This window comes from Anopheles cruzii, chromosome 2 (genome assembly GCF_943734635.1).
Source record: "Anopheles cruzii chromosome 2, idAnoCruzAS_RS32_06, whole genome shotgun sequence".
NCBI classification, from domain to species: domain Eukaryota; kingdom Metazoa; phylum Arthropoda; class Insecta; order Diptera; family Culicidae; genus Anopheles; species Anopheles cruzii.
The window spans coordinates 54,737,711-54,792,238 of record NC_069144.1 but is presented as its reverse complement, the minus strand read 5'-3'; the positions used below and the strand labels follow the sequence as shown (position 1 = coordinate 54,792,238).

Here is a 54,528-nt window from a genome sequence, read left to right as displayed (position 1 = left end):
GCCCCCTAAAAGCATTAAATTCGTGTTCCGCAAAAAGTTGCAAACTTATTCCGAATAGCTAAGAGCTTCTCCTTTCCAGTGCACAACTAGAACCAACCACAAACGACCGAAGCAAATTGCGAACGGAAGCCACAGGCACGCGCAAACAACCACCCACCAAAGAGGCAACATTTTTGCAACATTTATTTTATAATTAAACTTTTAACCATCATTTAACATCTTCTTCCGCCGTCTTCGTTCGTCGTCGGGTTGCGGTTGGCTAACTTTCTGATGCGATGAAGAAGCAGCATCCGGTGGGCGCCGGATTGCCAAGTTGGCGACAGCAACGGTCAAAGGATCCGCAATTGGGTCAATTTACGGGGCCGGGTTGTTCACCGGCACCGCTTCCGGTTCGGCTTTCGAACCGGAAGCAAACCAGGCCAGAAGATGCCGACGCTCAGCGGGCGACGGATCGGTTGTGCGTGTTGCGGTCGACGAAAAAGCATCACGAGATCATTTACGGGCAAACGTTGCTAATGAATTGAATTAAATGAAGCAACAACGAGGGACAACGACACCGCGTCGTTCAATAACAGTGGGAACATGCAGTTAAATTTGATTTCGTTTTAATTATGTTAACAAAGTCTAGCAAGCTTTTATACTAAAGTCTTCTGCGAAGCATATTTCCTTATGTCTTCCTGTCATCAGTTTGAGCTTTTCGTGTCCTTTTATGCAAATAGTCCAAGTGATAAAAAAGTATGCTTTCTTTGTGTTTATTATCGCTGCCTATTGTAAATCAGAACAGTCGGGCCAATTTGCCAAAACAAATCCATCTTTCACGTGCCCGCGATGGAGTAGGGAAAGTTTCGAAGTAATTCCGGTACCGGCGCATTACCATGCAAAAGAATTGCGCTCGGGTCCATTTGCTCCGGTGTTTGTCGCCGTGGCCGTGGCTATACCGATCGGTACAGCCCCCTGATGACGATGATGGGGCAAACAATCACAAATGTTTTAGTCCCCGAAACTTCACCCCAAACAACTTACAACTAATGCATAAATAATTCCCAGCCCAAGCTCACACCGTGCCGCGCTGCGCCGAGCTGGCGTGACGTCTTGTCAACCGAACTTTTTCCACCGTCACAGGCTGCCCGCCCGCCTGTGTTGGAAAGTTTGCACCAACCCGAGGACCCCTCATCGACTCTCTCACCACCGTAAAACATGCAAAACAGAACGAAAGTCCGGAATGGAGGATTCTCACCATTCCCGCGGACTGCAAACTTCCCGGTGTCGAAGTTCATCGGAAGGTTGCCCACCGGTGCCATCCCGGGCGCACAGCAAAACATGATTTTTCTGCCCTCAGTTCCATGACCTCCGAAGCCGGAGCATCGCAGATCACGGCGCTGACTTTCGGTAGCGAAAGCATTCGGTTGGCCCACCAGCAAAGGAGTGGAAATTCGTGCAAAAATGTTTTGTAAATAAAATTGGCTTTCCCACACACACACACGCAACCGATTTTGCACGCGAGCTGCGTTTTTCCGGATTCGTCTTCTAATTTCCTTGGCAAATGGCAGCGTTTTTGTGTTGCGTTCCGCTCCTGGTTCCCGGTTAGGAGCATCTTCGCGTGGCACTTTTTTGAGGTTCTGGCTTGCCTTTTGTGCTATACAATATGTTTTGTGTTTTCCTTTTACTTTCATTCCATTTTCTTCCTAACCGCGAACGGCAGAAGTCAACAAGGTACTCACCAGCGGGCCTTTTATGTCCTGGTTTGTGCCGAGTTCGCAGGCGTATGTTTTGCAGCAACCGTTATGCATTAAACTGTGCACACCACATCCTGACCTTCGGTTGGAGGTTCGTTTTTTCCATTTTTGGTGTCGTGCTTCTCGGAGGTCGTCGTGTGTACGCACGTAAAAAAGCGCACCAAGACAAGGGTCCTTCCAAGGAGCATGTTTTGCGAGCGAACTCCAAACATAATCCGCATAACCGTCGGGCATCGTCTGCATCAAACGGACGAATGATGGGAATATAAATAGTACCTTCTGGTAGCTTTTTGTGACGCAAAAATCTAAAAGAACACAAACATGTTGCCCGCCTCGTTCGGTTATGTTATTGTTTTTGGGTTTACCAGCGGGCGTCGGGCGTTGGCGTTCGCCCGCTTGTTGACTGCACAAATTCTGAGCACCAATATTTGCGTTGGTGATGGATTTCCGCTCGAGCACCGGGTGTGGACGGACGACCGGAAACGGAACAGCTCTCGCTTCCTGCCGACTCCAGTTGTGGGCAAAATCGCTCAATCGAGCGCACTGTCGAGCATCCATGGATCGTGGTGTGCCACTACTGTGTGGGGCTCCTTTCAATCGATGGCTGCTTAGACTGCTCGACCACTCGACTAATCTAATGCTCTCCCACCGACCACTCTACCCGGTTCGCCTTATTTGCAGTGCAAATGTACGCAGTCAACCGCATGTAGCCACTAGCCATCGGGTCGGTTGGGTGCTCGGATCACGTCTTAACGCACCAGGCAACCGCAGGCGGCACTAACCCCGTGAGACCGGGGCTGTGATGCATCGCAAATTACACGCTAATGGGAGACTGGAAATTGTTATTTAAATTGGTGGTCCACCGGCCAGGATGCCGGCCTTCGATGCACGGCCAAAGTCTCCGGAGCTCGTGCTTTTGGGCCGCGGAAAACTCATCAGCATTCGCCGACCGCTTGGACTTGATTTATTTATGCACACCCGAGAGGTTGCTAATTAAATGTTGAACAGCTAGTAAGGCGGCGATTATTATCATTTATTAACGGTCCTCACAAAATTAGGAGTCACCGTACCGTGGCCAAACCTTTGGCGTCAATGCACAACGTATTAAACTCGAATTGACACGAGTTAAAGCGAGTGATCGAGAAATAAATATAGCAAACAAAAGGCCTTCCACAAATGGTGAGTTTTATTAATATTTTAAAATTCAGTTTACATTCAGGCTTTTTTTAAATGATTGGAGTTTGAGGCAACTCTCTTATCCGGAGCGCAGCAAGAGTCCTGCCATTGTTGTTGCGTACCGAACCGGCGTAAGAAATCAGACATTCATACGTTTGTTCGTGCTGTTTTCTTGGGTCTATTCATTTCCTCAGCCAACCCTGCCGGCGATACGTTTCCGGTGGCACACACAAAAAACAAGAATTGAAAGCAAGAGTCACACAAAACACATAAGAATCCCTGCGGGAGTGGTAAATTAAAAATCTGAACATACTAGGTGCGTTCTTCTTCGTAATTATGCTCTTCCCGCGTCCTTCGGTGTATGCTTTTATGCTTGCCAACGTCGGCCCGGTACGGTCGGGATGAAAAGAACCAGTTCCGGGAAGCAGGCCGCGGATGCCTGCATCGACACGCAAAAAAAAACGACCCAACGTACGATGCATTATGTGCGGTGGCTTGAGCCGAATGAAAGCCGGAATGAGCCGCAGGAAGTCATTGAAATCTGGCACTAATGGAGCCGCGCTGCACCTACAAGGCGAACCCTTTTCTACGGCACACGCGCGCAAAATGACTAACCACAGCGCGATCTGGCTAGCTTTAGAAAGCATTCGTCATCGCTAAAAGGCACTCGAAGGAATTACGTGTAAAACGAGCCTTTCTAACAATTGTCCAGTTGATGGTTTGAATCGGAAGCAAGTTTCGAAATAAATTGAAATTAAGTGGCAAATCAATAACGCTGTTACCATGCCGAACCAGAATGCAAGCCGTGCATTGTTTCTTCGCAGCACAACACAACAATGCAACCACTCACGACGCCCAGCGAGAGCAGCGGATGGAATTAAACGGTCCAATGATTCATCTCGTTTTCCCAGTATTATCCGGATAATCTGTTCGGCGTAACTCGAGTACCGCAGCAGACTGGGCCACATTACAGCATCGTTTCACGGAGAACTCGCTTATCGCCCCGCTTGGAAGCGCCTGGTTGCCATTATCCTGTCCGTTGAGGGCTTCCGAGTATGCTGCTCTTGCCGCCGAAACCGAAACCGCTGCGTTGTTGCCAATCCGTATGACGTAATAAATCTTTCAATCAATCTTAAATCAATACTGACCGTTCGAGACTGAAACACCCACCGGGTGCCGTGCAAGCGCCTTATGTGCCCGCTAGTGTAGGGTGTAACAATTCTTACGTTCTCCGAACCATTGGTCAACCGGAACGGGAGCAAATGCTTATGCTTTGATTTAATCTGTTCATTCTCTGCAGTGCTACAGAGAACATTCCAAACGTTTCCGAAGGATCCATGCTTAAGTTCGTTCAAAAATTGTTCAATGAAACTTATGAAACTCGACATACTCTGCTTATGAAATTATTCAGGCACACCAAGGCAGCGTTTCGAAGATCGCAGACAGAAACGTGCATTGAAGACCGCGCATCAATTACATCACCGTAACAAGGCTTCGATGTTCGATAACCGGCCTGTGATTGAGTGAAAAGATGAGTACCTTCCTGCGAAATGGACAGCTTATTATCGAAAATGATGGAATGAAGTGACCTGTCTGTATTTACTCCGATAGGAATTTGACCCTACTTTCATCTCCTTCAAGCTGTTTGGTGTCTGATAAGGCCGTGTCGTGCCTCTCTTGCCCATCCACAATCGCTGGTAAGGAAATGTGTTCTTACAATATTATACTTGCCGCACTTTTTACATTAAACATCTGCAACATTATTGCAATACTCTCAAATGTTTAAACAATAGTAACAATATTGATCATAATTATAATCTTATTAAAAATTAAAATTGTATATTGAAGCTTGCCGACATTTCGATCTCCGTAATATCAATCTTTTGACTAATGACTACCAAAAAAAAAAGTTCTATTGTCCGCCAGAGTCCAACACTTTCCCGCTACCAACAATTGTGTTCAGCATGGTTATGATTGATACGTTGACAATGTAATCAATTAAGGAATTTAATACAACTACGCTCGATAGCACATTAATTATGCACATGAATATTCATCGGTGACAGTCAATGCTTTGTTCCTGGAATCTCGCCACCCATCCGTCGGATCAATTTTAACACCTGCATCAGGGTTGGAGCATTAGGAGCGCCACTGATCCTGATGAAATAGCTTTTCGGAAACTTAATTCCACACCATAACGAGACCCCATACCCTTTGCCCATCAATTCATTGTTCGATACGTTGCTATTTGAATTTCAAAAGCCATCGTTTGTCGCACTCCGCCGAATGTGAGCGAGTCGAAAATCCTCTCCCCATCCTTTTACGGAAAAATCCCTCCGAACGGGGTCCATTGGCGTGTGCGTTTGTCTGCCCGGCTTCCGGTTTCAATCACTTCCGATGCCGCTTTCCAGCCCTAACCAGTGCTTCCGGCTCACCGTTACGCTGCGCTATCGCCCACACGCGTGGCGAATGGAAACTCGATTCAAAATCGGTAATTAGCCGGGTCCACGGGCTTCCCGGTCGCAATTTGCCGGCACCGGCGAACGGCCTCTTTTCCACATTGCCACTGTTGTGGCCACATGGCCGGATGCAGTAGGGTCGTGGCACAAACCGCTAGTCTGAAACTGAAACAGATACAACTCATTAATTTTTGATGACCACTAGTTGGATTTTTTTTCTTCCCCAGCCAGTGGGATGCTTCGGCGGGGGAGCATGAGACAGATTAATCCACCCTCAAACTGTGGGTTCAAATTGCGCTAGAGAGTGAGAGAGAGAGTGGTAGAGAGACGGGGAAGTGGAAATAAAATGGCCATTTTCGGGCCGGGTGCAAAGTAGTCACCCAGGAAGGATGTAATTAGCCCACCATCCACCAGCGGAGCTGCTGATGGAAGCGAAATATGGACGGACGGAATGAACGGTTTTCGCCTAATTATCTGCCGACCCGAAAGCAGCACCGGCTTCGGTTTCGCCAGATGAATCGAAAATCCCGACCCGACTTTAACGAGAAACTTGGCTCACTATTACTATTCGCGCACAGCTTTCGCGTCGATTACTGCTTCGCAATGCAGTTTCCGCCAAAGCCCTCAATAAGCCCTTCTCCCTGAGCGGTTCCGCTATGCCGGCGTGGCGTGGGTCACGTGGCGACCGTGGTCTCCACTTTGGTCGGTGGAATGTCAAGTGAGTGGTGTTCTGCGATTTCTTCTATTACTCTTTACTTCGCTCCTTTTGTAGCCTTTTTTATTTTGATACTCTTTAGCCCCATTATTATTGTTTATTTTAATAGTTTCCATTAACGCAGATTGCTCAGCACATTCAAAAAGCACTTTTAGCTTAACAAAAACCTAATTTGCCTTGCGTGAGGTTCATTGCCTTCTTTTTGCCACATCCCGAGCATTACTTTTTCGCGCAGAAAATTTCCCATTTCAATTTTCCCCATTAACATGTTAAGCTGCCGTTTAGTTATTTGCACCAGTGCCGTCCGCGGTTCGTCATGTCCTTTTTCGCCTTCGCCTCGTCAGCCAAACAGACCGCCGCCGGTTGGTGCATCACCCGTTTTTAATGATGTCAGAAAATGTGTTTTTGCGCAAAGTGTGCAATGCCGCCAACATCATACGCAAGGGTGCCCTCAGACAGGTCCGTCCTCTGCTTCGGTTGCAGCCGAGAATCTTTCGACACGCAAGCAAGCAAACTTTGCCCTCGTGGGTCACCCGCCCGCGATCCTTCGCGTCGTGGTTCTGTGCGCGGGAATCAGAAGTGAAAGAAAGTAACGTGGTCGCGGCGCAACGGCGAGAGAAAGCGGTTGCCAACCATCAAAGATCAACATTAAACTAACGCCACGGCGGCGTGCAATGATAATATTTCTGGTCGCCGACCGACAAGCGACCGACCGGGCGAGCGTTTCCGCCTAATTTATTCCGTCCTTTGCGCCAGTAATGAAGAGGACAGGGCGACTGGAGCATAGCAAAGGGCCGAAGGTTGGGCGACGGATAGTCGACTGAAAATTAGCATTTTCGTGGGGAGCTGCTTGTAAAAGCTGGTGCGTGACTGTATGTGTGACAGTGGCCGATACGTCCGAGGTTCGGCGGTTCCGCTTTTCTGCATCGATGCTACATTGACTGGAAAATAGTGAACCTAAGGAGTAAAGGAGAAGCCACTACTATGTTGTTCTAAACGGCTCATCTTGAGCAACTTTCCAATTGGAGGAAAATAACTTTCCAACAATATGGAAGCAAATAACCTTGAATTAGTCAGCCTTTTAAAGAGTAAAATTATGTTTTTGTGAAAATCAGGACCTTTTCAAAGCAGGCAATATAGACGAACCATGGTGCACCGACCAGCGTTCGTTGCCAAACCGGAGGTTCGACTGTAATCTGGATTCCTTTCTTATTTGACAGTTGGCCCCCTCGCTCGCTCTCCGGTGTTTTTTCGACCGACCTTGTCTGGGGTCCGAATTTCACGAATATTTTCATGTTCTCTTTTTCTCTCTCGAGGGATACCGGAACAGGTTATGGTTTGCTGGAGGGTGCTTCCGTTTGGAGTTTTACCATTTTTATTTCTCCATTTTTTCCACGCGATGCCCTCGACATAACCGCTTTCACTTTTACGCGCAATCCTTTCACACTCACCACAAGGGTGGTGGGTGCAAGGGACCCCACCTCACCGCCGGCCGGGGGTGGAAACTTTACGATGGCGCGCTGAATACTTTTTAATCAGATTACGGTGTTGCTGCCGTAGGGCCTCCGGGTGGGACCGCCATTTTGCAGCCCTCACCCAGTGGGACCGATTTGGAAGAAATTGCCCCCGAAACCAGAGGTGGGCGAATCCTTGCGCCGTCACGAAATTCCCCACCTTGGCAGCAGGGAAGCAATCAGCGCCCGCGCCGGGCCAGGGAGTGCCACGGAATGTCGGCGGTTAATGCGGAAATCTTCACACAACATTCGCAGCGTGGTTCGCATTCCGGACGTGTTATGATGTCATTATGCTTCCCGAGCTACCCGGCGACTGCCGCTGACGTCCTGATTTACCATTGATGGTACGCAACGGTGAAAAAGGGCCCACGAGAAGGACGGCGCAAATTGAAATTAATTCCACAAATATGTTTACAACAATTAATTCGTATGCACGGGTAGCTGTGGCCTCGTTTTAGGCGTCTTATGACTTATGCCCGACATACGGGTAAGATAAGGACTTCTGCGAATACGCCACAGTTGAGAATGGAAATCGTGGTTAATCCATTTTATTCTCTACATTATTATTGCCATAGCTTTGGAAACCATGTTCACAACAACTTGTTAAACTAACAATTCATAATTTTATTTGCAGATTTATATCGCACCCAGCAAACATTGAATGTGCCATATTTCAAAGTCCTTTATCGATCCCGAACCCGGCCAGAAGGTATCGATGCCCTCGACCTTCCAAAAAGGGCCCCAAGTCAACACCGTGCCCTTCGGCTCCCCAGACTACACACCTGAAGTCGCACGTAAGAGATACTGAATTCATATTCAACCCCCCGCAGAAATTAAAATCCTTGAATCCTACACACTCCGCACACACTTATCTGTGAGCAGCCCCGTCCTTCGAACGACCGTGCGAGGGCTGGATCGATTGCCGAATCGTGTTCGTCTGCCGTCGGCCAAATGAGAGCACATTATCTGCACGCAACGTTCCAACAATTTGCGGCAAATTGAATCCAAATTTCCTGCTCAACAAAGGAAAACAATCACAACTCGATTTGCTCGCATGCGGCGGAAATTGTTCCGAAAATTTCATTTTAAGCATTCGTTTTTGCTGCCTCTGTTCATTCTTACAGCACCGTCTCGGGCTGGTCCCTCCGGTACGGGCACTCCTTCCGCCGATTCCCGATTTAAAAAGACGTTCGTCGCCGTCGTCGCTGCCGGCAACGGCAGCATCAGTTTGGTGAATAGTGTGAATAGAGGGATGGCATTTTTTCGACGACATCCGCTCCACACCACACACACCCCGCGGCATCGTAAGGGTTCTCCCCGAGTCCCGGTTTAATAGTTCAATTTCAATTTGATCGTGCCTGAATGGGATGTATGTGTCGGGCCCAAGCGAGCACGGGTTCGTGAATATTTTCTCCCCAAAACGGTCTGTTCCCTTCGCACATGCGGTTCAGTAGGTCATACTGACTGGCGAAAGTTCACCTCCAGGCGGCCGCGCACAATCTGCGCAACTATGAAGCACTTCTGTAACAAGTGGCACGACAAAAGTCCCACGTGAGCAATTTACAAAGTTTTAAATTCTCAATTTGGTTTGCCTAAAATTGCATTTTTGTGCTTCAAAGTTGAGGAAACACAATTCTCGACACCTGACAGGTACTCAGACCGGCGAAGGTGAGCAGATATAAATCTAATTTATATTTTTTGTTTATTTCTTCTTTTCCACGGAACCCGCTGCCGACCATTACACAGTGTTAGCGACGCGTGAAGCACGTGGTCGTCTAACCCCATCGCGCGCCAGCTTCGGTGCGAATGGTTCTCCCACGGGCCATAATCAAACGAAATCAACGAAACCAGCTCTCCCGGACAAGGCCTGGCGTTCTTCTGCCTCATACTTCTCACGGGTAAAATCCGTGGTGGCGTAAGATTTGCTGTGGGTGTGCCGAAATTTACTTACCATACGTGCCGGCACGTAGCCAGTCCAATTTTTCGCTCTCAATCGTTTCAGACACACACACGACGACTCGCGAAAGTCATTCGCATGCCCGTGCGAACGCGCCGTCTGTGAGAACGGGCACGGTTTGCCGTGTCAAGGAGTGGCGCACTCATAGGCTTATCCAGCGTGTTGAAAAAATTGGAATCCCTCATCAGGCGACCCTTTCCAAACGACCTACATCAACCCCGGCCAGGATTATTCTATTCCAGGCTTTTAAAAGTGTGATCCTAGAAAACGCCTTTTCTCATTGATCGAAACATCGATTCGAGAAAAACCGAGCTTCGATATACCGTAAGTTATAAAACTCCAAAAAGAGTTTAAAATATTATTTGGTAATTGTCAACTACTGAGAAAGTTTGTGAACTGTGAGTATTTCTCATGTTAGTGCACCTTTCAGTAGTCATTTGCTGAAAAGCCAACTAGAAAAATATCACTCAAAAACCAAATGTACAGCGTTTTAGTGATTTTAGTATATTTTGAATTAGAATGCCGCCAACGGTATATTCAAATTCGAATTTCGAAATTCGAAGTCAAACAACTGTCAGTTTATGCAGTCGTTCGTTTCTTTGCCACTTTTTTGACGTATGGATTTTTTTGGTCCAACAACCTTGTTTATGTGAAAAGGTCGCTAAAGAAGAGGCAATTTTACCCTGGTTTGTTTCAACCTTGACATCTGTCACACTGCATATACAAATACAAAGGGCACCAAAGCGGAGATGAATTTGTGTCTGCCGTATTAGATACTTGGTTTAATTTATTCCTCCGCCTGTTCGGTCGCGCGCAGCGACGGCTTCGCGAGTGTTATGATTCCCCGTCGTTCGAAGTGGATCGAAATTGCGTGAGGCGGGCACAGTGCCAAAACACACGATTCTTCGCAATTCGCAACCCGTCAATCGTCAATGTTTGCCTTCGCTAGCTGCCCCGGACCCGAAAAGTACGCAGTAGTCTGGGACTTATCTTCTGCTGGCGTCACGTCGCCCCAAAATGCCCTGCGAGCGGTGCAAAGTGAACTTTACGGTCTGGGCCCGCAAAAAGTCCTGTTACGAGTGTCGCCGACTGTTCTGCAGGAACTGTCTGTCGAAGGGAGGCGAGCGGTCGCTCTGCCAGAACTGTGCTATTTTCACCAAGCGCCCCTTATCTCGCACCGATTTAGCCCCGCTGAAAGTGCGCGATTTGATTTTTTACCTACAATCGAAGCACATTTCCACATCCGGTTGTGTTGGTAAGTAGCAGAGGCAGTCTTTCGCAGAGCCTACCGTGTTTCGGGCACTCATCTCCATCCGTTGGTTGCTATGGTTTCGTTACAGAAAAAGATGACTTAATTAACCTCGTGATTGCTCACGTCAACTCGGGTGGTAGCTCTCCGCGTACGCAGGGCAGCTTCAGTCCTACTGGGTCCGCTTCCGGTGGCTCGTCCCGATATGGAAGTTTCTATCGCAGTGGCACCAAAAACTGCTCCAACACTTTTGATCAGATCAAAAGCACGTGCCAGAATTTGTTTTCCAATTTTAGTGACAAATTCAACGGAGGTCCGTAAAATCTACAGCAAATTCTGGTAATCTTTGGTCCACATAACAATAACATTTCTCGCCCCCTCAGAAGTTCCCGACGCTGGCGGTGGCGTGAACGGCGGACAGAATGGGTTCTCGCCCAACGAGGAGCAACGGCACATTTTTTCGCAACCACGCTTTGGTAGCAACAACGTGTACAATGTCGATCCGGGCAGTGTGTCGCGAAATGCGGCCGACGATTCGCCACCAGGGGCTGCCACCGAGGGTAACCAAAGAGTGCCAATGGAGAGCGAGACGTTCTCGGCCACCGAACGGTCAGCGGCCGGAAGCAGTGGTGCTAGTAGCAGCGGAACAACGAGTGGTGCCGATTCCAGTGCCGCATCGTCATCCTTTTCTTCGCCATATCGCGAAGTCCCCGTTCCGGTCGACCCGAAGAAAGGTGCTCGTCAGGTGCTGAATGATCGTATCGAAAACATTCTGGCCCTAGAGCCGAACGGAACGGGATGTGAGTGTTGCTCCGAGGATGAGGAAGAAAACGCCAGCGCCAAACAGCGGCCACCGGGCACCAGTGGCGAGGACGAATTGCCTCGCAAGTCGCTCTTTTCCCGCAGAAGCGTTTCGCAGACGAATTTACTACACTTCGATGGCGCCGGTCCGAGTCAAACCCCTGGTACCACCTTAACTACCCATTTGAAGCCGGAATCGAAAAGTGCAAGCCCTTCGTCATCGTTCGACGAGCTGCTTGCGTATGGCGAACGGAGCAGCAGTAATGCGGACCATGTGGCCCCCACAGAAACGGTCCCTTCGGCTGACACGGATGCGCTGATGGCGACGGGCACGTCGATGGACACGGATCAGTGGCAATTCATAAACAGTTCCGACGTAAACGGCACACACGAAGTGGCCAGTGAGCTTGCCATGACGGACAACACGGCAATGGACAATGAGGTTGCGAGCGACGAAAGCTTGAGCCAATCGGACAACAAACCGAAACCTTACATTCCACTCGGACAGAGTCCAAGCAATGTCGCCCTTCCGGCGTTTACACGACGTCGATCGGATAGCTACCTTTTGTCGGCCTCCGCAGCGCAGCGCCATTCCGTCGGGACGGCGGTCGAACAATCAGGCTCGGGTTCCATGCAAACCATTGCCGGTGGAGCTTTGGCCACACGCGTGACCAGCACCGCCAATATCGAGGCCATTCCGAGCTCTAGTCATCACTCGACCAACGGTGGCATGTGTTTGCGCTGTGGCAAACGACGGAATGGCATTCGAAGGCAGCTGAAGAAGTTCCGGCGCCAGCTGGAAGCGGCTACCGGTGCCTCGGAGGCCGATAAACGGCGACAGCTCGAAGCGTTCCTTAGCTATCTCGAGCGACGCAGTAAGGGCTCGGTCGAGCTCACCGATACGGATTCCATCACCGAAGAGGCAAGCGTTAGTGAGGAAGGGACGGACGGCGCTAGGCGCGACCGAAGGGGAACGATGGACGAAGGAGTAGAGGGAGCACAAGCACTGCCATCGGAACAGGCCGAGGATGCTGAGGCCGCCGGTTTCGAGGTGCAACATTCCAATCACGAACAGACGGTGGACGATTCCGTTTGCACCAACCTTTACTCGTCCGGCAATCTGCAGCTAATCAATATGAAGCAAATAAAACTAAGTGACATCAAGGAAAGGTAATACGTTATAAGGTTACTCATGCCAAGGGGCCAACTGCCTTACCGACGCTCTCTATACTTTCAGTGCCGATCTTGATGTGCTGTCCGTAAAGCAGTTGAAGGGAATTTTAATGGTAAACCGTGTGGACTTTAAAGGATGCTGCGAGAAGGCTGAACTGAGGGAACGAGTACTGCGTCTGTGGCGCGATTACAAGTCCATCCCCTGTAAGTGGTGGCGCTCTACTCGGTTAGTGAACGAAGACTCTAACTTTAAAATCTTCTTGTCCGATTCGTTTCAGCCATTGAAATGCTCACGTCAGACGATTTGTGCAAAATTTGTATGGATGCACCGATCGAGTGTGTTATACTGGAGTGTGGACACATGACGACGTGTACCGCCTGCGGGAAAGTGCTGAGCGAGTGTCCAATCTGTCGCCAGTACATCGTGCGGGTGGTACGTTTCTTCCGAGCCTAAGAAGACGAAACGAGGGTGACGAACACTCGTTACAAACGAAAACACGGAATGTCGTTCGTTGTAGTACCGTTTCCCCCTAGGAGAACCTCTCCATTACCTTTCGTTGGGTAGCTGTTAATAATGTCCTGCCCCACCCCGCAAGTTCCACCCGAGAAATTGTTGCCTTAGTTTCGTAATGGCTCAAATGTCCAAAGTTTTCCTTTTTTTTAACAATGCCGAGCAACGAAAGGCCGATGCTTAACGAGTAGCGTGTTTTACGAAACATTGCTTCCCTCAGGGAGCGTAGCATTTAGTATGATTTATTTTGAAATGGAGGACGAAACAAGTACCACAAGAAATGGTAGTTTCAACAGCCGAACGCGACGAAAAGGACAATGCACACAATCGACAAATAATATTAACCTTAAGGAGGGCGCAATCGCGAGAGAGAGAGAGATAAATAATCTGAAGGAGGAAGACAAACGAACATTGTGATCTAGTTAATCTAGGGTAAAATCAAAAACAGAGAAGCTAACACAGAACTGAGCATAGGCCGAACACGGCGGGTGGCAGCAGGATAGCATGGCGCGAGAAAGATAGGGCCCTACTCGCAACAGACCGCGCTCACGGTTAGACGGTATTCCTTAACTCCGAGAAGCTCGGTTGAAGAACTGCGATAAACGCTGCTAGTCGCGAATGAACCCGGTACGAAGCTGTACGACCGGCTGCAAACTGTTTCCAAAACAAAACTCCGCTACAGACAGCGTTGAACGCATAACTATTTAATTCCGCCGGCGGGACAAGCCTAAGATAAGCAGAAAACGCTCATTTCGGTTTCCTTTGTCGTGTTTCCCGTGTCCAGCCAAAAACCCTCTCCTTGGTTAGTACGACCCAGAAACTGTCGGCCCGCGAAAACCTGGCACATTCTAACCGAGGCTAGCGAGCCAGAGGGTGAAGGGCGAAACTGCATCTAAAGCAAACCAAGTTTCGAACTAACATTAATTCTTCGCTTTAGAACTTTCCACATCGTTGAAGAAGTGTGCATGCAACACTGTTTATAAATTCCAATTCCAAAATAGTGTAATTCACGTACTACAGAATACAGAATATACTATTCAAGCAGAGTCTACTGGTGTTCGTGTTTTTTCTTTCCCGACTTGCTAAAGGTTGTATTTTCAAACATATACCTAAGGGTAAGGAAGGTGATTTGCAAGTTTCCATTTGACCCAGCTCTCCGGTAGAGGGCATTGGCGTGATCGCACGTTGTTTGTTGCTCTCCGATCGAAACGTGACGCTCTCCGAAGAGCATTATTGGCTCTTGCTCTCTCAGCATAAGACGGCGAGCGAACGCCCAGCACACCTGCGCATTGCGTGCGGCCGTCGAAAACAGCCGATCTCTAGTGGAACGAAAACAGTCCGAATTTGTAGCCGGTGCTTTGTTGCTAGCGTCTCAAAGTTTGAGCAGAAAATCCTTGTGCTACTGTGTGACAGCATGCACTTCGTATCTTCTGCCGTGTTGGAACCCTTTTTATCGGCCCAATATTTGCGGTTTCACGATAAGAGCGCAACCTTCCGCAAAGGGGTTTGTTTGATGATAAACGCAGCGCGTCCCTATTTACACTCTTGAACAGCAGACCGCGGTTGGGCGTGTGTTTGGCGCACACACGTCCCGAACGCACAGATACAGTGGCGTACGGCGCAACGTGAAGTGAAAGACGTTCGCGGCCACTCGACGCGATCGCTCGTTTCCGTACTCGTCTTAAAGGCGCAAGGGTTGATTGGAATTGTTTCAACCAGCTAAGGGCGGGTCAGTCGGTGACGATCGATTGAGAAGACCAGTTGCATCACCAGCGATCGGTTCGAGCATCTACTACTCGAGTTCCAGTATGGCGAGTTTGGACACCAGCACGTTGCTGTTCGAGGAGAAGCCCCTTCACACCCCATCGCTGGGGGAGGTTCGTGATGGTAGGCTAAATTCTGGAGGAAGACTGAAGCGAGCGCTCTTCACAGCTGACCTTTCTTCGTAGTGTTGGCGGCCGGTTTGAAATCAAATTTCGCAACAGTCAACGTGGAAGTTGTGGAGTGTCCCGATTTGACGAAAGCTCCCTTTCACCTGGCCGGCGAGGGATTGAACGGATCGGCAACGCTGGTGGAACTCGGTGGAGTGCCCTATTTACTGCCGCTGGTTGATCGCACGCGGCTCTACGATGTGATAGCGGTTTCGCAACGTGCACTGCACGACACCGGAAAGGCGTTCGTCGCCTATGGGGCCGGTGCGGGTCCGTTTCCGCTGGTGAACTCCAACTGTGAAGGAATATTCAACCTTCGCTTCAGCCCACCGGGAACGGTGGTCAGCGAAAGCCACCTGGCAAAGGTTTCGTTGGATCGGAAAACGGTGACTGTCCAAAAGATACCGAACACTGAAACCCGGTGCGCTCTGCTGGGCAATCTGCTCGTCGCCGAAGGTAAACGGGGCAAGGTGCTGAAGGTGAGCTGTAAGAAGCGTTCCGGCCCAAAGGACTTCATAGCGAGCATCAGAACGTGCCTGGAGGCCCACTACGGGGAGCAAACGGTCGGACTGGGTGGAGTGTTTCTGTTGCAAGCGGGCAAAGCCAAGCAGCACGTGATGTCGCCATTTTCAACGACCTCCATCAATACGGAGGAAGAGTTGAACGAATGGCTCAATTTCTTCGATATGCCGGCGCCACTGATCAATCTGGGAATTCTTGTTACGACCGAGTGCGATCTCGATCTGCGCCTGCAGCACTTTCACAGCTTCTCGACGCACGGCCACGGTGGCCATTACCATATCGACACGACACCGGATATCGTGGAGTACGAAGGATACTTCGTCGTAGGTGAAAGGATCGTGCGTGTCGATAAGCCATTGCATACCCACAAGTTTGGACGGGACTAGTGCAACGGACCACCGGGTAAACGGTGCCCGTAGGAAGTGTAGTCTCAAGGGTGCATCAATAAACAGTGATAAGGCATTATGGCGTACACTGGTTTGCGTTTGTTTTTGCAGTAATATATGGGCCATTGCTTGGACGGGGCAGCCTAGCACTGATAAGCCAGAAAGTTACGACAGAGCAAAACGAACCGTTCAGCACCGTTTGTCCAGACCCTGATTCGGTTGCCGCGAACGATAAGAAGCGTTCCGCCTAATTTGCGTTTGTTTGACAGCCGAAATGATTGCGCATGAGTGTTTAATTGATTTTTCTTTTGTCCATTGTCCGCGTTGACGAGTTAATTAATTCACGACGGTGCAACAGAAAACCCCAAGGCATACGCGTTGCTGTAGTCATCTTTATCCAACCGCTCCGAGGCCATCCGAAAGAGGATCCTAGAACCGTAGATGGAAATGGATAAAAGGACTTCAACGATTACAGCTAATTGATGCAAGCAAACATTTCTTGTCGATGTTTCATTTCAATCATAGATGGATAACAAGAAATAGAGTGGTGTAGGCAACAAATGTATTCGTTTTGAAGAACCATTAAAAATCCTTTGGAAGATCTTTAAAACACATTTCTAGAAAAAATAAACTGAGCAATGTAACTGAGCAAAGAAACGTACAAAGTTTAAAATTTTTGACCCTCAAATGCTTGCACTTGCGCGCCACTGACTCGGGCTGTCATTTTGACAGTTGCCAGGATTGTTTACTTTCTCGGCGAAGAGGTTTTGTGTTGTGATTTCGTTCATATTCAGTTTTTGTATCACTTTTTTAGTTTTATTTTAATTTTACGTTTTGTGATTAAGTGGCGAGCATTGGCCGGCCCCATTGAAGCCCTGCTAACGGAAAGGAATTACAAGGGCCACTACAAGTGAGATAATAGAATACGTAACACTAGACAATATTAGAAAGATGTTAAAGTTGACAACGTTTTTAAAATCATCAAGGTTTTTCTCTACGACCAGTGTCCGTTGGGCAAGTATTCTTTTCGATTGCTTACTAGTACAAACCAAATCACCTTTGGACTGGCGCTAGTATATCCTGATCCGTTCCTGGTAGTTTGTACAAAATCTGCTGACCTAAAGCGTGCGTAAGATAAGGTTCGAAATGGCATGAAATGGCACTTTGTTATCAGACATCTATACCCGTTTGATAATACACGACTAAGTGGACCTCTTGCGTATGCACTACTTCTGTTTTGTTAACGTAACGTTCTGTAGTAAAGTATGTGCCCATTTCCTGTTTCTTTCGAGCTGGACTTTTTTGTAATTTGCTTCGGCCACTGTGCCTTTCCCCCTAATCCATAGATGAGGAACGCCGATCGCGTGAACGTAAAAGTGCACCAAGGTACGGTATGCGGTGTGCGGGAAACGCTTCCGAATGGGAACGGGTTTTGTGCGTTCCGTGGCATCCCTTATGCCAAACCTCCGGTTGGGGAGTTGCGCTTCAAAGCGCCACAACCATTGGAACGGTTCCCCCAGCCGGTGCTGGATTGCAGCGTCGAGAGGGACGTGTGTTTCAGCAGAAACATGTTCACCCAGGAACTGGAGGGATCGGAAGATTGTCTCCACCTGAACGTGTACACGCCAGCCGTAGAGCGTGGAGGTACTCCTTTGCCCGTGATGGTATTCATTCACGGTGGTGCCTTCTTGTTCGGCAGTGGCAACAGTGACTGGTTAGTTTCCGTTTGTTTCCTTGTTGACCAAAGGTACTTAACATATTCTGACTATTACTGTTCCCTTTTAGCTACTCTCCTGAGTATCTGCTGCAGGAGGACGTGATTGTGGTCACACTGAACTATCGCCTCGGTTCACTAGGCTTTCTGCACCTACCCAGCCAGGGTGTCGAAGGAAACGCCGGGCTGAAGGATCAGCTGATGGTGTTGAAGTGGGTCAAACAAAATATTGCCAACTTCAACGGTGATCCGAACAATGTGACGCTTTTCGGTGAAAGTGCCGGTGCGGCTTCCGTCCATTTGCACCTTCTTTCACCGGTCTCGCAGCCTTACTTCCACAAGGTTATCTGTCAGAGTGGTTTGTCGGTAATGGAGTGGGCCATGCAGCTTGATTCTGTAGAACGGACACGTCACTTGGCGAGACTGATCAATCCGGACGCCAAAACCGACGAGCAAGTTTACCGAACGCTCATGGATGCGAGTCACGTCGAGCTGATGGGACTGATGGTGAATACACTTTCGGCGGATGAAAAGCGTCGCGGGTTGCCGATGCCCTTCAAGCCGGTTGTGGAGGAAAGCGTGGGTCCTGATACGGTAGTTCCGGTGCATCCGTTTCACGCCATGCAGCAACCGAACTGTATTCCCTCGATACCGATCATTTTCGGCAACAATAGCGGCGAGGGCATCATTATGATGCTGGATGCGGGGAAAAAGCTGGACCTCTATGACAACGATATGGCCCGGATGATCCCACGAACGGTGAACGTGGCACCGGAGAGTGCGGCCAGCGAGCGGCTGGGCGGCGAAGTCAAACAGTTTTACTTTGGTTCGGCCGGTGTTACGCAGGAGAGTGCTCACAAGTTGGCCGATCTGATGACCGACTACCACTTCGATATTCTGGGCAACACGTGCGCGGAACTGCACGCCCGCCATCAGCACAGTTCGCCAATGTTTTACTACAACTTCACGTACGACGGTGAGCTGAACATGTACAAGCGATTGCTTCAGTTGTCCTACCCTGGCGCATGCCACGCGGACGAGTTGTCGTATCTATTTCTGTAAGTTATCGAACGACTCAAAATCTGAAAGGCACTTAACATGCTGTTGTCTTGTTTTTAGAATGAGGCTAGCCAATTATGATGTTAACCCAGAAACGGAGGCAGGACAGGTTCGTCGGAATATGTGTCGAATGTGGACAAATTTTTCCAAACACGGTCATCCAACGCCACCACCCAACGACCAGAGCCTGCCGTACCGGTGGGAACCGGTGGATAAAATACCTCCAAATGCCTCGAGTGATTCATTCCAGTTGCAGTGCTTGGACATCAACGCGGAGCCAAAAATGATACTGAATCCAAATGGTGAACGGATTCAATTTTGGCGGAACGTTTACAGGCAGTGGAATGACAACTTTTTGAAAGTAAAGTTGTAAAACAACGTAACGCATGGGAAATGGACGCATTTGTAACCGGAGGGTGTTGGGGAAAAATGGGAGGCAACTTGGGGAAACATTTTCACGAAATAATCAAGCAATTATGTGCAATATTCAAAAATGTTATCACTTTATTTCTCTCTTTCAATAGAAGACACGTTTAATCGATGTTCGGGAGCAGATGGGATCCGTTAAACATTGCGTACAGCTTCTTCCAGAATTTGAATCTCTCGGAGAAGCAATCCGGCACCATAGAGTTGGCTTGTTCGAGCCCGCACAGTTCCATGGCAGGAAGTTGAAATTCTTTCAAATCGTCATCCAAACGGGGCACGGCCATCCAACTGGGCAAACTGGAGCTAGGATTTCCGTTCCGTGCTAAGTCGGCCCATAAACCGCAAATAAACTTCCTCAACTGGGCCGCTTCCGAATGTTCTTCTACCGCGGCGGTGTTGAAGACCGTAGAGCTAAAACGATGATAAAACTTAATGCCCCTTGACAGAGAGTACATACGACTAAGCGCACCGTACCTGAAGAGATAGTACATATCATCACCGTGAGCCGCGTCGGTTTCGTTCGGAGGTGTCTTGAGAAATTTGCGGAACACGTTCAACTCGCTTGAGCAAGAGAACACGTAGCAATAGAGAGGAGCCCTAAAGGAAGATGTACAATTTGTGCTATTGAAAAGTATCCAAAAATGGCGATAAATGGATTCCGGCAAACCTTTGAACGCGCGCATGCAGTTCAGCGGCAACGTAGAACGGGAACGTGTTGAAATTGTCGCTCAAAATCGGAATTATGTCCTTCATGTGTTCCAGTGAAAGCGATCGATCTTTCAAAAAGAACTCCTTGGTCAGTTCAGCGGCACGTTTCTTGCCCTCCTCATCCGATACGTTCAGTGTGGCCGGCAGTAGCCGAAAGGGATCGTTTTGGAACAACGAAAACTTTGCCTCAATCATGGCCCAAAGACCCAGTGCTTCCTCCTTCGCTGTACCGAGTACGAGCGGGATCTCTTTCGCGAAACGGCGTTTCGCGACTACTGCCGGATGTTCCGTTAGGATTGCATCCACGGTGTCTGGTGGTTCAACGACTGGACTGAAGGGAAAGCACAGCATCCACGCTTGCTCGTACTCGTTCAAGGCTTGAAACTGAATAGTGTTTAGCTTTTCGGCGGATGCCTCCATAAGCGAGGCCAGCACGTCCTCGTCCGAATCACTGTTTTCGTTTCCGAACAAACGGGCCAGTTTTCTAGCCCGACGGCCCGGTTCCCTTTGCCACACCCAGTCGTTGAATGCTGTGCCACTTTGGGCGATAGCCTTGTGGAAGTATTTCCTAAAAAAGGTTGGAAGCGTAGTTCGTTACAGATTCGAGTGGCAACATTTTCACCGGAGAAACACTCACCTCGATCCTTCACTCAAGTAGTGCAAGTGCACCGATGCACCGCCAGCACTTTCACCAAATATCGTGACATTGTTCGGGTCACCCCCGAACCGTTCGATGTTATCATTTACCCACACGAAGCTCAACCGTTGATCCTTGAGCCCCATGTTGCCGGTAATTCCGACGCCAGGTAGCGACAGAAAGCCGAGAGGGCCAAGACGATAGTTGATGCTCACCACTACGACTCCTTGCTGCACAATGTACTCCGGATCGTACAGGGCCGAGTGTCCAGAACCAACGAAAAACCCTCCACCATGTATCCACACCATCACCGGGAGTAACGCTTTGGGGTGCAAATCCGGTGAGAACACGTTCAAATACAGACAGTCCTCCGACTTGTGTCCTACGCTCGGAAAATCGAACATCTTGTCGTCGGCCCAACAGGATGGACCATCGGCGAGACATTCCAGCGGGTCGCTAGCAAACGAGACCAGCGGCACCGGAGACTTAAAGCGAAGCTCATTGATCGGTGGCTCTGCGTACGGAATACCTTTGAACACAAACGAATCGCTCCCGTTCGGAAGCGTCCCCTTCTGACCAATGATGGTGCCCGCTTTCAGAGCGATCGTTACTTTGCTTTCAGCCATCGCGAACAAACTGCCACTCGTTACTGACGATGCACTGGCTTAGACAACCCGCATAGAGCTATGACTGCTGCTGGCAGGCCGAACGACCGTGAATGACTTATCTCTCCTTGGACCTGCGGAATGTGGTTCGCTTCATCGTCGTGAACGTCGTTTGATTGTTCAAATGAGTTTGATTAGATAATTCGCTGTAGTTTGGGAATGATGCGCATCTCTCCGGTGCAGTGCGCTTCTGGATCGTGGCAGTGTTTACGAGAATTCGTTTGACGAAAATCGTGGAATGTTTTATGTTGATTCACTTTTCGTATTTCGTGGTTACTTATTTTGTTGATAAAGTATTTTTCGACCCTCTTCTAAAATTTTTCCTTGGTGATCCGGCTAACTGCATTATTGGAGTGACGGGTAGTTTAACCAAACCATCGATTGCACCTTTGAACGTAGTGTAAATCTGCCCAGTAGGTACCTGCCATCAGAAATGGTTGGCTCCAAAGATTGCTTTCTTCTGAACATCTTCTTGACCCTTTATTATGTGAAGTATTCAAAAATGTTGTCACTTTATTTCTCTCTTTCAATAGAAGGCACATTTAATCGATGTTCGGGAGCAGATGAGATCCGTTGAACATTGCGTACAGCTTCTTCCAGAATTTGAATCTCTCGGAGAAGCAATCCGGCACCATAGAGTTGGCTTGTTCGAGGCCTCGCAGCTCCATAGCCGGAAGTTGAAATTCTTGCGAATCGTCATCCAAATGGGGCACGGCCATCCAGCTGGGCAAACTGGAGCTAGGATTTCCGTTCCGTGCTAAGTCGGCCCATAAACCGCAAATAAACTTCCTCAACTGGGCCGCTTCCGAATGTTCCTCGACCGCGGCGGTGTTGTAGAGCGTAGAGCTAAAACGATGATAAAACTTAATGCCCCTTGACAGAGAGTACATACGGCTAACCGCACCGTACCTGAAGAGATAGTACGTATCATCACCATGGGCAGCGTCGGTTTCGTTTAGAGGCGTATTGAAAAATTTGCGCACTACGCTCAAGTCACTCGAACAGGAGAACACGAAGCAATAGAGAGGAGCCCTAGAAGAAGGTGTACAATTTGCGCGATTGAAAAGTGTCCAAAAATGGCGATAAACGGATTCCGGCAAACCTTTGAATGCGCGCATGCAGTTCGGCGGCAACATAGAGCGGGAACGTGTTGAAATTGTCGCTCAAAATCGGAATTATGTCCTTCATGTTTTCCGGTGAAAGCGATCGATCTTTCAAAAAGAACTCCTTGGTCAGCTCGACGGCGCGTTTCTTGCCCTCCTCATCCGATACGTTCAGTGTAACCGGCAGCAACCGGAAGAGATCGTTTTGGAACAACGAAAACTTTGCCTCAATCATGGACCACACACCCAGTGCTTCCTCTTTCGTCGTACCGAGCACCAGTGGAATCTCTCTGTAGAAACGCCGTTTCGCGGCTGATGCCGGATGTTCCGTAAGGATTGGATCCACGGTTCCGTGCGGCTCAACGACCGGACTGAACGGAAAGCAAAGGATCGCCGATTGCTCGTACTCGGTCAAGGCTTGGAACTGAATCGTGTTTAGTTTTTCGGCGGATGCCTCCATAAGTGTCGCAAGCACGTCCTCGTCCGCATCACTTTTTACGTTTCCGAGCAAACGGGCCAGCTTTCTAGCCCGACGGCCCGGTTCCCTTTGCCACACCCAGTCATTGAACGCTGTACCACTTTGGGCGATAGCCTTGTGGAAGTATTTCCTGAAAAGGGTTGGAAGCGTAGTTCGTAACGGATCCAAGTGTCAGCATTTTCACCGGAGCAACACTCACCTCGATCCTTCACTCAAGTAGTGCAAGTGTACCGATGCACCGCCAGCACTTTCACCAAATATCGTGACATTGTTCGGGTCACCCCCGAACCGTTCGATGTTATCCTTCACCCATACGAAGCTCAACCGTTGATCCTTGAGTCCCATGTTGCCGGTAATTCCGACGCCAGGTAGCGACAGAAAGCCGAGGGGGCCAAGACGATAGTTGATGCTCACCACTACGACTCCTTGCTGCACAATGTACTCCGGATCGTACAGGGCCGAGTGTCCGGATCCGATGATATACCCTCCGCCATGTATCCACACCATCACCGGAAGTAACGCTTTGGGTTGCAAATCCGGCGAGAACACGTTCAGGTACAGACAGTCCTCCGACTTGTGCCCTGCGATCGGCAGTCCGAACATCTTGTCGTCGGCCCAACAGGACGGACCATCGGCGAGACATTCCAGCGGGTCGCTAGCAAACGACACCAGCGGCACCGGAGACTTAAAGCGAAGCTCATTGATCGGTGGCTCTGCATACGGAATACCTTTGAAGACAAACGAATCGCTCCCATTCGGAAGCGACCCCTTCTGACCAATGATGGTTCCCGCTTTCAGAGCGATCGTAACTTTGCTTTCAGCCATCGCGAACAAACTGCCACTCGTTACTGACGCTACGCTGGTTTTGGCAGCTGCCGATAAGCCGAACGACCGTGAATGACTTATCTTTTCTTGGACTGATACTACTGCGACATGTGGTTTGGTTCATCAGCGTCGTGAACTTCGGGTTTGATTATTCAAATAAGTTTGATTAGATAATTCGCTGTAGTTTGGGAATGATCCGCATCCCTTCGGTACCGTGGCAGTGTTTACGAGAATTCGTTGGACGAAAATCGTCGAATGTTTTTGATTCACCTTTTCTAATTCGCTGTTACGTATTTTGTTGATAAAGTATTTTCGCATCCTCTTCTAAAATTATTCTTTTGGCAGATGGACGATCCGGCTTATTGCACAATCGAAGTGACCGGTGGCTTCATCAAAGGGACGGTGACGTTGTTTCCGGATGGAAAACAGTGCTACTGTTTTCGAGGAGTGCCCTATGCTGTTCCACCGACTGGAGACCTACGGTTCCATCCTCCTCAACCGTTGCACCGACACTCTGATCGCCCATTAGATTGCACCGTTGAGCGTAGTGTTAGCCTGGCCAGCAGCTACCTGCCACCGGATAGCGTTGGCTCCGAAGATTGCTTGTTTTTGAACGTCTACTCGCCCCTTAATCCGTCAAAGGCGGTCAACGATCGTATCCCGGTGATGGTGTGGCTGCACGGTGGAGCCTTTTGTACCGGAAGTGGCGATTCATCCATCTACCATCCGGAGTGGTTGGTTAGGGAAGGTTTGATTGTAGTCACGATCAACTATCGCCTCGGACCGGCCGGGTTTCTGTGCCTGCCGTCAGTGGGAATCTTTGGAAATATGGGCTTGAAGGATCAAAGGTTGGCGCTGCAGTGGATTCAGACCAACATTCACGCCTTCGGTGGAGATGCCACCAATGTGACGCTGTTCGGGGAGAGTGCTGGTGGTGTTTCGGCGCATCTACATTACCTTTCGCGAGCATCTCGCCCACTATTTCACAAAGTTATCCTTCAATCGGGTGCCGCTACTAGTCCGATTGTGTTTCAAAAAGATCCGCAAGGAAACACCAGGCGGCTGGCGGAATATTTCGGTTGCCCGGCAGAGGCCCCTGACAGTCAGGTATTAGGTAAGCATCAGCGTACGACCCTAATTCCCGGTCTCTATGAATCGATTTTGTTTGTGTGCTTTAGAAACGCTAATGAACATCGCTCCGGAACGGTTGGCCAAGCACCAGCAAGAGGCACTGACGCCGTACGAGCGAACGCTCGACTCTGTGTATCCCTTTCGACCGACCGTAGAAGAGGCCAGCGCTATCGATCCCATAATAACGGAGGATGTGTTCGAGCTGCTGAAGCAGCCAAACGCAGTGCGCATTCCGATGATAGTTGGAGTGACCGACGGTGAAGCGTTGTACAAAATAAACACCTTCCGGCAACACATCGATCGGTACAAATGGGAACCGCAGCGCTTCGTTCCCGACACTCTTCACGTGCCAGCGCAGGAACGGGATGCGATTGCGAGGCAAATTATTATGTTTTACTGCGGTTCAGAGGAACCGTCGTTACGCCATGAGCTGCAGTTGAGTCAAATATTTACCGATATTTTATACCTGATGCCGGCGGTTCAGGCAGCCGAACTTCAGCTGCGATATCAAGACGGGTAAGCGGGATGGTTAGTCACAGCTTTTCGGTACTAAATAAAGGTCTTCAAATTTTTCAGTGACGTATACTTCTACACGTTTTCTTGTGAGACGGAGCTAAACAAATTCCGGAAGCTTTGGAAGGTGCCCTCAGAGTATCGTGGCGCAGGTCATGCGGACGATGTGTGCTATCTGTTCAGCTCCAAGTTCTTACATACCGACACGATCGGCGTTAGGAGCAACGCGGGACGATTGAGAGAAACAATGTGTAACCTTTGGGCCAATTTCGCGAAGACCGGCAAACCGTCGAGTATGTGGAAGCCACTTGTACGGGACGCAGATACCACGCTCTTCAGTCTTACGGCCTTAAATATTGGGGATCGTGGGCTTGTAATGAAAGAGCAGCACCTCGACGACCGCGTTCAGTTTTGGAGACAACTTGCGGCGAAATATAATCACACTTATTGAACCGATCCCCAAATAAAACGTGCCGCGCGATGTCGTAAGATATGTTCAAGGACAGATACACAGGTTTCACGCTGAGCCCCTTGGAGGAGAGCATTTTACTTTCCCGTTGGAGGGCAGGATGTTTGAGCAGTGATTCGAAGATTGTGTATCTTAGATACGACCAAGTAGATAAGCCATTGTGTTGAAATCATTGTAATGTTGGTCACGGATACAATGTGCTGATCGTTTTATCTGCTCGCTAGCTCTTACGCTGATTAGTAACCCCGATGCATACAGCATAAGTATACCGTTTTTAGCAAACTGTAAACCGCCAATGGGTCCAAATTTTGGCCCAAAAATATGAAACATTATAAATCACGACCACTATAATCGGCACTTCGCAATGCGCCCCCTCAAAAAGCCGACATCAAAGCGGTTTCTGGTTTGTTGTTCCCTCGCCTGGGTTTAATCTCAGATCACTGTACCAATCTTATCACCGCCGGCAGAAGATACGATACACAAACCTTTAAATTTCGACCCCCCGAGTTCTGCGATGCCCGCCTGCGCAGGTTCAGTTATCAGCGAACCGGCGAGCAGAATGGTTATCCACAAGCTGTACGTACCACCGAAGGTCGTGAAGGTCCCTCCGGCAACCCCTTATCAGGTAGGTCAGGTGCAGTGAACGCCGGTGCAGGTTACGCAACAAAGTCTAAATCTTCTACTATAGCCCCCAGCCGGTGGCCTTCCGGTGGTAGTGGACACTTCGGGACCATCCAACGGGGACTTTCCCGTGGTAGTGGACACTTCGGGACCATCCAACGGGGACTTTCCTGTGGTAGTGGACACTTCGGGACCATCCAACGGGGACTTTCCTGTGGTAGTGGACACTTCGGGATCATCGAACCATGATGGTCCTGTGGTAGTGGACACTTCAGCATCATCGAACCGTGATGGTCCTGTGGTAGTGGACACTTCAGGATCATCGAACCGTGATGGCCCTGTGGTAGTGGACACTTCAGGGCCTCCAAACGGTACCCTTCCACAGCTGGCGAATGACGTAGTGCTCGTGCTGAAACCGGGTACGATCGTCGGTCGCCGGAACATGCTACCGAGTGGTGGACAGTACTTTTCCTACCAGGGCATCCCGTACGCTCACCCACCGGTTGGAGAGCTGCGGTTCAGACCACCTGTCCCGCTTGAGCGGTTCGTTGAACAGCCGCTACAGTGCCGCCAAGAACGGGGCGTATGTCTGGCCGTGAAGGAACTGCCACCGGGTCGCAAAGGCACGGAGGATTGCCTCTACCTGAACGTCTACACGACGAGTGGCCCGAGCGAACGTGTTGGTCTACTGAAACCGGTGATGGTCTGGATTCACGGAGGAGGCTTCCTCATGGGTAGTGGAAATACCGACTTGTACGGGCCGGACTACCTGCTTCAGCATGACGTCATCCTGGTAACGTTCAACTATCGTCTCGGTCCGCTCGGATTTTTGGCGCTACCTTCGATGGGGATCTACGGCAACCAGGGTCTGAAGGATCAGCAGCTGGCCCTTCGCTGGGTGCACGAACACATCGCGGAGTTTGGGGGCGATCGATCGAACGTGACCCTGTTCGGTGAGAGTGCCGGCAGTGCTTCCGTGAACTGGCACTACCTTTCGCCCGTATCGCGCCAGTACTTCCACAAGGCCATTTGCCAGTCGGGCGCGGCCATTAGTCCGTGGCTTCTCCAGACCCATCCGGATCGTAAGACTCGCCAGCTGGCCACTGCGTTGGGCTACACGGGAGCCGACGATGCCGGTGTGCTAGGTAAGTGTTTTGCCTAGTCGGCTATCAGCGGATGAGCTCATGAGGAATGCTCGGTTTGATTGCAGCAACGCTACTAAACGCACCCGTCGAGGACTTGGTGACTAACTCTACCAAAGCTTTCGAAGAAACGGACAATACGTTGTTCCTGGTGTCCCCGTTCATCCCTGCGGTCGAGGACCCGAGCTCGGACGACCCGATCATTACGGCTCGCGCTGAAGAGGTGTTGAAGCAGGCCCACACCATCGACATCCCGCTGATGCACGGTGTAACCATGGTCGAGGGGCTCGTATTCTACGCCGCGCTGCTTGAGAAGGTGGTCTTTCTGGCGACCAACTTGGAGCAGGTTCTGCCTCTTGATCTGGCCGTGTCCAGTGACGCGCTGCCGGGCGTCTTGGAGGAAGTACGTCAGTACTACTTCCACGATCAACCGATCAGTCACGATACGTACCTGCAGCTGATGGACCTGATGTCGGACGTTGGGTTTAACTTCGCTGCACACTCCGTCGCCGAGCTGCAGTCCCGTTATCAGCCGGGGTAAGTACGATAAGGTGCCCCTTTTGTGCAATTATCATTGAGCCAATTTCTTCCACTGTCTTGTCTGTGTAGGGCACCGCAGTACTTCTATCGCTTCGCCTTCGACAGTGAGCTGAATGAGGTGCGCAAGCTGTTCGCGATCCCGGATGGCGTGCCCGGTGCCTGCCACGCCGACGAGCTGTCGTACCTGTTCAGTGGTTCGACCTACACGGCCCAGGTCGTGCCTGACTCGGCGGCTGCACGTGCACGGGAGATGATGTGTCGCCTGTGGACCAACTTTGCCAAGTATGCGAATCCCACTCCGGACGATCAGGTCGGGAGCTTTGGCTTCCGGTGGGAACCGGTTCCTCAGCCGGCAGCGGGCGAGGCGTTCGTGTTGCACGCGCTGGAACTCTGCGACCACGCTGAGATGATCGAGAGCCCGTTCTGCGATAGGATACAATTCTGGCGATCACTGTACGATCGCTACAACCCGTCACTGTTGGGCTGAGCGAGATATCAGATCGCCAAATCGGGCACCGTCCACCCTCCGGCGGGTGGGGCGTTCGAAGACATTCCTGCGCGCTATCGATAAATGCACGGTTTCTTAGTATCTACAGATAACACTGCTATAGCCGACGATTGCACACGTGATATCCAGGGCGGTCACGGCGACGGGGTGTCTTATCGCACCGCAAACCATCAGCGACCATCTTATCGGCCTAAGTCGGTTCATTAACACGCTCGTTGCCTTGCGCAACGAAGAACCTGGCGCGCCAACGTACCGATTCACTTCGTCACCGAGTCACCGCGGCGTTTGTGCAAATCACGGCTTGATGCAATCGGCTTTTATCACCTCGCCAGGCAGCGCCTGCGCCGCCGGCGGCGGCGGTGAGTGTATTCGGGCAAGGGCAAATCATAGGAACTGGGAGAAATAAAACCAAACCGAAAAAGAAGGGCGACAACAAAAAAATGGCGCCCATGGCGCGTTGAACGCAAATTGCTAATCGAATGCTAATCAGGCGTTTGCAGAGGTGCATCGCAAGGCGACCGGCGTCGGGCGTACGGCTTTATAAGGCGAAATCGTCACACCGCGGCGTGGCCACTCGGGCTGAGTGCGTTTGGTGACACAATGGTGATGCGAAGTGTGCGACACGGCTCGGCGCAGTCCGGCTCGCGGGCATCGGGCCAGCAAACGGACGTGAGTCCTGCGCCGCGAGAGAGAGAGACCTTTCGGCATACCAAAAACCGGGTTCTCCACTTCACAGGCAGCCTCCCGGGTGATGGTACAGGTGGTGCCGGGTCTGATCTACGGCACAAAGGATCGACTACCGAACGGCGGTCCGTACTACTGCTTTAAGGGTGTCCCATACGCTCGGCCTCCGATCGGTCCGTTGCGCTTCGCATCGCCGGTCCCGATCGAAAAGTACTCCGTATCATACCTCGACTGTAGCCGCGAGCGGAGCAGCTGTTTGGGGCGGGATGTGATCACACGGGAAATAACGGGTTCCGAGGATGGGTTGTTCCTGAACGTGTACACCCCGGTGCTCGGTAAGGAGGTGGACCCCACCAGACTGCTCCCGGTGATGGTGTTCTTCCACGGTGGTGGCATGACGGGCGGGAACGCCGACAGTGGCCTGTACCTGCCGGACTATCTGGTGCAGGAGGGAGTCGTGGTGGTCACGGTCAACTATCGACTCGGGGTGCTCGGGTTCCTCTGTCTACCGCAGGCCGGCATCGAGGGCAATGCGGGTCTCAAAGATCAGGTAAGAAGGTGGCGTTCTTCATACCTCGTACTTCATACCGGTCGAATGGTCCGCAGCGTATGGCGCTCCAGTGGGTTCAGCAAAACATCCGCACGTTTGCCGGTGATCCCGACAACGTGACCCTGTTCGGGGCCAGCTCCGGGGGCAGTAACGTGATGATGCACTGCTTTTCGAACCTCTCGAGGCGGTACTTCCACAAGGCGATCTCTCAGAGTGGCACCGTGTTTGCGGACTTGGTGTACCAAACGGAACCGGAAGAGCGAGCTCGATCGCTGGCCCGCCTGTTCGGGTACGAGGGCACGTCCGACGAGGCGGTACTGAGCACGCTCCGAGACGTGCCTGCCCGGCGGTTGTACGAGGCACAATTCCTGGTGCTGTCGGCACGCGAGCGAGAGTATGAGTCCATCTTTCAGTTCCCGTTCACGGCAGTCATCGAGCGTGCTGCCTCGACCGATGCCGTACTGCAGAAAACTCCGATCGAGTATCTGCGGGAAAGGGATCGCTTCGAGGTGCCGATTCTGTGCGGCTACAACGACCGGGAGGGCATGCTGGAGCTGGTGGACATGATGAAACACCTGTCGGTGTACGATCGGTGTCCGGAGAAGTTTATCTGCGCCTCGTTCGACGTGGACTACTTCAGTCCGGCAGCGCGCACTCTTGGGGAGGAACTTAAGCGCCACTACTTCGGTGAGGCGTCCGTGTCACGCTCGAACATCGACCAGCTGGTCGACCTGCTCACGGACCGGTTCCTCGTGGGGTACCTGGTGTTGTGCCATCTGTGGCACAAGTACCAAACGAAGGTCCCGTTCTACTCGTACCGGTTCGCCTACGAGGGATCGCTCAACAAGGGCAAGGAGTTGCTCAAGTTCCAGCATCTGCCCGGGGCTTGCCACATCGACGAGGTGTACTACGTGTTCAGCTCAGCGTTGCTACGCACGGAAATTCCTGCCACGGATCCGGCCTACACCGTGCGCCAGATGATGGTCCGGATGTGGACGAATTTTGCAAAGTTCTCGGACCCAACGCCACCGCACGACCGCAGCGTGCCGTGCCGTTGGGAACCGATGACGGGGCTGCCCTCGGACGTTGCCAGCGACGAGCTCAACTATACGCTGCTGTCGATCGGGAAGGAAATCAAAATGGGCACCCTGCCGGAGCGGAAGCGGATGGCAAAGTTTCTCGACATCATGCGCCGCTGTAATGGATCAATCGACAACTTCGTTATCCCGAAAGTGGAACCGGCGCCAAGCGAAGGAGCTGACGCAGCCAGTGAGTGTGGCAGTGATGGTCGATGATATGCGCTACGGTAGCACCTGACCCGGGCCCCTTTAATTTATTCCGCTAACCACCCGAAAGGCGGTTGCCCCGGGGCCTCGTTAATGAATCTGTAATTAATTGTGTGACTTCCGAAGCAGAAGCCGTCACGACACACGCATGCCCACAGTGCGGCCCATGTACAAAGTAGAAGGCCTTCGAGTGGTGCGTCTTAATGGTTTAACTAATTAATGAGCTGAACTAAACGCAAACTAATTCGTTAATTGTAAGGCACTCCACTAACACTGTTATCGATAGCGATAGTTGATAAGTAATGATAGAGCATTTGTCCCCAAATTTATGCTACCGGAAATGAACAAACGCGTGGCATTCTATCAGCTATTGGATCGATTCCGAATGTTGCTTGGATCAAACAAGTCGTGACGCTAAAATAATTAATTTGTCCAAGGAAGCAATTGAACATGGTTATGATGTGTTACCGTTATAGAACCCACTTGAACCGAATCATACCGAAATAAAATATTGTGAAACCGTTTGTTCTGTTGCAGCACAAGCGAACAAAGAAATTGGTTGAATAAATTGCGCGAAAGTGAACGAACAAACGTGGAATCAAATTAAACCTTAAAATTGCGCGCCTTTTCGTTCTCGACTAACAAACTTTAGTCATATCCGGCTGCGTGTAATCTTTGAGCCGCATTTCACGATTCACTTAAAATAAGAGCGCCAAGTGAACTTGAAAATTTGGCTGCGTGGGAACATCGAAGCTTTCACTGCCTCCGTTTCACTGCTCAGTGATTTGGAATACGAAAAAGTACGTTAATGCTTTGGCTGCTCCTTCGTGAGGACATTTTAAGCTCACACCCGTGCTGGGCACCGATCGATGAAAGCTAGAACAATTTCTCATTAAAGATTCGCGGTCCCACGGGCTCGTTAGTGATGCGGTTCGTGTTCTGTTTGAAATCTAATTATTGATTCACTTCAGTTTCGCCGCTTCCGGCGCCCAGTTTCCGGTGGCGGTCTAGCACCATAAAGCATCAATCCCCGACCGTCGAGGATTAAGGGATTTATAGTGCCCGATTAGTGACGCATCGTAGCAGAGCAGCATTATTATCCTCGAAATGGTAGTTCTGTTTTCTTTGCCGTGCCGATAAGCTCCTTGCGGGGCCCATTTCTTTCAACACCACCCAGTGAAAGGGCAACACACATTGTTCCTAGCTGCCGGAACAATTACACCCACAGCACTAGGATTCGGGGAAAGAACTCATTCCGGTCGATTAGTTGATGCATAATTCACACGGGCGACGGTGGAGAACTTCATAGCCCACCGTCATAGTTTTGGTGGCCACAGTTTGCCCCTTAGCCTGCTGGCGGAAATGAATTACAAAATTCTCCCCCCGTCGCACGGCCAATCGGTCGGTGACGCCCGTTTATGGCCCGAAACCCGTGGGCGCGCGAGGTATGAAATTATGACAAGTGGCGTCCGGCGACCGAAAAGTTCACGCGACAATAAGTGTGTAAGCACTTCGCGATGGCTTCGACGGGTTTGGGCTTCCTTTCGGGGAGTAACCGCGTGAACCGGTTCTACCGGTTTGAGCAGGCGCTTTGAAACGGGACCGGTTCACCGATGAGAATGTGCGGCGCTGGTGAGTAGCACCCTTTGGCAAGCTCACCAGGCGCTCTATTTACTTGGAAGCAGCAAGTTATCTAGCCCCAGCGCCAGTGCGTGATAAATATTGGATGGAATAATCAAAAGTTGAGCACACATCTGCCCGGACAGCTGTTTGCGTTCGCGAACCGAGAACCGGTGAGAGTTGGCCGCGCGAGCGTATCTCACGAGAGTGAGATTACTTTACGCACCTATCTTGACGCGATGCTCCATGAGGGAGCTCTCTCTGTTAATCAGGACAGTTCTTTCGAGTGGTTCGTGCGAGATTAGGCGCCTCCACCCGGGGTTATTGTTAATTTTCTTTTAGGCGGCAATCAAAAGTTAGTAAAAAATGTGAATGTTTTTGAACGATGCGGACGATTTACGATTTGAGACAAACTTCGTTCGACAAATTAATAGTATTTTGCTGTGGGTTTTAGGAAGCACTCCAGCGACCTACAAACCAATGGCCGTATCCTGTGTTAAAGCGTCAAAGATAGTCTTGAATTTAAAGCCTTCCTTCAGTGTGTCAAACTGTACGGCAAGGACACTTGGGCCAATGGTCTGTTCCTCCGCTGCCGGTGGGGTAGAGATTGAGATATTTACTTCTCAAGTCGCTCACGCGACCAGTGAGCGACGCGTCCGGCACTCACGCGTGCCGTGCTGTTGTTTTTGTCGGTTACATTCACCCCGCGCTGGCTTGCTGGCCGCGGCCATCGTCAGCTCGTCACTTCGGGGACGATCGTCGGTCGGTTCGCGCGCGCTGAAGGCATATAACGTACTTTTCGCAGCATCGAGCGGCTCAGTCCAGGTTTGGTCGCGCTTCCTGTCGCAGTGTTCCGCTGTTGCTCCGTGTTCGATCCTCGGCCACACGTCCGTACCGTGAGTGCACTTCACCGTTGTGTTGGGCTTTGGGTTGGGCGGATCGCGTGTGTCGGTTTGGTGCGGGCCAGTGAACAGTCTCTAATCGGACGTGGTGCAGTCGCTCGGTCTCACAGTCAGTGGTTTCGGTGTAACAAATGGCGACCTGCGACAAGCTGCACTAGCGGTGATACGGATTGACGTGCCCTCGTAGTGGTTAATGTGGTGCAAGTGAAAACGAAAGCACCCCGTGGCTGGCAAAATTGAATGCCACAGCTGAATACTGTTGCTCCTCGTGCAATTATCACACGCTACGCGCCATTTCACTGGGCAGAAAACTTATTATCACCAACCGGCTAGTGGCCGGTCGTACGGAGTGTTTTATCTACGATAGAAATAAGGCCCAAAAAGTACGGGCGCCAGTTCAATTACTGGCGATATCGGTGGGGGTCGGCCTACGGTTGGAGGAAGTGACGACCAGAAGCACTTCCGTCAATTAATTAAAAGAAAACCGTCACCACCATCGCCCGGGACCGTCCACGGCGTGCGGCCCGACGAACGGCGGACACTCCAGGCGACAGCGTAGGAAGCCAAACTGACCACTCGCCGGTGGTGGTAGCCGATTGAGGGCAGCAGTCTGGGTGTGAGTTTCCCCTGTTTTGTTATTCATTACCAAGTTGCCGCTGTGACGGCACCATTACCGACCGGACGGTCGATTCAGGGTTCAATACTTCAGGATGATAAGTCTTATCGATTGGTGTAGGCTCGCCAGGAAAAGAGTACCCTTAGAAAAAACAGAACCTTCATTAGTATCCTTCGAACAGCCCCCGGGTGGAATCGCAAACCGTTCGTGCTGGGGTGCCGTGAACGCTTCCGCCTGGAGAGTGCACCGCACGGCACTAGGTGAAGGTGATCAAAGGGAACAAAATGGACACGAACCCCGGAGCCGGCGTGTGCGCTAAGGCAAAGGCAAAATAATAAATCAGGCTCGAAAAACAAAAAAAACGGTTTGAAGGAGTTTTTAATTAAACTGTATCGGCATACGATGGGATGGATGGATGCGACTTGCCTTCCGGAGGGCCGGACAGGCGAGGTATTAAATTTAGATCCCGGGTCCGGACATCCTTCGTTCGGAGCCGGTTTCGGGTAGTTGTGCGAAACCGTAGGAATTTATTTCCCACCGGCCCCATCAGGGGTGGACCCCATGGCACGTTGTGTCGGTTGTCGAACATCCGACGGTCGTAACGGATTGTTTGCAGTGGCGCTTGCTGTCCGAGCTACCGTCTATTGGCACAGGACGATGAAGTGGTTAACGGACAGTGTGGTCTACACCGGCCGATGAATAGCCGCTCAGCTACGCTCTTGGTACTTAAGGGTCCGCATGTCGATGCCCACACTGGTTATGCTGTGCGTACCGGGGTCCTTCATTAACGGATACCGGGTCCACGGTGGGGAGGAGAACGCGGGCAAATCAAACTCCAAGTTGAGAGTGGAGCTTATAAAGCATGTAAGTGGCTTCTGTTAATCACACCGGGCTTTCATCCGGTAAACCAGTAATTGTGTGCTTAAAGAAGGTTTAAAGGACACTCCTGAGACCTTTGATGAAACATGCCAACCCTTCGCTGGTGTGAAGGTATATGAAGGTATGTCATCTACCAAGTGTTTCGCGCTCCAAGACTTTTTATACCCAAAAGGACTTCTCCGAGGACTGCCAGATGCAAACGATCCGCTTTAGGTGAGGATTATTTTCGCATTATGCTTATTTCCAAAGTTATGTAAACATGTCGAAGGAATTCGAGCGTCGGAAAAGGAGTTGGGAATGAAACGCCCGAGGTGGCTCGGAATGGTGCTGGTGTCTTCACATCATCGCATTGCCTTACGATTCCTGAGCAGAGTAATTTATTAATTTTATAATTAATATTTCATTTGGTGGTTTATCTTTCATTTATCCTTTTCGAAAGTTTCCAACAATTACGAAGCAGTAGTGATGGAACTTGGTTTACCGTTTTGGTTTGCAATGAAATAAAAAACCACCAGAAATCGTATTCCAACATCTGGGTGGAAAAGGTATCTTATAACAGTTCCGGTTGGCATTGGGACGAGCGCCCCATTTGGAACCATGCAGAAGCCGCGATTGGTGTACACATGTCCGTTAAACCAACCCGGTTGGCTGCCGGTTTCCGCGTCAATTTCTTTGTCGTAGGTAACTCCCAACGTAAGTAAACGGCGAGATGTTTACTTTTGAAGCATATTCTTCCCGACTCCACGCTCGTGCCATTCAGCGGCGTGAAACGCGATCCCTGCACCCGTAAAGCATCTTTTTTGACGTACAGAGATTATCTTCTCCATCGCGGACGAGGGCTGCCACAACCTGCCACGGAGGTCGTAGTCGCAGAGAGTCAGAAAGTACCGACGCACGGCTATTAATAAATACACTTGCACGGCATCGTTTACCGTGAGCGAGAGAGAGAGAGAGAGAGAGAGGCACTGGATGCAGCCGACATCATTAAGATATTACCCGAACGTCGTCTCGTGCCGTGCGTTGCTGCTCTGCGCCACAACTGCAAATGAGTCATAAAATCTAGATTACAGGCCATTATTGCAACACTTGGAGGGAACGTGCATCGCGGCGGGAAATTAAAACTAAAAGTATTTTAAGACCCCCGACACGCCACTGGTGGTCCCGTTGTTATGCGAAGCTAAGAGACCCCGCACTGTGGGTTCCGCCGCAGGCGAAATAGTGTTTCGAGTAGCAGAGTTCATTACTTTTCAAGAAAAATGCCTCCTCAAGGACTCTTAGGATTTGTCATTCCACATCCGAACGCCCGTTTCCGCTTCGGATGAAATATTTCATACACTTCCTTGGCACGGATCGCGGACGCTGTCCACGGGCGGATCCACGTGCGAAGGACGTGCGGGGCCGAGCAAATTGAAAAGCAATCGCAGGAAGTAGCCACAGTCAAGTGGCCGGAATGGGTTGCAAAGCGTGTCGGTGCCGCACGATGATGGCATCTTGCTGTGGCTGAGTGTGCAGAAGAGTAATGCCGGCTAAGAGGTATCTTCCTGTGGCACACAATTTAAAAGCAATTTCCGTTCCGAGAACCGGGCCAAATATGGCACGATTCGGCGTTTCGCTAATGCCAGTTGAAGGTCGAAGAAATTCTGGACAGAAAATTTCCGTCACCGGCGATGAACGATTGCAGTCACTTTTCAACGCTTTGCTCAACCCACCCAAGTAACGAGCCAAGCTTTTAATAGGAAAAACAACTTTATCCATTCGCGAAACCGGCCGGAGGGCCTATTAGATGGGCCGGAAGGCCGCTTATCGCACTCTGCGCTCTCGGGCGCCCGAACGTCAAGACGGCACTCGAAATCCGTTAATCCGAGCCCCGGAGGTCAGAACTTTGAAGCCGTTGGGCAAACAGAACCCGCGGCTCTGGTTCGCAAACTCCAGCTGTCATCAGAACGGGCAGATGGGCGAACTTTTCGGCCAACCCAACCCCACCGGCACCGGACACTACAAAGGGGGACCATAAACTCGTAAACAGAATTGGATTCCATTTCAAACACAATAAACTCGTAATCTTCCGATGGCCACGTTTCGGGAGAAATTCTCCCTGGCCGCCAGGCAGGCAGGTGGTCATTTTTTTGTTTTTCCTTGCGTTCGTTGCGTTCTTTATGGTTCTGTTGTTCCGGGCCACCCGCTCTGCCGGCCGTACATCATCCCTGTGCAAACCCTGGACCTGGAATGGCGGTCGAAAAACCCATGGTTCAACAAAAGCGAAAGTAATCTTTCCATGCGCCCGTGGCCCGAGGCGTCGAGTGGTGGCCAACGGTTGCGTTTTATGGACGGCGGTTTGGTGGTGTTTGAAAATTATTTTTATTTTCCCATTCTGAAGTGCCCCGCAGCGCAGAGTGTGCGAAAAAGTGAGAAGCTCCCATAATTCAACTCGCAATCGCCAAACGGACAACACCAACAAGGATGCGATCTCGGATCACCGAAAATGACGGCACACACGGACAAGAAAATCCTGCACCCAATCGCTTGGCAGTGCAATTGACCCAGTCCAACGGCCCGCAGTAACGTTCCGCTATGCACAGGCGTGATCAGTAATAAGAGCAACGGTAAAAACATGAAACCGTTTGACAATCTGATCCTCCGGCGTGCCCCGTAGCTCGCCGCGCAAAAAAGGGCGCTCGCCGTCGGGATCAATTTTATTACGGTAATAAAAATGTGTTTTCACACATTTAGCGCGTGGTTGCGTGGCCGTCGGGGTCTGCTACTGACCGGCAGCGTACAGCGATGTGATCCGGTGCCGATGGTCGATGATGCGTTGAAAATTGGATTCCTGCCCAGAAAAGGGGCCGCCGGGTGGATTCGTGGCGTTTTTTGACCACGCAGCATAAATCCATCCATTGGCGGACGCTGCAAAATGCATTACTCGAGGTCGCGCACCCGGCAACAAATGGCTACTGGGGTTCGTTTGAAACGGCAAAAGGGACAAGTATAATGCAATTAAAATATTACGCCCAGAGTGCTTTGATCAATGGTGCATTAGGGTTTTCGGCTTCATTATGTTTGAATGGGTGGCATTCGGGCGGCTCTTTGATTTAAACACATTTTGAAGAGCCGCAATCATTTCGAATGGTGATAAATAGGTAGAACTGCCTTTGCGAAATCTCATTATTTTACATTTATTATTTATCATACTCTTTGACTTTCATTGAATGATAAACCCGTTTGTGAAGTGAATTCCATGTTTACGTACAGTGGACCAAAACCAACCAAGGTGTTGCTGATGTAGAGGACTATTTGCAAATAAAAATGAGTTGTTGGGTCGGTAAGTGACAATGGATATATCAAACAACTGTTACGATTATTGGCCCATATGTTAGCTGTTGTATTTTTGGGTTGTGCATTTCATATTCAAGGCAAATGGGTATCATGCTTCAGAACGATTCCTATTTATCTTCAACCAACGTACCAAACATTACCGGATCCGGTGGACACCCCTCGAACGGAAGAACTTTTCCATACAGCAACAACTGGTGTACTGGCGGTCATTGAACAACTTAACGGCACCATTAGGGGGCCGCTTCGAATACTGTCAATAGAATAAATTTTACATTTAACCCACTTTCCGAGCGACAGTGCCAGGCCCTGGCCAGGCGAGAAGTACCGGAAGGCCATTTGAGCGATGCGAAGAAAAATGTGTGTGTGTGCATCTGTCAGAGCGCCTGCCGAGGTGGGGAAAGCATGGCACCGGGATGGGGTCGCGTGGGTCGGAAAAACATGCACCAGTATTTACCCATTCGATATCTTGATGTGAATCGACCGATCCACCGGATAGCGGATTTGAGCGGAGCCGGGCAGGAATGTCCGTTTCTGTATCGAATAGTGAATGTGCACCATCACCGTCAACGTTGCATCGTTGTCCTTTGCGAGGATGAAGGCAATTCGTTCCACTTTAAGTAAGTGGCCTCGCAGCCGGCGGAGCTTGGTGTGACTGTCGATGCCCGAAGACAGTGGTGGGGTTCCGTGACAGATTCGTTCACCAGCTTTGCGCTCGTTATTCAGTTTACTAGAGTGGCAGCCCGGTCACTGTGCGACTGCAATCCGCACATCATCGTCGCCGTGGACCCCGTTACGTTGGGCCTGGGAGCAAACAGTTGGGTCTGCGATTTTGCTGTTGTGAGAATTTATTCGTGCGCTAAATTGTGTCACTAAACCATTTCCGTCTCGTTGCAATTGTGGCGCACTGGACGGAACCGGGTGGTGGGCAATTTTCCACCCCCATGGAGCATCAGGTCCGTGGGTTTTTGTCGAGGGAATAACAGAGAAAGCAGGCAGACGGGAAAGAAACAAGTGCTGTGAAGAGGTGGTTGAAGAAAATGAAACGGCGGAACAACTTTATACGTCATGCGGACCAGTGGGCCAGGAATGGGAAGGGTCTTTAAAAAGAGACCGAGCAGCAGAAAAAAAGCGTTGCTTTGAAGAAAAGTTTTTCTATTGTCGATTAGGGACACCGGCTGGTGGCAGTAGCGACGGGCGGCGGAAAGACGAGTGTATCATAGCAAAGATGATAAGTTTTATTGGCCGAGCTAATTGAGTGGAAAGTTTTTGTTGTCGTGCCGGACTCGCTCGAACACTGGTGGCGCTGGTCGCCGTTCGAAACAGATGCCAACACGGAACGACCGGGTCCGTGCGGAGTGTAACGATACAGCCGGTCCCGTTCTGCGCAATAAGACTGCGGGTCGGACTATTGTGATGAGTCACAGATGGCACGTTCCGGGAGCTAATGGGTTATGAATTTGAAACTGCATAGCGCATTCGCTATGCTTGCTCCTTGGCGCCCGTCCGGGTTGAGTACTGAACGAACGAGGCAACGATACATTTCACGCGAACGGCAAAATAATCCCCAAGGTCAAGGGCTTGGCCAGACAATTGCGTGTCTGTGCGTTCATTTAAGAGTCACTGCGACAGCGACCAGGCGCCTCCATGAGAGGGACACAATTTCACTGATGGAGGTGCCTGGTGTTTCATGGAATCCGTTTGCTCTTTAGGACGTTAGAAGATGTTAATAACAAGTTCACAGTCATCCGTTGATCAAACGGGATAAACTTTTAACGTTTATGAGGAACAACGAAAATGCCCTTAATGGCCATCTGTGAATTTATCTGACATTTTTATCTCCAACACGCACGAGACAAAAAAGGAGAAAGTTTGGTAGGGCAGAGTAAGAGATAGAGACAAAAACCCGAGTCCAGGGGTACAATGCAATAGAACTGTCAGTTTTGAAAATTTATGAAGAGAAACGATGGACCGGGACAGTCGAAAGAAGCACTTCCTAAGACCCACTCGGACTGGCAGTGGCAAGGAAACTGTACTCACCGTGCCGGCAGCACTTGTAGTAATGGAGATGCGACTATCATCATAGGTTTGCCTCGTAAAGCTGTTTGAAGACGGTTCGCTGAAAGATGAGCGCTCGAGAGCGCGGCCAGCAGTCGGTAGGGCACACTTTCTCGGAACCGACCGAAGAGACAGGTTTATCTGTTTCATCCATGATGTTGTTTGCAAATCTTGTCACGCGTTTTATTGCCAAGTAACTCTCGTGCCTCGAGCGGTAACACGATGCGCATTGCGATGGCATTGCTCTCTATCTCTCGGGGGAGTATTCTCGAAGAATGGTAGAATCAAGCTGGTGGTTAGAATAATTACTTCTTTAACGAAGCCATTAATCAGTAGCACTGGGGTAGCCGTAGTCCGGTGGGTTACCTTTCTGGCACATTGTTGGAATTCGGAGATTGAACTATCTCGACTGATGCGATACTTCAGAGGAGCATCGAGGCTCGAATCGATACAGTAAGGGCCCCCGTGGCCCTTACTGTATCAACTGGCATCAATTTATTTGCGGTTATTAACTTAATCGGACCGAAAGGTTCAATATATCGCTCTCGAACCCAGGCCCCGGTCCTCCGGTTGCCGTTCATTGCGGATCAGTCCGGTACAGATTTATCACTTCCGCCAACGCCACACGGTGGCATTTGGCTGTTCCATAAAACTGAAAATCACGTGGTGACGTGGCGAGCGTTGCATCGCATAAATCGTTTAATTTTACGACGCCCCGGAAAGTTTTATGGTCCCAGCGTACGCACGTGTGTCACATTCGATCCTAAATGCTGTTTGATTCGACTTTAAGCCCCACTCGGGGCCGGTCTCCGCCACCCGAAAGCCCTCTCGCTCGAAAGTGGATCAACCGCAAGGGCACGGCAAAAAGAACTGGCCCATCTGGGTGCTCTCCGTCGAACGCACTGATGCACGGTACCGGGTTTTGTCGATAACGGTTTTGGGCTTCGATCGGTTGCCGTCGAAGGCCAAGTGTCACGGACTGGAGCCTCGGTCTCCCGGGGACACAGCTTTCAGTGAGTCAGCGCTTTCTGTCATGTTTTGCATGACGAAGCATCGACTCGAGAGACTCGAAGTCCCTCGAGGTGGCCGAGATAGTGTCGACCGTCGCTTCGTCGAGCCGGGTATCAAGATTGACGGCGGCCCACCATCCTTTCGGGTAGCCCGGTGACAGCCTGGATTCGATTGGCACGTAGGAGGTGACTCTTTCTTGGTCGCTGGAGGCGAACCTTCTGGCTTGATTAGATATGCAGTGGCTCTTCTCCACCCGACACCTGATTGCTGATCATTATGAACACCTTCGTGACGATGGGTGGCATTCGGAGAAACCGGACAAAGATGTTTCACCTGTCGCCGATCGAGTCTTTTTGGAAGGCGCGAACCCAGCGGTCGATGTTTGCTGTCCCGATTTGAAGGCAGAGTTCGGTGGCGCGCACCACACGACACAGGGATCGAATAATTGAAATCGGCTGCTGCGTAAGCTTTTACTCACATTACGAAGGCGCTCTGGCACCAAACCCCATGGAGGCAACCGACCGAAGCGCCGAGCCAGATTGGGCTGGATCGAAAAAGGGCGGCATGATGAGACATCAAATATTCATCGCAAATACACTGCTTTTCCTAATGATAGAATCACCCGTTTTTTCAGACTGAGGCTAAGATAAAACGCTGAACCGATTTTTCGGAGATGAAGAATCGATTTATTTAGCAAAAGAAATAATATCCATTGTTTGGTTTTGCGGAAAAAAAATTATTTTGACTTGAGGAGCCAAAAAACGATAAAACGGCTGTTTCAAAACGAAAGACTCGCTTGTAAAAGTCGGTCCTAGTCCAGTCCTACTAACACTAGTTGAATTGTCAAGTAACTGAGTTTATTAATCTCAGTAGTCTCGCATATTTCCTGTAGTTTATTGGCCATTTTGATCAAAAATGGGTCGTGGAACTCAATTAGGAGAAGGCGAAAAGGGAAAATTGAAGCGTACCGTAGTGTTGGGAAGTCAAATCATGAAATAGCCTCATTACTGAAACGATCTCCAAAGGTTATCAATAATTACTTGAAAGATCCATCGAAATATGGGACTCGGAAGTCATCTGGCCAATCTGGCCGGCCAAAATTACTTAACCCTCGCGATGAACAAAGAGTAGTTAAAGCTGCGTCTAACACTACGAAAAGTTGTCGGCGTATTAAGAATGAATTCCACATGAATGTTAGCTATGCTACAATCTGGAGAACTCTTAGTTCCTCTGTAAGCATTGCCAGAGAATCAATGAGAAAAATTCCAGCAATGAAGACCCACCACAAAGCAGCAAGATTGCAATTTGCGAACGAGCATATGTCATGGAAAGACGAATGGAATTATGTAAGCTATCGATACATTGAGTTTTCCAATATTTGAGTTTTTTTTAAATTTCAGGTCGTTTGGAGTGACGAAAAGAAATTCAATCTCGATGGGCCTGATGGTTTTTGCCACTACTGGCAAGATTTGAGACGGGAACCTCGTTTTTTTAGAAGACGAAATTATGGCGGAGGTTCCATCATGGTATGGCGTGCGTTTAGCAGCCAAGCTAAATGTGATTTAGCAATAGTTCCTTCACGAATGAACAGTGAAGGTTATATAGCCATTCTGGAGAGTAATTTGAAGCCATACCTGCATCGTTTCAACCACCACCCGCTAATTTTCCAGCAGGATAATGCACCTGTCCATGCAAGTAGAGCCACAAAAGCTTACTTGGAACATTTGGGAGTCAATTTAATGACCTGGCCGGCTGTTTCTCCAGACCTCAACCCTATTGAGAATGTTTGGGGAATTCTAATCCGAGAGATCTATGCGGATGGCAAGCAGTACGAAAAGAAAGTGGCGATTAGAAATGCTTGGCGTTCCCTGTCGATGAACGTGCTAAAGAACCTATCCGAAAGTATGCCAAAAAGGATATTTCAAGTAATAAATCGTAGTGGAGAGGCCACTGATTATTAAAACATCATAATTGTTATTCATTTTTACTGGGTGGCCCTATTTTCTTGAATAATACATAATGAGTCTATCGTTTTGAAACAGCCGTTTTATCGTTTTTTGGCTCCTCAAGTCAAAATAATTTTTTTTTCGCAAAACCAAACAATGGATATTATTTCTTTTGCTAAATAAATCGATTCTTCATCTCCGAAAAATCGGTTCAGCGTTTTATCTTAGCCTCAGTCTGAAAAAACGGGTGATTCTATCATTAGGAAAAGCAGTGTATTAAAACAGCACTCCAGCGGCCGTGAAGCCGTTGGATGAAGTGGACCGGATGTTGGCAGCTGGGGCCGATGCTGGCAGCATATTTAGGATTTTCTTGTTCCATGCATGGCGTCCCACAGTCACCGTTGGCGACGCCGGCTAGCAGCATTGGACCCGCACAATGGAGTGTGTGATTGTAGTGAATTGTGCTTTCTCTTTGTGTTTTTTGTGCTTCATAAGCACGCATGTGTGTGTGCGTGCGTTGTGTGCGTTTGGTTTCCCGGGGGCTTTCAATCTTACATGCGGCAGGCCGAGTCACCGCGCCACGTAACCGATGCCTTACTGCGATGAGATTTGTGAGAACGACATTCTCATGGGTAGCTGAGATTGGAAGAAAATTATGAATCTTGATGTCGTAGCCAATGCTGAGATGTTGACAGTTTGCAATTTGTCAAGATTGCTGCGTGTGGCTCGACGGGCTCGGAGGTTGCTGCCGAGACGGAGTCGGAATATAAACAAGCACGCCAAATTTGCACGTAAGTGAGATCTCGAAACCGTAACAAGTTTCGTGATTGAACAGAGTCAACAGAGGCGCTGGCAAGTGTGCCCTTGAATATAAATTAATCGTGACCGGTGTCGATGAGGCGAGCACGAATTGTGTACGTTGGTTCGATTTGTTCCGAAACTCATCATCCGGTCTTCCGATCAAAGTTGGGCGCCCGGCTAGCGAAACGGGTTTTGCTTTGGAATGGAAAACCAAATCGATTTCCGTTTAAAATGCTGAATCTGAAGCGTTTCCAGCGGACAGGGAGTCCTTGTTTCGCGATGAAAGAGAGCTCCAAAAGACACCCACTGGCAGCCGTAGGCGTGCAAGGGTATCCATTATTAATCGAAGAAAGCATTGTGACAATACGGTGGTCACCCGGCTATCGATTTTCCGTTTCAAATGCCACCAACCGGGTGATGGTCACCGCCGACCCGGAAAATCCCCGGGAAACCATTTCCTTTCCACCAAACAGCGGACTAATCTTTAACGTTTTTGGGGCTCGAATGTAGTGCCCTCGTGTTGCCCGACAGTCGCTAGGGAAAATAGCTGAGAAGGTCAAACATGAAGATAATTTTTATAGTGTCATTAAAATAGTTTTCTGTTGGTGCTTTGTTTGCCCGACAGTCGTGGGGGCCGCCGCTCGTGACCTGCTGCTCCGTCTCATAGCCCCATAAAGACAAAGGTAAGCCAGCGGTGGCCTTTTCACATTTATTTACGTTTAATTCGTTTTTTCTTCTGCTCTTCGGCTCACACCGAAATTATGATGTCCATGCTGCGGTCGGTGTTCTCCCCCGTTTGCCGCTACATAACTCATTCTCCGGAGTTTGTTTGCGTTCGCGGTGCGCTCTTTGTTTTGGGGACCACCGACAGCTTGAGGAGGGGCATAAAACAGTGAGCAATCGGCATTTATAAGGTTGCATAAATGAAACGGTACCAGCGAACCGGGGAACCAACCGATAAGAGCGCTTCGGCCCGGTTAGGGACTGCGCTTTACATAATGTGACAGCAATGTCAGGCAGCTTGCCGTCTGCGGTGGTAACGGCTAAAGTAGCAAACACACTGTCACCCGACTTCGTGCAACCCTCTGGAGGGATCGGGTTCCAGGACACTGGAACAGGACCGACCCAAAAACACAAACACACACACACACACAGAAAACATATTGTAGTTCAAGAGGGCAGGCTCTGTTTTATCAATTAGTCACGCACAGTCGCGTTGGGGCGCGTTTAAAGCGAAGCAGCCAACGAGAAGGTAATAAAATGGCCACTGAACTAATCGATAAAAGTAATTCTTACCAACCGAATACCGGGTTTTTCCTTCTGAAATCGAACGTCGGTGGCGCACGACGCAGGACTAATGCGCGGGCTGAAGGATCGGAATTTAAGCAGGGTTCGGATTATAAATTGGTCCACTGATTGGCTTCTGATGGCCGATAGCGTTGCATTTTAGACGGTGTTAGAAATCGATCGTTAATGATACTTTGCTACTGGGCACTTTAGTGGCGGAGACATTAACGGCAGCCACGTATGGCCAGTCAGTTTGTCTGTAACAAAGTATTGGACTGGTATCGTAATAATGTCAAGTAATGCTGGAAAAACAAATTTGCCTCGGCCCATAACAAGTGTAATCAACAATTTAAATCCCATCATAATCAAGGCTCTGTGTCACGTGGATCGGATTGAAGCAAAAAAGGACGGGAGCTCTTCATCATTCCGTCGTAACGATGCACACAACACATTTTACGGCAGCACTGAGCCGGGCCGAATTTTCAAACCTTCCCCAAAACAGTGCGCCCCTTGAGTGACAGCTCCATAAGCGGCGAAGATGGCACTGTAACGGTTGGGGGGTTCGCTCCGCGGAACAAGAAATCAAGCCTCGCACCTTGCTTTCTCCGTATTCTGCCACACGACAGAATACGCCTTTATTCGTTACTTTGATTCACACTTCTGTTCTCTCACCGACTTGTGAGAGCCTTTAAACGCGAATGCCCTAAACGTCACTGAGGAGCTCCTTTTATCCCCAATCCCGTTCTCGGCGTTCCCCCTGAGTGACGACACCCCGATCCCGAGTCGCCACTTCGATGCGCCGGTCGATCACTCGCCGCGCCGTAAATAGCGAGTTCTCACCGTTTTTGCTCCATTCGAGCACTCAACGCCGACGCGTCCGCACCGCGGACTCTCGCGCCTCAAGCCACTAGTCGCGCGTCGAACCTCCGTTCGTAACAGGCACAATTGTGTAAAAACAAAACAGATAATCTAAACGGGGGCGGTGGCGGCGCACACGGGCATTAGCGAAACAATCGTAGCTCCCCGGGCTCACCCGGGAACTCCGAGTCTCCGAGCCGGGTCAGTGGATTAAGATAGACGATATACGGAGCGTATGTGTTTGCGGAGAAGCGTTTTTATTCCACGGATTCCACGGGCCCCCGCCTTTGGGGTACCACAATGTGTTTCGTTGGCCCACCGCAATCTGGAGTCCTTGCCCTTGCCGACTGATTTATGTGGCTTAGCATTGGGTTTTCCTGGTTTTTCCTCCAACCGTTTGGCAGGTTCAATTTTTCCCCAAGCGAAACAATATCATAACCTGACAGCAACAGATTCTCGGCGAGAGTTTTTCGGCAGGCCCTACTCGTTATGCATCTGTACGACCACGTACGGTCGGTTCTTCGATGTTTATCTTCCTCTCGACGCGTTGGGCACGTTTTTGATACACATTTTCCGGGTGTGAGGCTGGATACGACTTGGGAAAGGATTGTAATGGGAATATTTGATTCGTGCCGCGAAACAAGTGAACCGGAAACGATGGCACACTATCGAACGGTGCCGGAACGGAGCTCGGGAGAGAGAGAGAGAGAGAGGAGTCGCTCGTAAGTTATGATTTATGGTTGGAGTTAGGTGCGGCCCGGCTGGACGTTAGCTGGAAGATCGTGGTTTTACAGTTAGCTACCGTTGACCATCAATCACGATCGCCTGATGGATGGAGACGGCGAATGAGTTGTTGATCTTGCGGTGGTGGTGGTGGTGGTGATGGTGGCCACCCCGGCGATGCACCCGGCGATGGAGCTGTGAAGCGAATTTTGCATTTCCATAAAGTTGTATTTTTCCGCTTCCCCGCAGAAAAGCGCTCATCCGCTTCTGATGGTGGACGAAAATTAATTGAAAATATTTACAATTACATTACGCGAAATCATTAATAACACTCGGTCGGTGATTGGAGCGAGTTCTTTGGAACTTTGTTTTCGTTTTTTAAATTACATAGTTTTGAATTAAATGTGAAACAGTTAACCCTTCTAAGGGCATCGGTCATTCAGCAAAATGTTTAATTACGATCAAGTTTGATCGTAGCTCATCACCTGATTATCCGGTTCCGCTGCGCCGAATTATCGGTTTCTATGGGAAAAACGTCAGTTCGAACCCTGAGAATTGCATCAACTTGAGTGCAAAATCTTAATAATACGATTCTGTCCGTTCCAGTAATATCAGATAATAAAAAAACCATGTTTAATTTAAATTCATTCAAATGTCAGCTTCAAAAATCAGCTTTAAAAATATTGTTCAAATCGAAACCCGAAACACGATGCACAATGATACGGAAATCGAACACAGACATCCCAACGCCGTGGTTATTGCATTATGCGCCGGAAAGGAATCCATATCACGGAATGTTTTGTTGGTTGACGCGTGACTATTTTTATCCGTCAAACAAGAAAAAACTTGAACACTGAAGCGGTCTGTTCCGAAATCGATTGTTTGCCTTATAAATAACGTATATATTTGGATGTCCCGAGTCTCGGCCCACCAGCCAGTGGGAGGTCATAAAAATAGCTGCATCTTCTTCGCGTAGGTCAGCCAAGCCCAGACCGGCCCAGAATCGACGGTCGTCGTGATGCGTCGACTACCACCACCGACGACGACGACGACGGGATATTACTTTCGTTCTTTTTGGTCACGTCCAAAATCGATGTTGATTTGGTTCTGCTTTTTTCTATGTTGAGTACATAAAGGTCCTTTCAACGGTGGAGGGCCCCACAAGTGGCACCTTTTTCGATTATTGGGCCCAAAATTGTAACTCCGCTCGGGCGGCTTCGGCGGGCCGAAGCGCAATCGGATCGCGCAGTGATTGGATTGTAATAAAAATAGCATTGTAACACGATGGCGATACATAATAAAGTGGGTGGGTATGAAAAATGAATTCTCAATTATTTTAGTGCCCGGGCCCGGGCAAATGGATTTTCTCGATCGCCCCGTTTGGCCGTCATTAATCAACTGATTGAAAAGTGTCTCCTCTCCGAAACGCTGTCACGCCGACGAGGTTATTTGTCGTTCGAATGAATGATTAAGCGCAGCCGTCACCCAAAACCGAACCCGCTTTTCGAACGGTCCCGGGCCCGAGAGTTGAGAAATAAAATCGGTCACCGGGCAAACCGGTCACCGGTGTTGTTGCACCACAGCCGACGGCCACAGAGACAGAGAGAGAAAGAGAGAGAGAGAGAGGCCAGAGGTATTACACCCCGGGAAGACCCTATTGTGCATGTGCACGATTGGCCACCGTAAGCCGCGGCAGAATGGGGGCGCGGAGCATAATTTATGTTGGCAATACACATTCAGTACGACCTCGCTGCCGCTCGGTTCTGAAATTAAATTCTACGAAAATTTAAATTCATCTTATTCACCCCGGGCCCGGGGTTCCCGGCGTGTTTTGGGTACCGTTTTGACAATCACATTTGTTTCTCGGGTTGCACCGAACGAACGCCAGCCAGGAGACGGTTCCATCGGGTCGGTTCGGGCAGAGAATTCAATTTCGGAGGCCGTGCGCCCAGAAGATAAAGTGCACCGAGGACGTACACAGTGCCGTGCGCCTTCCAACTTGTACCTTCTTGTTACTTACACTTCTCTTTCTCTCTCACTCGCGCGCAGTGTTCTGTTGTCGTACGGGAGGACATGGGAAGTTATAAATTAGTTCTGTGTGTATACGAAACGGCAGCATGCGAGATTGTGTTTGCCCAAATCGGGTCGCGTGGTTCCTCAGTGTGGAATTACACTTTCAACAAACTTTTATCGCCCACCCGTGTCGGACGACAGGAAACTGTCGCGGTCGGGATGAGAGATGGTTTTCCTGCGTTCCGTCACAAAAAGGAAGTACAAGAATGTGGACGTCGTGTCGTGTCACGTACGGTTTAGCTTATCTTAATTGCAAGTCAACAGGGAAATTTAGTTCTATTTAGCTGCGGGATGCATAATCATTTTCCATTTTTCTTTGCCGACGACGCATTGATTAATGCTTTGGCTGACAAATGGTGCTGGCGGCCCGTTTGGCCCCTAGTCCCCGCTGGTTAACGCTCCCATCCATCATTCGCCAGTGTCGTCCATCCCCCGGGTCCCTGTGCCCGGGAGGTCGATAAAGTTTGCCAGCAGCCCACATCATAATTAACGCTGTCGGAAAGCATCGTCCTCGTCGTCGGTCTGTTGGGTTCCTAGTTCACCGGAACGCTGCAAAAATATTGTGACCACGGTGCGAGATTGCGGTGGCCACAACCCCCGCGCCAATGGCTCCATCGCGCGAACAAATTGGACCGCTTTGGTTAGCCGTTAATTGTCTTCGCTATTGTGGCGGGGAACGCCACGCTATTTGCACAATTTTGTGGACCCCATTCCGGACGACCAACGGACCGGACCGGACCGGACCGAACGAACCACTTCTGACCACTTCCGAACGCGGGGATGGAGGCCATAATTTAAGCACAACACATAACGCAGCAAAACGTCGAAGGTGTAATATTTTCGGTGAGATTTATGCGTCACTTCCAGGTGTGCTACAGGCGCACCAGTCGGGGCCGTGGCCGTGGTGGTTGCTTTTCGCACATTCTTTCCACCCCAAGGAATGACTGCTTTAGGGGTCGGCCTTGAAAATTGTGTTTCGTGCGGAACGGTGAACGGTTCCTTTTTTGCCGGGCACTTCGTTCGACACACAATCAGTTGGTTCGTGCGCTGCTTGTTTTTATAGAAGCCAGTGGGCCAACCTGGCCCCGGTAGTGGTTCGCCCTCCCCCACCGGTTCGAATGTGTCACGCAAAATATTAGAAAACTTTTCCTCGCCCCGGGGAAAAATTCACTTCCTGAAGTCGAGTCGTAAGTTGGGCGACAGCTTTCGAACGAATGTTTGTTGGAGGACACTTTCGGATTGGTTTGTGTGGCCAAGGAGAATGTATTCGTTCCGGTAGGGGCTTCAAGAAACCGTTCGTCAAACGGCAGCTGGGACTATCGCGAATTACGGTTTCAGTTCCAGGTAGAATTATAGGCTAAACTTTAGAATCCTGGATTCGGGCAACGATTTCTCACAGACCAGCGATAGGTTCAAGTGCCAGTGAGCAAATATTGGCACTACCAATGGGATTGGGTTCCGACACCGGGACAGATCACCGGTGAAAAAATCGCCACTCGTTCCGGCATCCAACCCACGGCACCGCCATGACCCACACCGCCCCGTCGTCGTTCCGACTTATCCAACCCCGAGATCGAAGCGAGGATTAGGTGCTGTCCTGGCGCTCAATTTTAGTCGTGGGCCACACGTAAAACAAACGGTTCGAAGACCGGGCCAGGGCTAAGCCAGTTGTCATAAGCGATTACGGTCGGGGACAGTTTACGACGGTGCCATGAATAACCCGCCGGCCGCCCGATTGGATCAGGCAAACAGGATCAAATGGTGTAATTGTGCGAGAAAGATTACGTGCCACGGCGGGCAGGAACCGTGTCACCGTGTTTATGATCTTTTTTTTCCGTCGGTCGTTGGCTAATACTTTGCGGTACCCTCCGAGACCTTAATCCTGCTTAAAGCAATATGCACTCAAACGGGATTAGTGATTTTGTAGGAATTTTATTTAAAGGCGGAAATCGTTTCAAGCTAATTGATTTCAATTAAATCAATCTTCCACCAACATACGTCCTGCAACACACCTTATGTTCCCCACCATCGGAATCGGCCATCAATCGACTTTGCATAAGTAAGTGGGTCTAACGAATGCAAACCGAAAATTATATCTCCATAATCCACGGCCAAATGAATGGGAAACAATGAAACTATAGGCCACCCCTCGATGGGCAGCCATCGAGCCAAATTCAAAACTCATTTCGTATGTAAACAATATACGATCCGATTCGGGGCCACGCTTTTCCCACCGGTTCAGTTCGGGGTCCTGGGAAGCTCCAGAAAGCGGAGCGAAGCAAAAAGCCCCAAATGAAATCACACTGTGGCCCAGAATCGGAAGTTATGTTAATTGAAATTGTATCACAGAGAGAGAGACCCGCCCGTGACCGCTGGCTGACCGCTTATCCGGTGCTCCGCCCTCCGTTGGGCGATAGTTGGGAGTGGAACTCCAATAAAACGAATTCCGGTCCGGTCCGGAATCCGGAGCGAGCGAAAGTAAAAAGCGAAAAGAAATACAAAACCGACCAGGCTTCGGGCCAAAGCGGTTCGACAACCAACAAAGTGGTTGCATCCCAATTAGGAGCTCTCTTGAGAAATAATTGGCAACACAAATTCATTCGACCGTTGCCGGTGTTGGTCGGTTGTTTGGTTTGTGCCGGCGGGCGAATCATGCTCCTGTACCATCGAAACCTTTTTCCGAACTCAAGCTGGGCGATACAACGAATGGGGTACGGTACGATATGTTGGTCCCCGGGCGTTGATAGAATGTGTACCGCAGTTTTCGGACTTTTCTGACTTTAACCATCACGGCCCGGCATGTCAAACAACCTTGAGATCCTCGGTTCTCGGACGACGGTGCCTCGGGGTCGCTTTCGACAATCCGTACTTTATTGGCGTACGTTGGTGCTCGCCCTCCCCCAAAGCTCGCTGTTTCGGGATTGTCACCCCTTCGGGGAGTTTAGTTTATGTTGTGATGCCTTCGTTTGTCGGGTTCGGTGTGAACGACCCAACGTTGGTTTCGTAAAAACAATCTATCGGAACAACCCGCTTCCATTTGCTCACCCGAGGTTAGATCACTGCTACAGGCGGTCGGTTGTTTTACGAGAGGATTTATCGGACACTGTGCCCGGTTTCATGTGCACCGATGTCCGATTCTGTCGCATCCATCATGAGAAAGATGTTGCGTGATTGCGGTTGACCGGTGCGCTTGATTCCGAATCAGAGTCGCCCGAAATCAGGTCCGTGCGTATACCGGCATCCGGCATCTGCATCGATGTTCATCCTTGAATCTCGTGAAGGTGACGGTGCCATCGGGGAAAACTCATACGGCATTCCGGTCGTCGTCGTCGTCGTCGTAGTCGTTTAGGTCAATAAAAGTGCCAAAGGTTGAGAATTTACGACCATCCGGGCCGGGGCCTGCAGTTCCGCACCAGTATCGGAACTGAACCTGCTGAACGGGTGGCGTGGTGTGTCAAGCTTAATAAGGTTCGGCGGGCGCCCGAAGTGAGCGAAGTGAAAATGTATGGCCATCGTTGGCAGCGTTATTTATTATTTTTCTCCCCTCCGATCTGTTATGTTGGCGCGTGGAATTGGCTCAGGTATGCTTAAAGTGTCAACAATTAAACCGTAAGTGAGTGCGCCGAGTGTTTATGGCTTGAGTAAGTGGCACACTTTATTCTTCTTGGCAATAGTTGAAAGGTTGTTCTCTGGCACTCTATGAAAAAAGGGAGCTATGTTTCGAAAACATTTTTGTAACATCTTACACGGAACTTTCATCGTGCTCGGGAAAGATTCTTCAAAGTGTCACCCGCAGAAACATCTAAGCCATCCGACAAGCGAACGGAAAATCAAATAGGGTGACGCTTTAGCATTCGAATGCGAACGGGGGAAATGGAAATGGGGAAAGCGTCCACAGCGTCCACGACGTATTTGTTGGGTGTTTGGGGAAAAGTTGCTCTCTGTCACAGTGAGCCGCGATTGCAGCTTCCAGTGGCGTTCGGAACACGTGGCCTTTTCTGTGCCTTGCAGTGACGAGCTCGTTGCCGATGCTCTAGAAATAAGTTTGTTAGGAAAAATCGATGTCATCTAGTGCTCTGGGGCGTCGTCGTTGCCGTTGGGTACAAAGTTGTGACAAACTTACGACAAGATGGTGTTGCGAGGCAAACATTCCCCGTAGTCAGCCGAGCGGTGAGTGGTAAGGGCCCACGATCCTTACACACATCCCGCGCTGTGCTGAACTTTGTGATGTCTTATGTTTCTGGCCTGGCCCGGCTCTGTGCCGTCCGTGGTCCGTGCATCATTTATTTCGATAAGGAGTGCCTCGGGCATAATGCATCGTGCAACGAGTTTGCCACGTTGTAAACAAATTCTCGAGTAAATTAGGCCAAGTGCTGCAACGTATGTTGTTGCGCAGTGTTGTTGGGCACCACTAGCGTGTATGTGTGTGATGCTTATTATTTGACATGTTTTCCATTTATGAGCGGTAGCGAACTCGAAGAAGTTTGAATGACGACGATGATGATGATGAAACAACTGACATTGGATGAGGGCAGCGAAAGGTGGGCCTCATTCGTGCAACTCATTCGTTTGGTGGCAGAGTTGCAGTCGCCTTTACCGGGGACAGAACGGACTGTTGACTGATGAAATGGGCATACGCAGGTTCTTGCTTTCAGGTTCGGTACGGAGAAATAGAAGCCTTAAATACGTACACCGGCGCACTCAGGTGCCGTGCAGGTGTCGGGCTGACAAGTGAGAAATGGGTCCTTCGGCCAGGGTTCCTTGGAAAAAACTCCCTCGAGCGTTATGTCTACTGCGAGTTCGTTGAATGTTTTCATCCTTTCTGGCGGGCATACAGTTTCAAGGACTCGTTCTACGAGTGGTTATTGCCCGCTCATAAAGGGGAGGCCATAAAGTTGTAGTAGAGAAAAGGACAGATTCAGATTGCGTTGCGAAATAATTTGTTAAATGATCTTTGTACAACAGTGTAATGAATCTAACTTTCCTACGGGCGGAAGATCTAATTTGCTTCGCCATTAGTCTTCCAATAAATCACTCGCGAGCTTCTATCCCGTGTTCCTCGGGAAGCTCGGGCGGTAATTTTTCCTAACCAATGATAATTCCATTCCGAGTACTCGTTATTAATGGTGTTCAATTAATTAAATGCTCGTTTCATCATCTGCCACACTGACGAACACTGCTGCTGCCTTACTCCTCAACGCCCAGGAATGCTTCGGTAGGCGGCACCAGACTGCT

At 49.9% G+C, this 54,528-nt stretch overlaps 5 protein-coding genes across 5 annotated transcripts; 3 read left to right on the top strand and 2 right to left on the bottom strand.

Moving 5' to 3' along the window:
* Positions 1-10,369: 10,369 nt before the first annotated feature.
* Positions 10,370-14,304, top strand: LOC128277663 (uncharacterized). The gene is made up of 5 exons (XM_053016159.1): positions 10,370-10,812; positions 10,898-11,119; positions 11,190-12,777; positions 12,845-12,984; positions 13,059-14,304. Exons 1-5 carry the CDS (start codon positions 10,575-10,577, stop codon positions 13,232-13,234), a joined length of 2,364 nt encoding a protein of 787 aa, XP_052872119.1. The 5' UTR covers positions 10,370-10,574; the 3' UTR covers positions 13,235-14,304.
* A 622-nt stretch (positions 14,305-14,926) lies between these two features.
* LOC128277492 (ester hydrolase C11orf54 homolog) lies at positions 14,927-16,216 on the top strand. The gene is made up of 2 exons (XM_053015955.1): positions 14,927-15,178; positions 15,241-16,216. Exons 1-2 carry the CDS (start codon positions 15,100-15,102, stop codon positions 16,128-16,130), a joined length of 969 nt encoding a protein of 322 aa, XP_052871915.1. The 5' UTR covers positions 14,927-15,099; the 3' UTR covers positions 16,131-16,216.
* A 3,203-nt stretch (positions 16,217-19,419) lies between these two features.
* LOC128269378 (esterase B1-like) lies at positions 19,420-21,300 on the bottom strand. The gene is made up of 4 exons (XM_053006823.1): positions 20,675-21,300; positions 19,997-20,605; positions 19,804-19,926; positions 19,420-19,740 (listed from the first exon to the last, which is right to left on the bottom strand). Exons 1-4 carry the CDS (start codon positions 21,298-21,300, stop codon positions 19,437-19,439), a joined length of 1,662 nt encoding a protein of 553 aa, XP_052862783.1. The 3' UTR covers positions 19,420-19,436.
* A 560-nt stretch (positions 21,301-21,860) lies between these two features.
* Positions 21,861-23,745, bottom strand: LOC128269377 (esterase B1-like). The gene is made up of 4 exons (XM_053006822.1): positions 23,120-23,745; positions 22,442-23,050; positions 22,249-22,371; positions 21,861-22,185 (listed from the first exon to the last, which is right to left on the bottom strand). The coding sequence occupies exons 1-4, from the start codon at positions 23,743-23,745 to the stop codon at positions 21,882-21,884; spliced, it is 1,662 nt and encodes a 553-aa protein (XP_052862782.1). The 3' UTR covers positions 21,861-21,881.
* A 5,524-nt stretch (positions 23,746-29,269) lies between these two features.
* Positions 29,270-31,684, top strand: LOC128267004 (esterase B1-like). The gene is made up of 3 exons (XM_053003793.1): positions 29,270-29,338; positions 29,406-29,903; positions 29,960-31,684. The coding sequence occupies exons 1-3, from the start codon at positions 29,270-29,272 to the stop codon at positions 31,196-31,198; spliced, it is 1,806 nt and encodes a 601-aa protein (XP_052859753.1). The 3' UTR covers positions 31,199-31,684.
* Positions 31,685-54,528: the final 22,844 nt, after the last annotated feature.

Coding starts and splice junctions, on each gene's coding strand:
- LOC128267004 (XM_053003793.1), top strand. CDS start 29,270: ATGGTGATGCGAAGTGTGCGACACGGCTCGGCGCAGTCCGGCTCGCGG. Junction 29,339..29,405: donor CATCGGGCCAGCAAACGGAC/GTGAGTCCTGCG, acceptor TCCACTTCACAG/GCAGCCTCCCGGGTGATGGT. Junction 29,904..29,959: donor ATGCGGGTCTCAAAGATCAG/GTAAGAAGGTGG, acceptor AATGGTCCGCAG/CGTATGGCGCTCCAGTGGGT.
- LOC128277663 (XM_053016159.1), top strand. CDS start 10,575: ATGCCCTGCGAGCGGTGCAAAGTGAACTTTACGGTCTGGGCCCGCAAA. Junction 11,120..11,189: donor TAGTGACAAATTCAACGGAG/GTCCGTAAAATC, acceptor TCGCCCCCTCAG/AAGTTCCCGACGCTGGCGGT. Junction 12,985..13,058: donor CGATTACAAGTCCATCCCCT/GTAAGTGGTGGC, acceptor GATTCGTTTCAG/CCATTGAAATGCTCACGTCA.
- LOC128269378 (XM_053006823.1), bottom strand. CDS start 21,300: ATGGCTGAAAGCAAAGTAACGATCGCTCTGAAAGCGGGCACCATCATT. Junction 20,606..20,674: donor TACTTGAGTGAAGGATCGAG/GTGAGTGTTTCT, acceptor AACCTTTTTTAG/GAAATACTTCCACAAGGCTA. Junction 19,927..19,996: donor CTGCATGCGCGCGTTCAAAG/GTTTGCCGGAAT, acceptor ATCTTCCTTTAG/GGCTCCTCTCTATTGCTACG.
- LOC128277492 (XM_053015955.1), top strand. CDS start 15,100: ATGGCGAGTTTGGACACCAGCACGTTGCTGTTCGAGGAGAAGCCCCTT. Junction 15,179..15,240: donor GCTGGGGGAGGTTCGTGATG/GTAGGCTAAATT, acceptor CTTTCTTCGTAG/TGTTGGCGGCCGGTTTGAAA.
- LOC128269377 (XM_053006822.1), bottom strand. CDS start 23,745: ATGGCTGAAAGCAAAGTTACGATCGCTCTGAAAGCGGGAACCATCATT. Junction 22,372..22,441: donor CTGCATGCGCGCATTCAAAG/GTTTGCCGGAAT, acceptor ACCTTCTTCTAG/GGCTCCTCTCTATTGCTTCG. Junction 22,186..22,248: donor GATACGTACTATCTCTTCAG/GTACGGTGCGGT, acceptor TCATCGTTTTAG/CTCTACGCTCTACAACACCG.